The sequence below is a fragment of the Artemia franciscana genome, chromosome 10 (genome assembly GCF_032884065.1).
Source record: "Artemia franciscana chromosome 10, ASM3288406v1, whole genome shotgun sequence".
Lineage (NCBI taxonomy): Eukaryota > Metazoa > Arthropoda > Branchiopoda > Anostraca > Artemiidae > Artemia > Artemia franciscana.
Window position 1 is genome coordinate 38,761,064 of NC_088872.1, and position 53,600 is coordinate 38,814,663.

At 35.2% G+C, this 53,600-nt stretch overlaps 1 protein-coding gene across 1 annotated transcript; it reads right to left on the bottom strand.

Annotated features, from left to right (window-relative positions):
• Window positions 1-23,451: 23,451 nt before the first annotated feature.
• Window positions 23,452-43,579, bottom strand: LOC136032171 (glycerol-3-phosphate phosphatase-like). Its single transcript, XM_065712359.1, has 6 exons — window positions 43,441-43,579; window positions 37,548-37,708; window positions 34,133-34,270; window positions 31,070-31,277; window positions 26,526-26,667; window positions 23,452-23,741 (listed from the first exon to the last, which is right to left on the bottom strand). Exons 1-6 carry the CDS (start codon window positions 43,529-43,531, stop codon window positions 23,549-23,551), a joined length of 933 nt encoding a protein of 310 aa, XP_065568431.1. The 5' UTR covers window positions 43,532-43,579; the 3' UTR covers window positions 23,452-23,548.
• Between the last annotated feature and the right edge of the window lie 10,021 nt (window positions 43,580-53,600).

Here is a 53,600-nt window from a genome sequence, read left to right on the forward strand (position 1 = left end):
TTTCTTTTAGTACTTTTAAAAAAGCTTTTTATAGTTCTAATTAAACGAATCTTGGGTTTCAGGAGGTGTTCTTTAAGAATTGGTACAAAATTGAAACTTTAGCATAAAGAGCGGGGTGTTGAGAGGAAAGGAAAAACCCCCTCATATACCTAATAATTTTTTTTTTAAGTTTTAATGTTGCTCTTTGCATTCAGTTAAAAAAAACTCGTTTTTTATTTAATTTCTGATCGTATTTCAATAATGCCAGGAATTCTGGCTCCATCTCCACGAAACAATTCCTCCTCCTCACGGATATATCCTCTAGACAATTCAATCCTAGTGAAAATTTAACCCGGAGAATTATCCTTAAGATCTGCATGCGTAAAATAGAGTTGGCAAAGAGAAAGTAAGATATAAGAAAAATGTCGTGTGGGAATTCTGGCAAGCTCCCCCAGTGCGAAATCTCCCCTGAAAAATTCACTCCCTCCTGGAAAATTAACACCCCGTTGAAAGTTCTCCCCATGAAAATCCTCCCAGTAGAAAATTTGTCTTCCCGACCCAAAAAATATATGCATACTTCTCAATAACAAATACCATGCGTAAACAATGGGCACATTTTATACCTTAAAGATCTTTCCACAGGGGCTATGGGAGAGGGTCAAGTTATCTTTAAAGGAACAGTTATTCGGCCTTTCAACTATGTTCAACAAAATGGCTATCTCAGAATTTTGATCAGAAGAATTTGAAAAAAGAGGCCTAGTTGCCTTCCAATATTTTTGGTCATTTAAAAAGGGCACTAGAACTGTTAATTTTTCGTCCGAATGAGCCCTCTCCCAATACAATACCCCCTGGATGATGATACAATAACCCCTGAAAAAAACAAATAAACAAATCCGTGATCTGTCTTCTGGCAAAAAAAAAAAAAAAAAAATCCGCATTTATGAAGGTATTTACGACAGTAGATTTTTCTGATACGCTGAATCTGGTCGTGTAGTTTTTATGTATATTTTATCCCTTTTAGCGAGTTTTCCCCCTTTTTTCCTTAATCAGGCTAATTTTCTCATGTTCGTACCCTGTTATGGGTAAAATCAAATTTAATGAAACTTATATATTTTGATATGTCTTTTGGTATTAAAATTCCTTTTTTTTAGAGTCTTGCTTGATATTGAGCCGGGTCGCTCCATCTTTACAATTAATTGCTATGAACTGTTTGGTTTTATTACTAGACTGGCTGGCTGAATCTTCCAGCTCTTCAGCAATTCTAACAAGTGCCTCTAAACACGTAACTCGTTAATTCCTATTTCAATTGTTTCTCCGCTATCTTTATATTCTCCTTATTTTCAAATGATCTATCTCTCAAATAATCTTTGTCAAGCCCCTTCTCCTCTCTATGTAACATAAAGCAGCAAGGAAAATCCTTTGATTTGAAAAACAAGGAAACAATTGCATGGGAGCATCTTTTTTTCTTTTTATGTTTTTTTTTCTCTGCTGCGAGTGAGGCACAAACTGACATCCCCATTTCTGAGGGAAGGTCGCTTTGTACTCCGGTAACTGTCTACTACTAAAATACTATTGACTACAATGTGACAAAAGCCTATTTCACCTCCGACTCATCGCTGCTTTCTGCTAAATTCAAGACTAACTTTTGACTAAATTCAAGACTTTTGAAAGCGTTATTTTGAAAAAGTTGTCCCTCGGCCGAGAGCAAAGCATGTGTCGTAATGCTAGGTCAGTATTTTACTATACTTCTTCATAGCAAAAGAAGCTCCTCTAGGCACTATGCATAACATTTCATACACAAGAAAAATAAAATAGAGCTTAGAGAATTAGCTGAGTCAAAATGACTTTACCAATATTTGTATATTGGTAGAGTCATTTTGACTCAGCTCAAAATGACTTTTTGACTCAGCTCAAAATGGCAGTCATTTTGAGTCATTTTGACTCAGCTCAAAATGGCAGGCATTATCTGCTCAGTTTGATCTGAAATACTCTAGCCAAAAAGCAAATTTAATATCTAGGAAGAGAGTCTTATTATATAAAAGCTTACAATTACCCTTCCAAATAAGCTACTGTGGGGTGTGCAAAAGGCTGCTGCATTTGTTTACGCGAGTATTGCTCCACAGAGACACGCTCATGGCCTTAATAGTGGTTTTGACATCACTTTGCCAATTCCGTGTCTGCATCCTTCATGATTAAATTAAAAACAAAAAGTTGTTTTTTCAAATGAGCGATTTTAAGATTTAAAGCGACCAGAAACTATAATATGTAGAGCGCAATAACTATTACAGATTGGTTGTTGTAAGTGCCTTTTCTTAATATTTACCTGACTGACTTTCAAATATATGAACCAAAGGTTTTGTTATTTGAAAGAAATTTGGAAAGAGAGAAACTCTATCAATCTGAAAGCATTGTGGGAAGAACATTAAGCTCTTCATCATACTGCCCTCATATTGACCTTGAATAACACTTGAAGCACTGAAACAACGATAGTAAAACTTTAGTATAAAACTTTATACTAGTATAAAACTTTAGCATTTGAAAGAGTTTGTTGATATAAGTACGATTGCTGTGTGTTTTAATGTTACATTAAGGGTCATCCTCAATACAACAGGGCAGTTCTCCCGTCAACCCGTTGCTTTTTACGCTAAAAATTTAACTATTGTATAGCAATGCGCTATATACTTTTCAAATAAAATAGACGGTATGAAATAGGCTGTTGCCCCTGTCAAAACTCAGTGCTTACACCTAAGTTCAAGTTTTGTAACTATCAAGTGGATTCTTGACTGTTTCTAATGAGAAGCAACTTCTGAAAAGCTGCTTCTCTGGCTGTTGTCCCATATTTGATTGACTTAGCTGGGTGATGATTCACTGTGGTTCCTATTTTACTATTCCAAATAAGAAAAAAGGTCCATAGGCTTTTCCTGTGTATAATAAAAAAAGTAAAGAATACAGAATTAGACTTTACAGCCCCTACCGGCGGTGCCGATCTCCGTTTCTTGGCCCTTCAGCCAGGAAGTGCAATGAGGGGTTGGGGGCCAACCATCCTGTGCTTTTTCACACCCTTTCTGTTTACCTTCCCCATATTTCTCCAGGTACCCATTTAGAGCTGGGTCGACTCTGGCTGAGCTTACAGAATCACACCACTGACCCCCGTCGCAAACAAAATAATTGGGAACACTAGGATTCGAACCATGTTCCTCTCTGGCAAAGGATCCTGTATTGTGTAATGTATATAATTATATGCCTATTAGCCATACAATCTTTTCGGGTAGGCATAAGAATGATTGGTTTTTTCAACTCTGTAGATAATTTTGTTATGGCCACGAAAAATTACAGACTAGTCTCAATGCAGCTTATGAAGATTTACTCTCACAGGGGAAAAAAGATCATGGCCACTAAAAATAAAAGAGACAAACTGATTCACTGAGACTAACTTCAGTTAGTCTCAAGTGAATGCAGATATAGAGAAGAGATAAAACCCTACTGATTTCGTGCTCAAGGTATCTGCAATCATTACAACTATCGTCAATTATACATAGATAGATAAGTGTATTTGAAAGCCAAATATACGGCCATGAATACAGTAAAATAACACAAACGGAAGGCATAAATAACATAAGCTCTGATCAGCGATCATCACAAAACACTTGAATGAAACACTACGTTAATCTAATAGTACTTAATATTTGAAAATACGGTCACTGAAAAGAAAATTAATACTTGGAAAAATACATAAATAAAATATTAGATTTACTTTATGATGCAATTCTTTTATTTTATTTTTTTGTTTTTATGTAACAAAATTTCCAGATGCTTTGCTATTCTACAAATAAACTTAGGGGTCGTACTAGTTAAGACACCTGGAGGTACCGACCCTTCTTTTCCAAACATCCTTTCCCTTATCGTAGAGAGCTGGCTTAAGCAATGGCACCGGCTTAAGAAATGCACTAAATAATTCTCTTTAGCTCTACAAAGTGGGCAACTATATCTGTCTTCATTGGCCCATATTTCTTTAGCACATAATTTAAATCTTGCACTAATTGGCAGGCAGTTAGTCTTGAGCTACATCCACAACGACAAATATCTAGCTGGCAAATTCAGCTTAAAGTAGAACTCCTGCCCATAAGCCCCCTTAACATCCTTATTAAACTTTAATGTTTCTGATTTTTTTTTATCTCTTCACTCCATTTTTGGATCATTTAATTCTCTAGTACTATCTTAATCTCATTCTCCCAATTTGTACTTCCGTTGGTCCTCTACCTTCATTCAGAACAAAAGAAAACTTGATTTTGTCTAAAATGTCTTTTATTTTTAGTGGCCATGATCTTTTTTCCCCTGTGAGAGTAAATCTTCATAAGCTGCATTGAGACTAGTCTGTAATTTTTCGTGGCCATATAACTAGATCGCCATTTAAAAACTAGGAATGAATTGTTCTGTGCAGCCCAAACAATCTCTTGAAGTACACTTATTGAATATTCTCTAGCTGATCCGCTTTTTCATGCCCCCAAATCTCTACTCTGTAACGTAGAATGGGAATTATTCTCGATGAAAAGACCCTTTTATGAAACGACAAACTTTTTATTCCCTTTACATTATTACGGAAAATTGTAAACATTGCTGCTCTTCCACGATTTAACGTTTCCTTTATATGTGAATTCCATCTTCCATCACTTTGATTAATACGTCCAAGATAGTTTAATTTTAAGCACAACTTGTATCTCCACCTCCTTAAACCAAAATTTACTTTCTCATTTATCATTCCTCGTGTTAAATACAACTACTTTTGATTTATGAACATTTACCAGATGGCACTTCATCTTTAGATGATCATCTGTCAGATCCAGTAGCTTATGTAAATTATCTGCTGAATTTGCCACTAGAGCACTGTTATCCGCAAACAACAACACTGGGACGTTTCTAATACCTAATCTCACTGTTGGAGCTTATTTTTTGTTAAAAATTCAACAATGACTTTAATAAACAGACCAAAAAGTCGAGGTGACAAGGCACTTCCATGCTTTATTCATTTCTTAACTATAGAAGGCCTCGAAAGACCCGACCCACATACTACGAATATTGCACTAGTTTCAAAATACATATTTACAACCAAACAAATGGGCTATCTGATAGGCTTTCTGTTATTATCATTTGATTTCATTTTTGACCAGAAATCTTTTGTATTACCTAGATTGAAAACTTGTTCCAACTCCTCCTGTTCTTCTCTATGCTTCTGTCACTTTTTTTTTCAACCTTTTATATTCTCTTTTTTTCTTTAAATCTTTGTAATATTTCCTGATTTTCCTCAGATGAAGAGTAATTTCTAACTGCCTCTGATAAATCTTACACGCATTGTCAAAGAAATTTACATTCATTTATCCTTTTACACTTATGAGCACAATCATAAATAATTGAACCAAATTCACTCAGAGTCATATCAACATCCATTGATGACTTGTACATAATTTCAAGCTTTTCAATTACCTCAGGCCTTTAGTTCATTTCCCAACAACTCCAGCTCCTCACTACTCCACTCGGTTTTTAAAGGGTCCACATAATAATTTTTTTTCCAAATCATCATTACTCTTCCTCACTACATTTGTTTTTCCCACAATTCCTGTTTTAAGGCTCAGTTTACCTTCCGCTGGAAGATGATCTGACCCTACGATACTTAGAACCTCAACGCACACTGTAAATTTCACAAGCTCGAGGCTAACCCATACATAATCAATTGTGCTCTGACAAACAGGTAAACTCACCCATCTCTGCATCCTTACAAAATCGTCCCTTTCCAGCCACAAGAGCACTAAGAGAGCATAACTCTAGAAGCCTCTTGCTCCAACAATTAACCTTACTTTTAAAGTCCTTGATAAGGAATCATGTTGATACGAGAAGAACACAAATTGGGAGTGTTCTTTATAGGGAAGGATGGTAAGGCAAGATGATGCTGGGAAAGGAATGTAGAGTAGAGGGAGTCTGAGAGAGGAGTCTCTAAAAGCCTCATACTCAAACAATTAACCTTACTTTTACAGTCTTTGCTACTTCTAGATGTCTTGCAAATATTCCAAGCATTAAACTTTTGCCCTTTGTAAGATGAATTTTAGCCCATACAATGTTTTCGAGCTTGCTCGGAATACGTAAATAATAGTGTAAACTACCCTGCTTAATTAACACTAAAATACCACCATATTATTTGATATTTCCAACCACTTTTTGAATAACTTTTTCTACTGAACAACCTCTGAAAGTTGGCACTGAATCTTCACTGTGCCACGTCTCAATTAAAGCAATAGCATCCACATCATGTCAATCTTGTAATAAATGGTTTACTTTATTTTTTACACCTTGGATATTCAATGTAACTATACGCAAAGGGTGGATATGACCGTAGTATCCCTATTCACTTGGCGATAAGACATCATGTACTGGTAGGACATAAGGCGAGACAGGATCATCACTATGTGGGAACGAAAGACGATAGTAATCGCTAGTATATGCAGGAGCCAGGCCCTTTGATGGACCTTTATAGTTAATTTCTCTTCTCACAACATTTCAAACGTCGCAACGGTTCTTTTTCTTACAAATTTTCCCACTCTTTTTTCATTTTTGTTCGTAGCTTCTGGAGATTTTTTATTTTTTCAATAGACCTTGATGCGCTTTTGGAGCGTTGAGGTGACGGATGTTTCATATTGAGCTCCACCACCGTTTTGGTATCGCGCTCAGTAGTGATACTGGTATTCGGTGTCGCTATATAGTTTTTACTTTTTAGGTCATTTATAGTTGTAAACTCTGATTATAGCGTCATTTATAATCTTCTATGCGGAAATGTAGTTTTTTTTTGTAGCAGAACTGATTTTATTTGAATGTTGTGTATTGTTAATCAAAGAAGCAAGAAGATGTGAAGTTCTACTTATTAAATTTATCTTTGATAAAGGTTATTTCCTTTGGTGGCCGGCATTTAACCTCCCCCCCCAGAAAATACTCCCCAGAAAATACCCCTGCAGAAAATAAGCCCTCCGAAAAATACCCCCTCTGTGGAAAACATCCCCCGGAAAATACACCCTGGAAATATATCCTGAAGAAAATACCCACCCCCTTCCCTTGGAAAATAAGGTTTTGAAGATTTGAGAATTTTATTTGAGTTTCGTTTTTTTTCCGTAGGGAAAAGGAATTTTGGTACTTGTCTATGGTAGGCCACTCATCCAAGTTTACGCTGTGTAAAACTGCAGAACGAACCGGTTTCTTCATTAGTTTTGTTCAGTTTAGCATGGGACAAGACAAAGACAAGTAACAGAATAGATGGGAAATATATAATTTGGGCTGTATATTTGCACATGAGGGTGCACATGTTCGTTTTGAGTTTTTTTTATTTATTAATGATGATTTGTGGTATTTTACACTTGGAAGACAAGTAAAACTAATTCGTAGAATTTGAAAACGTTTTCGTCTGTAAAAACATGAATATTAAAATTTGATGTTTCCCAAAGCCAACTATCTTTTTAAAAGAAAGCTAAACCTTAAATTTGTTGGTGCCATATGTTTTTCGCCTACATTTTTTCTTTTTTTTCTAATTTGGCAAAAATCACAGCCCACTGCTGCCAAACATTGCAGAAGTTCATATGGATGTGTTTTCAGCAAAATTGGAATTGCATTTTTTTTTCGAAGTTTCTTAAGATACTTATGATGTCTAAATTTCTCTTTTTTACTTTCTTTAGCACTTTTCAACGAAACAAAAACAAAACAAAACTCAAATAAAATTTTCAAATTTGAAAACTTATTTTCCTTGGGAGGGGGTATTTACAAACATATTTTGTTTACATTTAATTGTAAACTCAGGTGGGCAGTTTAATCAGCGGAGTTCCTGGAATATGGAAGAAACAACAAAAAGGACCAGAAGAAACAATCCCGTCATACCAGTTGGTGAACTGAAATTCTATTTTATACAGTTAAATTTCGTTTAGGGAAAAAAGCTTAAAAGTAAATAGAAGTAATAAAGAAATAAAGGTGTCTGGGATTGAAAAGAACCATCAGCTTTTTCTGTGTTAGTCGATAAAAAATCAGTCGTATTCTCTCGAAGTGCCACGGATGTCCAAAGGGGAACAGTGCAGGACTACATGAAAAAGTTGAGAAGTTGAATATCCTTCGACAAAGTGTGGACATGTGTTTCTTTACACTCCCTTGCAACATATGATAAATATTTACAGATAAACAAGAAAAATGACTAAAAACTTACTTTAAAGCGATAGCAGATATGTATTTCGACTCTACTCCCCTAGTAGCACGTAAATTTGCATACATTTATGTCATTATTAAGAGCATAAAAGTTCCGGATAACTTGATATGCAAAGGCAGTGGAGATAGTGGAGAAAGTGTAGGAAAGATTGGTACCGTGGTTTTATGAATTGCCTTGAAAATCTATCAGTAAGAACGTCAGAAGGTACAAGCTTATGACAGACAAATGCTTTCAACCGTCATTGTGGAGGAGCTTTCTCTAACAACCTGGAGCAAGGTCTAGACAAACACAATTTCATACCACAAGACATTTGAATTGTTTTACGAATTCGATTTGTAAACATTCACAAACCTGGTAAGATCATTGTATATTGAGGCCAGAAGTAAAAAGGGAAAGTTAAATAAACAAAAAGAGGTCAGGTGACCGTGCTTTGTGCTGGTGTACTGCATCTCATTCTTTGTTTTACTTGCAGCTTTTTATCAAAAAGTCAAATCTTCCAAACAGTCACCTGCACTTCTGAAAATGGAAGACCAGATCAGCCGAACGAGAATCAAGGAAAATAAAGTTTTGGGTCTGAGCTTGCCTCCAACCTTAAAATATGCTATTTACCAGCTTTTACAAGCATAGTTCACTTTTGGACACCTTGGTACGGCATTCCGAGCCTACCCCGGGTATTGTGGCTGAACGTGGGAGTTTGCCATCCCATGGGATGAAAAAATGCTAACAGCAAACAGGTTAGCTAACTAAAATAAATTCTTAAATTACGTCTCAGAAGCTGTCATAAGACTGGCAACTAAGAAGAAAATACAATTTGCGTTTACGGCTTTTCTAGCATTCATAAGTAGGCGTAGATCTTCAGAAAAATAGAATAAAATTTCCCGATTTAATCACCATAAAACGTGATCCAATCTGATATTTTTGCTAAAAGCATTAATTAAGGCCAAACATTTTAAAAACATACTCTGCTATCTTTCAGAGCTTTTATAATCCTCGAGAAGTCCCCATAGGCGACAAGCAAATTTTAAGATCTATTTACTTTGGCTAAACATGGGTCGGTCTTTTTGATATTTAATTTTCCCCAACTTTAGACTTTTGAACTGCACATCAAAAGTATCTTAAAAACTTAGGAAAAAACCGCAAATCTATTTTGTTGAAAAGACTTCCACATGAACTTCTGCAGAAACAATAGAAACTGTAGTTTCTGCAGAATTTCTACGACTTTTTTTCTTATTTTCCAATTGTAAAACTATCTCAAATCACCATTAATAAATAAATGAAACACAAAACTAACAAAAATTACAATATATAACCTAATCAAACTCAAAACCAAAAAAGTTAAAAGGAGGAAGGCTGACAACAGACATGTCTTCTTAAGACCGGAGCATAATTCGCACTTTACAAAAAAAAACCAAAAAAAACCGTGTATTGTCAGTTTAATATGTATATTCCAATATTTATTTCTTATAGTCTTATTACTTCTTTATTTATTAAAGTAAAAAAAGTAAAAACATTAAAAATGCATTTTGTTTTCAGTAAAGTGCAAACTACGTTCTGGTCCTGAGGAGGTGTGGGGGTTGTCGGCACTACTCCTGTTGATCTTTTTGAGTTTGAATCAGCTATTTATTGTAATTTGTGTTCATTTTGGGATTAATTCATTTATTGATAGTGATTTGTGGTAGTTTTACGCTTGGAAAATTATTTGAATTTATTTCTACTCATTTTTGGCTTCATGGAGCTCTTTACTATTCTTTGACAAAAATGCTTTTCGAAAAAAAGTTTAAATTAATTTCTGTTCATTTTTTATTAACATAGTCTTTTTCATAGAAAAAAAATATTTATATCTTTTTTTTGTCTTTTTTTTGACTCCATAGTTTTTACTTTAAAGATTGCTTGGCAGTATTTCTCTTTGTTTTTCGTTTAACGAGACTCTTTACTTTTCCTAAAAAAAGCTTGTTCCATATGTTTTTTCCATTAACAAATACTGTTTGTAAGTAATTAAATAAAACAAAAAAACATTTTTCAACTGAAAGTAAGGAGCAACATTAAACCTTAAAATGAACATAAATTATTACGTATATGAAAGACGTTGCCTACTCCTCATGACCTCGCTCTTTATGGTAAAGTTTTTTTTTATAGAATTTGAAGACAAGCTTATTCTTCTAATTAAACGGCCACCGTGTTTCCGGAACCGTTCAGAATTAAAGAATTGTTAAAGAATTAGGACAAAAGCCAAACTTTAGCGTAAAGAGGTCTTGTGGAAGAGGCAACTCCTTTCATATACTTAATAATTTCTGTTCGTTTCAAGTTTTGATGTTGCTCCTTACTTTCAGTTGAAAAAACTTATTAAAAAAAAAATTAATTTCTGATCGTTTTTAAATAAAAAATGGGAAATCTGGCTCTCTCTCCATGAAAAATTCTGGTACTTTTGTTTTATACACCACTCACTCATGTTTACGATGCGTAAAACTCGAGAACAAACTGATTTCTTTCTTTAGTTTCTTCGTTACTTTAAAATAAATTTCGGCTATGTATTTGTGGGTTAGGGAGAGGGGAATATAGTGGATGTGAATGCAAAATGTTTTCGGTACAGCTATTCTGCATATTGCAAAGTAAGAATTGTTTTCTGACTTCAAAATGTCCACCCCCCCCCCCCTGTCTTGTTTCACGCTAAGCTGAAAGAAAGTAAGAGAGAAACCAGTATGTTATCCAGATTTGCACAGCGTAAACTTGGGTGAGGGGTGAATAATACAGAAGTACCAAAATTCCTTCTCCCCTATGGCAAAACTAAAATAAATTCTCAAATTTGGAATGCCTTATTTTCTACAGGGGTATTTTCTTGGGGGGAGGTATTTACAAAGGGCGCATTTTTCAAGGAGGGGTATTTTACAGGGCGTATTTTCCCTAGCGGGTATCTTTCAAGGGTAATTTCCGGGGGATATTTTCTGCGGGGGTATTTTCCAGAGGGGGGTCATTTCCATAGGGGATATTTTCAAGGGGAGGGTGTTTTCCAGAGTTTGGGGGGGGTAAATACTGGCTACCTGCTTAGATATAGGTGTAAAATCCCTGATATATTTTTCTTTAATAAGAAAGGTTTTAAAATGTATTCAGTGGTACATTGTGATATTATGGCGACGTAGGTGTCCCTACACCTTCCTGATAGGGAAAGAGGGTTTTTACCATAAATTCCCCATATTGGCTGTATCTGCAGAAACTACAGCATTGTTGTGTCTTAGCCTTCAAACAAGAATAAATGTAAATCGGCTTGGGAAGTTTATGACTTAAAAGTGAAGAAAAATTTCACTTCGACTAACCCAAAACGTTAATTCACAGATTTTTTCAAGTTTAACATATTTCCACAACGCGACACATTTCACATTTGCCAACTAGTTGATTTCGCAAAAAAATTTATAGAAGCAAGTCACATGTAGTTGAATGCTAGGTGGTTTTACCGAGAGCCGTAGCTCCAGCATTTTTATTGGGATGGGGAGCCAGATGGGTCTCTATCCCCAGAGTCAAGGGGAATGGTTTATATAATCATTTTATCTCGAAATTATTGGGAGGGAGGAAAATGCCTCCCCTTGCCCTCCTTCCCAAAAAAAGAACAAAACAAAAAACGACGCCACTAGTTTTACCTACTATCTGGCTAAAACTACTTCCTCTTTTGCTGAGATAATATGGATTTTTCTTTGCCAACTTCAATTCTTTCCAGTCAAGTGATAAGACATCTTTCTATTCACATTAGAGTTAAAATGCTTTAAAGTTTTTGTTGGCTCTGAGGCTTCTTCTGGCAACTTCCGATATTGTACTGGAAAAAGGTTATCTTGCTTTGGGCTCTTGCTTCGTGACCCTAACCATCAAAAAGGAGCTGAGAGAGCTATTAGAGCATTCTTGTTCTAAGCACCATTAACTAGGCATTCAACCATCAGCAGTATTCTTTTGCTCTCTAGCGTCATTAATCATAGGTCATATATCCACAGCAATTAACATAAGTAGCTTTCGGAAACTGTAATTTAATGCATTATTTCTACAGTATGTAAAATATTTTGTTAGACAAAGAGAACCTGCTAAGATAAAGTTATTAGAAACAGATTTAAGTGAGATGACAAAACGACAGCTAAAGAAAATATTAAAAATTTGTCTGATATTTAATTATAAAAATTGACAAAACTTAAGATTCAAAACAGATATGGCAAAAATTTTCAAATAGAACTCCGACGTGTGTAACCTTTACCATAAAGAGCGAGGTCATGAGGAGTAGGCAACGTCTTTCATATACGTAATAATTTATGTTCATTTTAAGGTTTAATGTTGCTCCTTACTTTCAGTTGAAAAATGTTTTTTTGTTTTATTTAATTACTTACAAACAGTATTTGTTAATGGAAAAAACATATGGAACAAGCTTTTTTTAGGAAAAGTAAAGAGTCTCGTTAAACGAAAAACAAAGAGAAATACTGCCAAGCAATCTTTAAAGTAAAAACTATGGAGTCAAAAAAAGACAAAAAAAAAGATATAAATATTTTTTTTCTATGAAAAAGACTATGTTAATAAAAAATGAACAGAAATTAATTTAAACTTTTTTTCGAAAAGCATTTTTGTCAAAGAATAGTAAAGAGCTCCATGAAGCCAAAAATGAGTAGAAATAAATTCAAATAATTTTCCAAGCGTAAAACTACCACAAATCACTATCAATAAATGAATTAATCCCAAAATGAACACAGATTACAATAAATAGCTGATTCAAACTCAAAACGAGCAAAGATCAACAGGAGTAGTGCCGACAACCCCCACACCTCCTCAGGACCAGAACGTAGTTTGCACTTTACTGAAAACAAAATGCATTTTTAATGTTTTTACTTTTTTTACTTTAATAAATAAAGAAGTAATAAGACTATAAGAAATAAATATTGGAATATACATATTAAACTGACAATACACGTTTTTTTTTTGTAAAGTGCGAATTATGCTCCGGTCTTAAGAAGACATGTCTGTTGTCAGCCTTCCTCCTTTTAACTTTTTTGGTTTTGAGTTTGATTAGGTTATATACTGTAATTTTTGTTAGTTTTGGGTTTCATTTATTTATTAATGGTGATTTGAGATAGTTTTACAATTGGAAAATAAGAAAAAAAGTCGTAGAAATTCTGCAGAAACTACAGTTTCTATTGTTTCTGCAGAAGTTCATGTGGAAGTCTTTTCAACAAAATAGATTTGCGGTTTTTTCCTAAGTTTTTAAGATACTTTTGATGTGCAGTTCAAAAGTCTAAAGTTGGGGAAAATTAAATATCAAAAAGACCGACCCATGTTTAGCCAAAGTAAATAGATCTTAAAATTTGCTTGTCGCCTATGGGGACTTCTCGAGGATTATAAAAGCTCTGAAAGATAGCAGAGTATGTTTTTAAAATGTTTGGCCTTGATTAATGCTTTTAGCAAAAATATCAGATTGGATCACGTTTTATGGTGATTAAATCGGGAAATTTTATTCTATTTTTCTGAAGATCTACGCCTAATTATGAATGCTAGAAAAGCCGTAAACACAAGTTGTATTTTCTTCTTAGTTGCCAGTCTTATGACAGCTTCTGAGACGTAATTTGAGAATTTATTTTAGTTAGCTAACCTGTTTGCTGTTAGCATTTTTTCATCCCATGGGATGGCAAACTCCCACGTTCAGCCACAATACCCGGGGTAGGCTCGGAATGCCGTACCAAGGTGTCCAAAAGTGAACTATGCTTGTAAAAGCTGGTAAATAGCATATTTTAAGGTTGGAGGCAAGCTCAGACCCAAAACTTTATTTTCCTTGATTCTCGTTCGGCTGATCTGGTCTTCCATTTTCAGAAGTGCAGGTGACTGTTTGGAAGATTTGACTTTTTAATAAAAAGCTGCAAGTAAAACAAAGAATGAGATGCAGTACACCAGCACAAAGCACGGTCACCTGACCTCTTTTTGTTTATTTAACTTTCCCTTTTTACTTCTGGCCTCAATATACAATGATCTTACCAGGTTTGTGAATATTTACAAATCGAATTCGTAAAACAATTCAAATGTCTTGTGGTATGAAATTGTATTTGTCTAGACCTTGCTCCAGGCTGTTAGAGAAAGCTCCTCCACAATGACGGTTGAAAGCATTTGTCTGTCATAAGCTTGTACCTTCTGACGTTCTTACTGATAGATTTTCAAGGCAATTCATAAAACCACGGTACCAATCTTTCCTACACTTTCTCCACTATCTCCACTGCCTTTGCATATCAAGTTATCCGGAACTTTTATGCTCTTAATAATGACATAAATGTATGCAAATTTACGTGCTACTAGGGGAGTAGAGTCGAAATACATATCTGTTATCGCTTTAAAGTACGTTTTTAGTCATTTTTCTTGTTTATCTGTAAATATTTATCATATGTTACAAGGGAGTGTAAAGAAACACATGTCCACACTTTGTCGAAGGATATTCAACTTCTCAACTTTTTCATGTAGTCCTGCACTGTTCCCCTTTGGACATCCGTGGCACTTCGAGAGAATACGACTGATTTTTTATCGACTAACACAGAAAAAGCTGATGGTTCTTTTCAATCCCAGACACCTTTATTTCTTTATTACTTCTATTTACTTTTAAGCTTTTTTCCCTAAACGAAATTTAACTGTATAAAATAGAATTTCAGTTCACCAACTGGTATGACGGGATTGTTTCTTCTGGTCCTTTTTGTTGTTTCTTCCATATTCCAGGAACTCCGCTGATTAAACTGCCCACCTGAGTTTACAATTAAATGTAAACAAAATATGTTTGTAAATACCCCCTCCCAAGGAAAATAAGTTTTCAAATTTGAAAATTTTATTTGAGTTTTGTTTTGTTTTTGTTTCGTTGAAAAGTGCTAAAGAAAGTAAAAAAGAGAAATTTAGACATCATAAGTATCTTAATAAACTTACAAAAAAAAATGCAATTCCAATTTTGCTGAAAACACATCCATATGAACTTCTGCAATGTTTTGCTGCAGTGGGCTGTGATTTTTGCCAAATTAGAAAAAAAAAAGAAAAAATGTAGGTGAAAAACATATGGCACCAACAAATTTAAGGTTTAGCTTTCTTTTAAAAAGATAGTTGGCTTTGGGAAACATCAAATTTTAATATTCATGTTTTTACAGACGAAAACGTTTTCAAATTCTACGAATTAGTTTTACTTGTCTTCCAAGTGTAAAATACCACAAATCATCATTAATAAATAAAAAAAACTCAAAACGAACATGTGCACCCTCATGTGCAAATATACAGCCCAAATTATATATTTCCCATCTATTCTGTTACTTGTCTTTGTCTTGTCCCATGCTAAACTGAACAAAACTAATGAAGAAACCGGTTCGTTCTGCAGTTTTACACAGCGTAAACTTGGATGAGTGGCCTACCATAGACAATTACCAAAATTCCTTTTCCCTACGGAAAAAAAACGAAACTCAAATAAAATTCTCAAATCTTCAAAACCTTATTTTCCAAGGGAAGGGGGTGGGTATTTTCTTCAGGATATATTTCCAGGGTGTATTTTCCGGGGGATGTTTTCCACAGGGGGGGTATTTTTCGGAGGGCTTATTTTCTGCAGGGGTATTTTCTGGGGAGTATTTTCTGGGGGGGGGGGGGTTAAATGTCGGCCACCAAAGGAAATAACCTTTATCAAAGATAAATTTAATAAGTAGAACTTCACATCTTCTTGCTTCTTTGATTAACAATACACAACATTCAAATAAAATCAGTTCTGCTACAAAAAAAAACTACATTTCCGCATAGAAGATTATAAATGACGCTATAATCAGAGTTTACAACTATAAATGACCTAAAAAGTAAAAACTATATAGCGACACCGAATACCAGTATCACTACTGAGCGCGATACCAAAACGGTGGTGGAGCTCAATATGAAACATCCGTCACCTCAACGCTCCAAAAGCGCATCAAGGTCTATTGAAAAAATAAAAAATCTCCAGAAGCTACGAACAAAAATGAAAAAAGAGTGGGAAAATTTGTAAGAAAAAGAACCGTTGCGACGTTTGAAATGTTGTGAGAAGAGAAATTAACTATAAAGGTCCATCAAAGGGCCTGGCTCCTGCATATACTAGCGATTACTATCGTCTTTCGTTCCCACATAGTGATGATCCTGTCTCGCCTTATGTCCTACCAGTACATGATGTCTTATCGCCAAGTGAATAGGGATACTACGGTCATATCCACCCTTTGCGTATAGTTACATTGAATATCCAAGGTGTAAAAAATAAAGTAAACCATTTATTACAAGATTGACATGATGTGGATGCTATTGCTTTAATTGAGACGTGGCACAGTGAAGATTCAGTGCCAACTTTCAGAGGTTGTTCAGTAGAAAAAGTTATTCAAAAAGTGGTTGGAAATATCAAATAATATGGTGGTATTTTAGTGTTAATTAAGCAGGGTAGTTTACACTATTATTTACGTATTCCGAGCAAGCTCGAAAACATTGTATGGGCTAAAATTCATCTTACAAAGGGCAAAAGTTTAATGCTTGGAATATTTGCAAGACATCTAGAAGTAGCAAGGACTGTAAAAGTAAGGTTAATTGTTTGAGTAAGAGGCTTCTAGAGACTCCTCTCTCAGACTCCCTCTACTCTACATTTCTTTCCCAGCATCATCTTGCCTTACCATCCTTCCCTATAAAGAACCCTCCCAATTTGTCTTCTTCTCGTATCAACAGGAATCCTTTTCAAGGACTTTAAAAGTAAGGTTAATTGTTGGAGTAAGAGGCTTCTAGAGTTATGCTCTCTTAGTGCTCTTGTGGCTGGAAAGGGACGATTTTGTAAGGATGCAGAGATGGGTGAGTTTACCTGTTTGTCAGAGCACAATTGATTATGTATGGGTTAGCCTCAAGCTTGTGAAATTTACAGTGTGCGTTGAGGTTCCAAGTATCGTAGGGTCAGATCATCTTCCAGTGGAAAGTAAACTAAGCCTTAAAACAGGAATTGTGGGAAAAACAAATGTAGTGAGGAAGAGTAATGATTATTTGGAAAAAAAAATTATTATGTGGAGCCTTTAAAAACCGAGTGGAGTAGTGAGGAGCTGGAGTTGTTGGGAAATGAACTAAAGGCCTGAGGTAATTGAAAGGCTTGAAATTATGTACAAGTCATCAATGGATGTTGATATGACTCTGAGTGAATTTGGTTCAATTATTTATGATTGTGCTCATAAGTGTAAAAGGATAAATGAATGTAAATTTCTTTGACAATGCGTGTAAGATTTATCAGAGGCAGTTAGAAATTACTCTTCATCTGAGGAAAATCAGGAAATATTACAAAGATTTAAAGAAAAAAAGAGAATATAAAAGGTTGAAAAAAAAAGTGACAGAAGCATAGAGAAGAACAGGAGGAGTTGGAACAAGTTTTCAATCTAGGTAATACAAAAGATTTCTGGTCAAAAAGAAATCAAATGATAATAACAGAAAGCCTATCAGATAGCCCATTTGTTTGGTTGTAAATATGTATTTTGAAACTAGTGCAATATTCGTAGTATGTGGGTCGGGTCTTTCGAGGCCTTCTATAGTTAAGAAATGAATAAAGCATGGAAGTGCCTTGTCACCTCGACTTTTTGGTCTTTTTATTAAAGTTATTGTTGAATTTTTAACAAAAAACAGTGAGATTAGGTATTAGAAACGTCCCAGTGCTGTTGTTTGCGGATAAGCTACTGGATTTGACAGATGATCATCTAAAGATGAAGTGCCATCTGGTAAATGTTCATAAATCAAAAGTAGTTGTATTTAACACGAGGAATGATAAATGAGAAAGTAAATTTTGGTTTAAGGAGGTGGAGATACAAGTTGTGCTTAAAATTAAACTATCTTGGACGTATTAATCAAAGTGATGGAAGATGGAATTCACATATAAAGGAAACGTTAAATCGTGGAAGAGCAGCAATGTTTACAATTTTCCGTAATAATGTAAAGGGAATAAAAAGTTTGTCGTTTCATAAAAGGGTCTTTTCATCGAGAATAATTCCCATTCTACGTTACAGAGTAGAGATTTGGGGGCATGAAAAAGCGGATCAGCTAGAGAATATTCAATAAGTGTACTTCAAGAGATTGTTTGGGCTGCACAGAACAATTCATTCCTAGTTTTTAAATGGCGATCTAGTTATATGGCCACGAAAAATTACAGACTAGTCTCAATGCAGCTTATGAAGATTTACTCTCACAGGGGAAAAAAGATCATGGCCACTAAAAATAAAAGACATTTTAGACAAAATCAAGTTTTCTTTTGTTCTGAATGAAGGTAGAGGACCAACGGAAGTACAAATTGGGAGAATGAGATTAAGATAGTACTAGAGAATTAAATGATCCAAAAATGGAGTGAAGAGATAAAAAAAAATCAGAAACATTAAAGTTTAATAAGGATGTTAAGGGGGCTTATGGGCAGGAGTTCTACTTTAAGCTGAATTTGCCAGCTAGATATTTGTCGTTGTGGATGTAGCTCAAGACTAACTGCCTGCCAATTAGTGCAAGATTTAAATTATGTGCTAAAGAAATATGGGCCAATGAAGACAGATATAGTTGCCCACTTTGTAGAGCTAAAGAGAATTATTTAGTGCATTTCTTAAGCCGGTGCCATTGCTTAAGCCAGCTCTCTACGATAAGGGAAAGGATGTTTGGAAAAGAAGGGTCGGTACCTCCAGGTGTCTTAACTAGTACGACCCCTAAGTTTATTTGTAGAATAGCAAAGCATCTGGAAATTTTGTTACATAAAAACAAAAAAATAAAATAAAAGAATTGCAGCATAAAGTAAATCTAATGTTTTATTTATGTATTTTTCCAAGTATTAATTTTCTTTTCAGTGACCGTATTTTCAAATATTAAGTACTATTAGATTAACGTAGTGTTTCATTCAAGTGTTTTGTGATGATCGCTGATCAGAGCTTATGTTATTTATGCCTTCCGTTTGTGTTATTTTACTGTATTCATGGCCGTATATTTGGCTTTCAAATACACTTATCTATCTATGTATAATTGACGATAGTTGTAATGATTGCAGATACCTTGAGCACGAAATCAGTAGGGTTTTATCTCTTCTCTATATCTGCATTCACTGAGACTAACTGAAGTTAGTCTCAGTGAATCAGTTTGTCTCTTTTATTTTTAGTGGCCATGATCTTTTTTCCCCTGTGAGAGTAAATCTTCATAAGCTGCATTGAGACTAGTCTGTAATTTTTCGTGGCCATAACAAAATTATCTACAGAGTTGAAAAAACCAATCATTCTTATGCCTACCCGAAAAGATTGTATGGCTAATAGGCATATAATTATATACATTACACAATACAGGATCCTTTGCCAGAGAGGAAGATGGTTCGAATCCTAGTGTTCCCAATTATTTTGTTTGCGACGGGGGTCAGTGGTGTGATTCTGTAAGCTCAGCCAGAGTCGACCCAGCTCTAAATGGGTACCTGGAGAAATATGGGGAAGGTAAACAGAAAGGGTGTGAAAAAGCACAGGATGGTTGGCCCCCAACCCCTCATTGCACTTCCTGGCTGAAGGGCCAAGAAACGGAGATCAGCACCGCCGGTAGGGGCTGTAAAGTCTAATTCTGTATTCTTTACTTTTTTTATTATACACAGGAAAAGCCTATGGACCTTTTTTCTTATTTGGAATAGTAAAATAGGAACCACAGTGAATCATCACCCAGCTAAGTCAATCAAATATGGGACAACAGCCAGAGAAGCAGCTTTTCAGAAGTTGCTTCTCATTAGAAACAGTCAAGAATCCACTTGATAGTTACAAAACTTGAACTTAGGTGTAAGCACTGAGTTTTGACAGGGGCAACAGCCTATTTCATACAGTCTATTTTATTTGAAAAGTATATAGCGCATTGCTATACAATAGTTAAATTTTTAGCGTAAAAAGCAACGGGTTGACGGGAGAACTGCCCTGTTGTATTGAGGATGACCCGTAATGTAACATTAAAACACACAGCAATCGTACTTATATCAACAAACTCTTTCAAATGCTAAAGTTTTATACTAGTATAAAGTTTTATACTAAAGTTTTACTATCGTTGTTTCAGTGCTTCAAGTGCGATTTAAGGTCAATATGAGGGCAGTATGATGAAGAGCTTAATGTTCTTCCCACAATGCTTTCAGATTGATAGAGTTTTTCTCTTTCCAAATTTCCTTCAAATAACAAAACCTTTGGTTCATATATTTGAAAGTCAGTCAGGTAAATATTAAGAAAAGGCACTTACAACAACCAATCTGTAATAGTTATTGCGCTCTACATATTATAGTTTCTGGTCGCTTTAAATCTTAAAATCGCTCATTTGAAAAAACAACTTTTTGTTTTTAATTTAATCATGAAGGATGCAGACACGGAATTGGCAAAGTGATGTCAAAACCACTATTAAGGCCATGAGCGTGTCTCTGTGGAGCAATACTCGCGTAAACAAATGCAGCAGCCTTTTGCACACCCCACAGTAGCTTATTTGGAAGGGTAATACAAACTAATGCAAGCTTTTATATAATAAGACTCTCTTCCTAGATAATAAATTTGCTTTTTGGCTAGAGTATTTCAGATCAAACTGAGCAGATAATGCCTGCCATTTTGAGCTGAGTCAAAATGACTCAAAATGACTGCCATTTAGAGCTGAGTCAAAAAGTCATTTTGAGCTGAGTCAAAATGACTCTACCAATATACAAATATTGGTAAAGTCATTTTGACTCAGCTAATTCTCTAAGCGCTATTTTATTTTTCTTGTGTATGAAATGTTATGCATAGTACCTAGAGGAGCTTCTTTTGCTATGAAGAAGTATAGTAAAATACTGACCTAGCATTACGACACATGCTTTGCTCTCGGCCGAGGGACAACTTTTTCAAAATAACGCTTTCAAAAGTCTTGAATTTAGTCAAAAGTTAGTCTTGAATTTAGCAGAAAGCAGCGATGAGTCGGAGGTGAAATAGGCTTTTGTCACATTGTAGTCAATAGTATTTTAGTAGTAGACAGTTACCGGAGTACAAAGCGACCTTCCCTCAGAAATGGGGATGTCAGTTTGTGCCTACTCGCAGCAGAGAAAAAAACATAAGAAAGAAAAGAGATGCTCCCATGCAATTGTTTCCTTGTTTTTCAAATCAAAGGATTTTCCTTGCTGCTTTATGTTACATAGAGAGGAGAAGGGGCTTGACAAAGATTATTTGAGAGATAGATCATTTGAAAATAAGGAGAATATAAAGAAAGCGGAGAAACAATTAAAATAGGAATTAACGAGTTACGTGTTTAGAGGCACTTGTTAGAATTGCTGAAGAGCTGGAAGATTCAGCCAGCCAGTCTAGTAATAAAACCAAACAGTTCATAGCAATTAAGTGTAAGGATGGAGCGACCCGGCTCAATATCAAGCAAGACTCTAAAAAAACGGAATTTTAATACCAACAGACTTATCAAGATCGGCTTATAATGCTGATTCCAAATATATAAGTTTCATTAAATTTGATTTTACCCATAACAGGGTACGAACATGAGAAAATTAGCCTGATTAAGGAAAAAAGGGGGAAAACTCGCTAAAAGGGATAAAATATACATAAAAACTACACGACCAGATTCAGCGTATCAGAAAACTCTACTGTCATAAATACCTTCATAAATGCGGAATTTTGTTGTTTTTTTTTTGCCAGAAGACAGATCACGGATTTGTTTATTTGTTTTTTTTCAGGGGTTATTGTATCATCATCCAGGGGGTATTGTATTGGGAGAGGGCTCATTCGGACGAAAAATTAACAGTTCTAGTGCCCTTTTTAAATGACCAAAAATATTGGAAGGCAACTAGGCCTCTTTTTTCAAATTCTTCTGATCAAAATTCTGAGATAGCCATTTTGTTGAACATAGTTGAAAGGCCGAATAACTGTTCCTTTAAAGATAACTTGACCCTCTCCCATAGCCCCTGTGGAAAGATCTTTAAGGTATAAAATGTGCCCATTGTTTACGCATGGTATTTGTTATTGAGAAGTATGCATATATTTTTTGGGTCGGGAAGACAAATTTTCTACTGGGAGGATTTTCATGGGGAGAACTTTCAACGGGGTGTTAATTTTCCAGGAGGGAGTGAATTTTTCAGGGGAGATTTCGCACTGGGGGAGCTTGCCAGAATTCCCACACGACATTTTTCTTATATCTTACTTTCTCTTTGCCAACTCTATTTTACGCATGCAGATCTTAAGGATAATTCTCCGGGTTAAATTTTCACTAGGATTGAATTGTCTAGAGGATATATCCGTGAGGAGGAGGAATTGTTTCGTGGAGATGGAGCCAGAATTCCTGGCATTATTGAAATACGATCAGGAATTAAATAAAAAACGAGTTTTTTTTAACTGAATGCAAAGAGCAACATTAAAACTTAAAAAAAAAATTATTAGGTATATGAGGGGGTTTTTCCTTTCCTCTCAACACCCCGCTCTTTATGCTAAAGTTTCAATTTTGTACCAATTCTTAAAGAACACCTCCTGAAACCCAAGATTCGTTTAATTAGAACTATAAAAAGCTTTTTTAAAAGTACTAAAAGATTTAGTGTAAAGAGCGAGGTGTTGAGGAGGTGGCAACCCCCCTCATAAACATAATAATTTCTGTTTGTTTTAAGTTTTAATGTTGCTCCTCACTTTCAGTTGAAAAAAAAACTTGTTTTTGATTTTTCTGGCGGCTTGGTGCTGCATTGAGTTGTTAGCAATAATAGTAGTAGTATATCTTTTGGAAAAAGACAATTTTTGTCAAGACATCTAATGAAAAATCATGTTCTATGATGAATTCATCAAAGAGTATGGGTAACTTGGTGGAATCAACAACAGTGGAAACTGGTGGGCTACTATTGTCAACAAAAAACGTCATCAACGCTGTCTGTCGCTCTTTCTTGACATTTTTTTTCCAGCTTCGTAATTATATTTTCCAGAATTTGGGCCCAATTTATCACTAGACTAATTTCATGAATCTTACTGATTTTGCCTTATTATTAGTGACATAATGCCGAGAAACCATCTAATATGTGGTAAATCTGGTGAGGACCTCTAATAAAAAATGATCTTCCATTAGAGGTAGATGGTCTTCAATCAAAAATATACTGCCTATGAATTACTCAGTATGATACGAATATTCCAAGAAACTGCTGCTCTTGGGAACGAATACTTAATAAAGCCATCTACCCACAGACACTTGTAAACGTCTTTTCTTCACTAGTGTCAATCAATCTTTTCTAACTTGAATAAAAAAAAGAAAACTTCTAAACATGAAACATTTATTCGATTAAAGAGAAAAAACATGCTGTAGCTTTGGCATCATAAGACTTTTAGCTAAAGACTATAATTTGACTAAAGACTATTTAGTTAAATTTTCCAGTAACGGTAAAAGATCACCAAGTGAATCGAGGGTGTAATCAGGGATAAGCAGCTTATCACTGGGATCTAATGACGTTTGCCACATCTCAACATCTTCCTTGCTGTTGACTCCAGTATAAACCAGAAGTGTTGTCATTCCAACATTTTTACCAAACAAAATGTCACTTTTAGCTCTAAAAAAAAAGGAAAGAAAAATCATCACTCTTACCTAGAGTGCTGTACCCACAATAGCACAGTGCAAAAATAAATGAAAGAAGAGCAACTGATTCAAAACTAAAACTTTTGGTTCTGACAAAGATCTTTGCAGTTAATATCACAGATCAACAAAATTAAATCATTATCATATATCACGTAAAAAACATGTGACCATGAAACAAGTTAATATTCGTGTAATTCAAACAAATGAACATAACTCAGAACCTCCATAATCTTCATGAAGTTTCACAGCTTTTATATTTAGCTTATATAAGTCGTGGCGGCGGTACATCCTACCGGCACATTCAACGACAATTTGAAGCTACGATCCCATTGCCATTGACACTATCCAAGCTTGAAATTACATTTTCAATCCAAGTATTTATCCTCCCTTCCTATGGTCCCCCCTTCTTCCCTTTATCCTCTCTTTCTATGCTCCTTGTTCGCAGCAATGAAAATTGAGCATTTAATAGTGTCCACATTAAGCGTTCAAATCTCTTGTCTTTGAGAAGATGCATCCGTCATTTTTCTAAAATATTCTGCCAAAAGCTAATATAGCTTCATACCTCTAGATAAGATAAGATAATATTTATTTTCAAAAGACTATCACAAGCTCTATAGAGCCGAATTCGCTTTATAAGTCAGTAAAAGCTAAGAAAAAAAATTCAAAACAATACAATAAGTCAAACACTTAAAATTAAAAGGAATTAAAAAAGCAAAATCATCAAAGATAAAGGGCAAATCAGTAAACTTAACAATTAAATTACAAAAACATTCCAGTAAATCAAAATAGAATAAAAACGGCAATAGAGGAAAAGGGGAATTTGGCAAGTACATAATCACGAGTTATTATTAAGGTTTTTATAATAATAAACCTCTAGATAGTTATTTTGTTTTTTGTATGGACACATAATTAGTGTCCATTTTGTATGGACACATAATTGCAATTATACACCAAGAGATTTGGGCCAGAAACAAAAAATTCAACTGTCTGTAATTGACTACAAAAAGTGCAGTGAACATGGGCTATTAAACGCTATTATGGAAACGTTCACCATACACTAGCACCCAAATAAACATAAGCAGGAGAGGCAACCTAATTTGTCCTACTTATGTTTGTATATGGAAAGGCGGTGTGGCCTAAGAAATTATTTAGGTCAACCTTTTTAACTACGGTCGCGCAGTATCAGTCATAACAGCCAAATAAATGTCAGAAATACGCCCCCCTTCATGGTCAACTTGAAACTACAGCCGCAGGACAATGGGTACTAAATTAGGTGAATGACCAACTTAAAAACAGAGACTTCATGTTTTTATTTCTTAGTACGAAAGTGAAGACGTAAACTAGTTAAAAATCAAAATCATTTAAGGAGTTACCTTAATGTTTGTTGTGGAATTGTGTATTTTGTTAAGAAACGTTGATTTTTGTCCGAGTTTGTGCTGAAGATGTTTGCAGAAAATTTGTTAGCTCCCTCTAACAGGGAACTATAAATAAACTCTAAACAGAAAATTTAGAGACGATAAAATACAGAGGAAAAATAAAAAATGTATTTTTTTTTAATATAATTCCACGGGTCTTCAGTCTTAAATAGTGCAAAGACAGAAGGCTATCCCATCTAAAACCGCTTTTTCCATTACAGTTATTGACAGCAACGAGTATCGCTTTATTAGTATTATTCACTGAAAACACATTTTCATACAAAAAGAAAATAACGGAGCACTACGAAAAAAAAAGGTAAAAGAGCAATATACTTTCTAGGGCGAAAGAGAATTCGAAAAAAGGAAGAAAAAAAAAAAGAACACACGCACACGTAATAAAGGTGAAGAAGAAGAGTATGACAGGGTAATTATTGTAGAGGGAGTTGTTTCCAAGCATGGTTAGAAACATTCTGGTTGTATTTGTCTATAAGTTTAGGTGCAGATATAGTAGGATCTGCAATATGAAGACTATTGATGACCTTCAAATTTTGTGTCACAAGGGATATCTCAGTAGGCATTTTGCGAAAAGAAAGAAAGCGCAGCGGATACTTTCTAGGACGAAAGACAATCCAAAAATACATAAATAAAAAGAACACAAGCGTTTACTGACACATAAGTGATTTAGATCTTAAATTCACAAGCGGCAATTCGACATCTTAACCTAAGCATTCAAAGCAGCACTAGGTTTATGTGAGGCTTTTAGTTATAGTGTATGAGCTGAATTCCAGGCGGATTCTTCCTTTTTAATCCTGTCTAACTGTTTTACATAATTACCCAAGTTTTAACAAATCACTGTCATTCGAGGCCTTATCCAGGGGAGGAGGTTGAACCCCTATCCCTCCCGAAATGTCTGTCCGACTCATTAAAGCTTAAAAAAGTGAATACTAACAAATGTGTAATAAAAATGAAGAAGAAGAGCTGATAGTGTAATTATTGTAGAGGGAGTTTTCTCCAACCAAGAGTGTTGTACAGCGTTCCAAGATAACGGCAATTGAAACGAAGCTTAGCAAAGACTATGGAAGCATACGAAGCTGATATGCTGCGTTATATCATCAATGCCAATCGCATCTCAAAATTTTAAGTTTACGTTTAATATTATACCTCTTGTACAAAGCAGAAGAGTATGAAAGTAGTCGATATTTTCGAGTTCTGATAATAAATTAATAAAAAAAATATAACTAAATTTGTAGAACTTAAATAAACAATACTAGTGTTTTACATAATGGACAAACTTAAATAAAAGAAAAAAATACCCCTGGTGATGACAATAATCCTATTATTACCTGTCACCTATCATAATTGCTCGCTTAGGGTCAATATTATGCTCCTTGGCCAAAGCAGAAAACATCAAAGTGCTCGGTTTACCAATGATTTGAGCTTTCCTCTGTGAACACGTTTCAACAGCAGCCACAAGTGTTCCAGTACCTTTTAAATGAAAAAAACAAAAACAATTAATATTATATAGGCAGAAACAAATAAATGGTAAATAAGTGAGGATAAATGAGGTGGGGTCTAGGCTTAGATGTCTCTCCAAAATTTCGAATATTTCTCCAAAATCTCGTCTGTTTTCATAAAAAGTAAATAAAAACTTTTTTTAACAAACAAGATTTGTTTGAGTCGATAAAAGCGTTTTTTTGTCTCGTGTGTCAAATCTTCTTAAAATATCTGACATTATTAGGTTTTTTTATGAATGCTAAGTAAAACACGAAGATACAAAACTCAGAAAAACGCCAAATCAATAATATCGGGACAAAAACAAAAATATGCAAGTGACAAATGTTCTGAAAATGAATTATTCCGCTTCAAAGAGTGCTCTAGTGTTCAATCAAATATAAATCGCGAAGAAAGGAAGAAAATGAGAACAATAAACAGCCAGTGAAAAAATTATTCGGTCAAGACCTATGCTTGCCCGTTCTCAGTGCAGAATAAAACTAATAAATATATAAAAACCGAACCTTAAAATAAAACACAAAAATAAAATAAGATGACCGATGTTTTTATGTTTGATCATGATTAGCCAGTGTGGTCTCAGAAATTACTTAGTGTTCGATGAATTCATTTTCCCCAGAGCAACTTTGCAGGAGCGTAACTACGTTATAAATAGTTGGGTAAATCAGTCATGATTGGGGCAAGGACTGTTCGAAAATTGGTATGGTTTCGCTAGATCTAGCCGAAAACAAGGAAAAGGAAAAGAAGTGCACCAAACTTTACAACGTAGCCAACCTTCCAACTACACCCCGCGAGTTCCCGCAAAACATTCTTTGCAACCTTTCATTCAGGAGGTCAACCTTCAGTCGAGAAGTGTAGTGGCTATTTGCTAGGCTTTGAGTCCCGCCATTGACCCTCCTTCCAAACCAAACAATGGGCCACACCACAAGGTTGTGAAAATTCATTTTACTTTGTTTAAATTAATAAAATATTGTCATTTTTCGAGAGGTGATAGGTAAGAAAATATGACATTTTTTATTCTAAAATGATGCAGCTGTCAAACATAGATTCACACCACAAAAATTATAAGTACAAACAAAAACCCTAACAAAATAGGCTAAATATTAATTTAGGCAGAATGGTTTTATCACTAGGATGGGATATTCCCCCACCTCCCTTGGAGTTTCTTCTTAGGGTCTCAGAGCTGGAAAAAAAAATTATACTATGAATTAAATTTCACTTGTCTAAAACTGGATTTTCTTAGAGAATCCCAAATCACTCATATTTTACGTGTGCTTTACGCATCTTAAAATATTCATGACAAATTCTGTTGAATTGTTTATGCTCATACTAAATAGCATACATTGCTTAAAATTTGACAGTCTCATTACATAGCCTTTTCAGGATATTTTGAAGTAATCCAACTATCTTACACTTACTGAGTGAAAACACGAAAGTAACACTTGTGAAGGTAATTGACAAGATTTCAGCGTTAATAACAGGATTGAGAGGCTGAGGAGGGGGTGGCACATCTAATCATATTTCCCCACATTTGGGATAACTCATAACATGATAGCAAAAATGAAGGTATATAAAAATCTAACGAAAATAAAGAACAACTTTAAAACGTCAAACAACTTAAAATTGTCCTTAATATGAGGGGTGCTGCTACATCCTATGCCAAACCCTCTCTTTACCCTAAAGTTTGACCTTTTTTGTCTCAATGCTTCGGTAAATGATGCTCTAACAGAAAAACAACAAGATAAAATATTTGTATTTTCGTCACAATACTACAGGAGCATTAGGCCTCATTGTCTCTGTTTTGGCCAATAGGATTTACGGTTTAAATATGTTGATAAGCAATCGGTAAATAAAAAAAAATTCCAAGTGGCGACTTGCTGTATTCTTACATTTAAAATACTTTCACAAAAGCTATAACAAAACTTTAGCGTAAAGACTAGGAGGGGAAAGATAAACATATATGAGGGGAAGCGTCCTCTACATACTACATAGGACAATTTCTCTTTTTTTAACTTTTATTTTTAAAGATACTTGTTTTTATTTATTTAATAGCTGACAGAACTCAGCAGACGAAGGTCTATGGCTCCTGTTTTACCTCTTTTACTCCAACTTTTCAGCTCAAGAAAGGGATTCCAAAGGGTCAATAAAAAATTAAGCTAAATTAATACAAGGAGCTACAAAAACAGCTTCAAACCCAAACTAGCAAGAAGGCAACTACGTTTTTCAAGATCAGCACAATACAATATAAGGAAAACGTCAAGCTAATAAGAAATAGTTCTTAAAGTAGTCACAAGGATACTAAATCTTTTAATTTGAGGCGAGAATTCTACCAAAAAGCTAGCAGATTTAACCATATTAGATACATGTGAACTGAAGTTCGGATCACAGTCTAACCAAACACCTAAGAGTGTTACAAAGTCCTTGCTGCTTAGTCCTAAGCCAGTATGGTCAGTTACATTGGTTTTAAGGAAGAAACTTATATGGGGAAGCTTTTTTTACTGTTGAAAGTAAGCTTCACTTTTAGAAAGATCGCATTTCAATGTTTTAAGTAAGGAGTCAATACTTCCTTCTGTTGTAAGAGTTAATTCTGAAAAATTCGAAAAAATGAGGTATTTTTAACTTACGAACGGGTGATCGGATCTCAATGAAATTTGGTATTTAGAAGGATATCGTGTCTCAAAGCTCTTATTTTAAATCCCGATCGGATCTGGTGAAACTGGGAGTTTGGAGTGGGGGAACATAAAATCATGGAAAACGCTTAGATATGAGGGATCGGGATGAAACTTGGTGAGAAAAATAAGCAGAAGTCTTAGATACGTGATTTACATAATTGGAACGGATCCGCTCTATTGGGGGGGGGGGGGTTTAATTTTGAAAAATTAGAAAAAATGAAGTATTTTTAACTTACGAAGGAGTGATCGGATTTTCATGAAACTCCATATTTGGAAGTACCTTGTAACTCAGATCTCTTATTTTAAATCTCAACCGGATCCAGCGTAATTGGGGGGGGGGGGACCGGAAATCTTAGAAAATACTTAAAGCGGTGAGATCAGGATGAAACTGGATGGGAAGAATAAAAACCTGTCTAAGATACGTGACTGACATAACCGGACCGGATCTTCTCTCTTTGGTGGAGTTGGGGGGGGGGGGGGGGTAATTTGAAAATTGGAAGGATTTGTAACTTGCGAAAGGGTGACCAGAGCTTAATGAAACTTGATATTTAGAAGGATCTTGTGCTTTAAAGCTCTAATTTTAAATTCCGACCAGGATCTGTGACATTGGGGGGGAGTTGTAGGCGGAACCCGGAATTCTTGGAAAACGTGAAAATTGGGGTATTTTTATCTTACGAATAAAATTTGATATTTAGAAGGAATTCATGTCTCAGAACTCTTATTTCAAATCCCGACCAGATCTTTTGACACTGGGGGGAGTTGGAGGGGGAAACCTTAGAAAACACTTGGAGTGGAGGAATCGGGATGAAGCTTGGTGGATAGAATAAGCAAATGTCCTTGATAAGTGATAGACAAAACCGTACTGGATTTGCTCTTTTTGGGGGAGTTGGGGGGAGGGGTTCAGGAACTTGGCGAGTTTGGTGCTTCTGGACGTGCTAGGGCGATGAAAATTGGTAGGCGTGTCAGGGAGCTTCACAATTTAAGTTGACAAAGTCGTTTTCCCAGATTCGGCCATCTGGGGGCTAAAGGGAGAGGAAAAATTAGAAAAAATTAGGTATTTATAACTTACGAGTGGGTGATCGGATCTTAATGAATTTTGATATTTAGAAGGACATCGTGACTCGGAGCTCTTATTTTAAATCCTGACCAGCATTAAGCCTCTTATTTTCTTTTTTAAATCAATCTATTGATTCATAGAATTTTGTTAGAGCTCATACCATATGATCTCTTGGCTCTTAGCTCTTCTTGCCTCGTCACAAGTGCCATATGAGCTGTTAGCTCTTGTTTTTTTCATTTTTTCGTTTTTTATTATTTACTCTATTGTAAAACCGTTATATTCTTTATGGGCAACAGAATTGTCATTCGTACCTTTCCACTTCTAGCAAACCAGAATTAGGAACAATCATTCAAAAGATCAGCACTATTCTTTAAACAGCTCTCGCTAAACTTAAGTCAGAGTTGGGGATGAGTCTGACATTCCTTTTTCTAAGGTTGCTTTAGAGGGGAGCTCAAAGAATTGCGATAAAAATTATTGGGGGGCTTCAATTTCCGTAGTATGAAGAACACCCTTGTTGCCTGAAAAATCAAACCCATTTTTATAGACACAAACACGGAAATGTCATCACTACACGTAATCCAAGAGTAAAAAGAAGAAAAAGAAGAAGGAAAAAAAGGTCAGAGAAAAAACAAAAACAAATCCAAAATACCTGGAACAGTGTTATCACAAGCAGCAGGAAAAACTTCATCAGTATTAGTTGCAACAAAGAGACATTTAGGATTGCTAAGGAATGTGGCAGCTTTAAGAAGTTTTGGGTACGAAATATGCAAGTCAAACCCAACTACAACAGCAGAGACATCTTTTTCAAACTTCGCGTCGAACACTTCTGGTAAATTGTCAGTCTGCACTGGATCGGGCTAAAGTGATAAGAATAGAATTGAAAGGCTCGTTATATGAAAATCACTGAAGGCCACCCCCCCCCCCCCTGGTAAAAAGAATAAAAAATTCACTTTGGGATCTAGGCCGCTGTATAATTGCCCCTTTGTCCTAGGATCAACATGAAGCTTAGTCATGTCAATTTTAAGAAAGATATTAAAACCCTTTAGTGTGTTTAAAGTGCTTTAACTTATTACCACTACACCTACTAATCACAACACAAATCGCATTGAAATGAGCTACAGTTTTGTATTTCCTAATAATATTCATACATTTCGATCTCGAGAAATATAGAACGGTAATATCTTTAACATTATCTTATTCAGCCGATCGTTGATTCTTCTGTAATTATTATCCTTTACTCAGAAATATTCGTAAGAAAATGGAAAACAAAGAACAAAAAACAAAAAGAGAAAAGATCACAATCTCACTTCTTAAAATACAGACTTCAATTAACTAAATAAGAGAAATACAGTCATAGTTGCTGTACAATAGAAACTCTTAACTACACACAATACACTTAAAGATGGCACCAAGGAAGTTCGATTATCTTTTCATTGTCATTTTTTATTTATTTATGGAAGTTACAGCCTCTGCAGGTTGGCAACTCTAAGCCTCCAAACTGCCCTTGAATATCAAGTTCAAGGTCTCTCAATCTCCCCCCCCCCTCTCTCTCTTAGTCTGTATTGCACTATTTTATATTTGCAAAGACGGAGGGCCGAAGTAACCGAACGTAGTGAGCCAAATGAGGCGACAAAAACCAACGGCATATGCAACAATCAATGACCTGAGTTGCCAAACTTAGTGATTAGAGTAAGCAGAGAGAGATGACAAAAATTCAAAGAAGTGGCCATTTTGGTAGCTACAGATACTTTTTTGAAACTCCATATCCATATACGTAAAGGTAGTCTTTAAGAACAACAAGCTCCCTCTGCTTGTCTCTCCAGAAGTCCAGGGTTTATGTTCTAACTTACGTAACTGCAGAGGTTGACTTTGGCAAATTGCTTGCTGACCTCTGAAAACTCATAAAAACAATCATGTGAAAAAGATTAGACTTTTCGTCATCAGAATTGAGGACAGTCCGTCTTTTTAATACTGTGAAAAACTCCATCCTCAAACGTTCGCAAAAGAAGCCATACTAGAGGCCAGTACCTATCCTTAGATGCTAAGAAACGTTTCCTGTTACAATTGTATGGCCCTTAATGACTGTGTTCGAACAGTTTCTGTTTGAACTGTTCAATTTGTGTTTGAGCAGCATCTAAGGAGCGATCCTAATGAATTATTTCTTGAATTTTTTAAAAATTCCCGTCAAAATAAATGCCATGTTTATTTCAAAAAAAAAATTCCAGTATATTAAATTTTTAACTTTGAATCTTCAGTTTTTTCCATAGTCAATCTTTTATCAAGTTTGAAAAAAAAATCGAAGGGGGTGTTTTATAAGCACAATGTACCTACGAAAGTACTTGATGGTTCTGACGAGCACTTGGTGCTTGTGGGCTTCGGGGTAATTAAGCGGTAAGCATAAAGGGATCTTTTACTTAGGCGTTAAGTAATCCCTGAAATTAGTGCTTTAACCCAAGAACTACAATTTTGAGCTTAAAAAGTACTTCCAGTACTTTTGCTTAAATTACTTCCCATCAGTAAAGCCACTGCCAGCAAGGGTTGAATTACATACTTCACAATTAAATGAATTCCATATTGACCCCTATGTAATTAGAATAATTGCAACTTTCTTCTCTGATAGAGCTTAAACTTTTTCGCATGCTGACCAATGGTCTACGTTGTAAAGGTACCAATCTCCTAATTCACAGTCTTCAGCCCGGAGTACAATACGTGGATGGAGGCAAATCATCCGAAGCTTCCCTTGTTTTTCCCCACATTTCTCAAGGTACACATTTAGAGCTTGGTCAACCTTGGCTGAACTTAAAGAGATAAACCAATGACCTAGTTCCATACCAAATATGGTGCAATTCCAGGACTAGAATCCCTATTCTCAAGATTTCAAGTCCAGTGCGCTAACCGCTCGGTTAGGATATGTATTACGGTAGAAACTAAGTTGTCAAATAGCTACACGTACATTCCAATCCTTTGCCAAGTATGCTATTAAGTCCAATCTTATCCCTAGTAATGATGAACAACTTTGGTGTTGATTTCTTGGATGCATAGAAGTGCGTTAATGATCTAACGGTCTTAGAGACATGACATAAAAATCTCCGCAGTAACCCAATGGATAACCTAGAGTTAACAGTTACTCTCTTGAAGCCTTTCGCTTTTTGCACTTGCCCTATCCCTCCTGTAATTTTGGTTAGTACTATGGAATTACTGAGCGTTAGCATCTGAAATGATTTAAAACTGCATTAAAATATTAATGATATTCTAAGACACTCAAATACGATCTTTTCCCTCCTTAAAATCCTTAAAAGTTTACATGTCTTAAATCGCAATGCTCAAGAATTTTCCTCTCATTTCTGCGCCGGATCCTTGAGTACACCGGTCCTGTTTCGCATCATGGTACCTCTACCAAACTGCTGGACAGAATAGGCGCAGTTTAAAAAAGGTGCCTTAAAATAATCTTTGATGATGGTAAGGTTACTTACACTTTCTTTCTTCTGAGAAGCAATTTAATCATCCATAATGAAAGGAGAATACACACTTCCTTGCATTTAAACAACATTGCCTTTCATAAACCCTCAACAATTTTTGTCCCACGTCAATCCCCCTCTCCCTTCTAAAATCTCACCTCCGTCGCTCTGCTTGAGTAATGATGCCTTTAGTAAAAGTGATGATGTTATAGAAGTGGAACATTACCGCGAAAATAACAAAAATAAGTACTTACTCCCAGTCCAAAGAAGTCGATTCCTGCAGCAGATAATTCATTGCCAAGACCCTTACTTCCAATAAGATAGGCTTTTCCAGTAAAATTCTTGTCCTTTAAATAAGTTGCAACAATACGGGCAGTGCCGACGATTTCTTCCTAAATAACAGTAAGACACGTTAGTTAACAGGGATGATAAATCAATACTCAATCCATTATTATACAGTCTCAGTCCACTTGGGCCAGTGGATAGTTTTAGGGAGGGGCCAGAAACACAAAAAAGCTCATTGTTAGGCCACAATTATACAACTTCTATTTTGGAACAATCTCAGGGTTAGGACAAAAAATTCCTTACCCCCTCTATGCAGTCATAAGTCAACAAATATAAAAAGCTGTTCCACAGAAAATCTCATTTTAATACAAATTATCTTTTATATTTACAACATTTACGTTCCAAGGCTGGCAAACAACTTGCTTATTATTATTATTGCTAACTGTGTTGCGAGAGCCACACTTTGGTTTTGTCCCGTTTTTTTTTTTTCTATACCACTGATCTCAGCTTATTCCTGGAAACTGGTAAGGGTCTAACCTGTGCGGTTTTTACGGAAAGTGTGTGGACCTTAGGCCGGATTGATGAATATGACAATACATTTTGGAAAGCTCCGCAGAACTCTTGCCTGGGGCCAAAAAGGATGGTTTTTGCTTGTTTAAGTTTTAATGTTGCTCCTTACTTTCCGCAGAAGAAACTTTTTATAATTTAATTTCTGATCGCTTTTAATAGCACAACAAAATCCGACCCCCTCCCCTTGAAAAATTTCTTGGTCCACAGAAAAAATCCACTGTGGAAAGTTGTGTTTATTTAAAAAATGCCCTCCCCCCTTTCCAGGGAAATTCCCCCAAGACAATTCCATTCTAGCTGAAAATTCCACCCAGAAAATTTCTTACAGAAATGGTCTGGGGTAAAAAAAATTTCTTAGCGCACTTTCATTTGAAAAAGACTTTAATTTCTTATTATTTTTTAAAAATCATAACGGTAATCCCATTCTTGGTGGAAAAGTTTCCCAGCAAAAAGGCAGCAAAAGAGTGTTTTCCAGCAAAGGATTTTTAGAGGGGAGGAGTACAAAAGAAACTTGAAAAAACGCATCAAAATGTGAAATTGACTCCCTTATGTTTACTTACCCTAAATTTACTCCCTTAGGATTTCTGGGAATACTTCTTTTTTCAAAAGAAGTATTATAAGGATCTTTAGAGGGGAGGAGTACAAAAGAAACTTGAAAAAACGCATCAAAATGTGAAATTGATATTTACTCCCTTAGGATTTCTGGGAATACTTCTTTTTTCAAAATAAACTTGAAAAAACGCATCAATAATGCGAAATTGATATCTATTCCCTTGTGATTTCTGGGAATATGTCTGGTCTACGCTGTTATTACGAATAACAATAACATTACAGAATTTATTCCATACAGGAGAAGGACTGCCCCTTCCTTATCCACATATCTACCTCAAGGTCACATAAACTTTGGATTGTGCTATTCGGATCAGAAATTGACAGTAGGCTACTAGTCCTTTGCGTGGGGGTGGAATTTTCCAGGGGGATCCATGGAGGGCTATTTTCAGGGGGTTATTTTCCGCGGGGGTATTTTCTGGAGGGGGCTTAACACCAGCCACTGAAAAAGGACAGGCGAAGATAAATAATTAGAATACTAATTATTTTAATAAAAAAATACGCATCAAACAAGCCATGTTCAATGCCAATAAAAATTAAAGAAGAACAGAAACGTCTAAAAATAAGAAAAAGGGGATTACAACTAATCAAGTGAAGAAAATAAGGCGAAAATCAGAATTGTCTGTCATTAAAACTAAAAGTAATTCAAATCTAACCTGAATTAGGTTGGACTTGGATTATGCTTATTACCTGGATTTGGTTGGAGTAGCTTAAATACATTTGGTCAGTTTTTTTTGTGCAGTAGGGGGGTCAGTTGTTTTCGGTTTTCTCTTTAAAAAATGTTTCTAGTTTTCTTACTCTTCTTGCATTATTCTTGTAGTTCCATTCTTCTATTTTCATATTGATTTTTTTTTATTCTTTTGTTGTATATATAAATGAATAAATAAATCTCAAACGAATACAGCTTAAATTGAATATGCAAATCAAGCATAAATGAAACCCAAAACAAACAAAAATTAAATAGACAATCATAGCAAAACATGCAACATATACTAACATAAGTGAATAAATAAGCCTTAGAACGAGAAAAGCTTTAATTAAATATGCAAATCAGGATTGAAACAAACAAAATCACTTCAAAGAAGAGCACATGTACTACCTCCTTCCCTAACGGTAAAAGCTTAAAACCTACTGCGTCATTGGAGCTTTACTAAAAATGGCGCTTTATTACAAACATTTTTCTTATGTACTTATTACAACATCGAAAATAGAAATGAAATTACAGTAAAATCAAATTTTGAACTAACAGACTTTTCAGCAGTTGATATCATTATATATTAAATGTTTAATTTGACCTTATTTCTTCCCAAGACCATTTATGACAAATTTAGTTTCACTGCAAACAAGAATTTATCTACTGCCTCCTTTTCTAGCCTTTATAAAAAGCCTACTACATATAAAGCCTAGTGCATCACTGGCGCTTCTCTGAAAGCGAATTATATTACAAATTTTCCCTTTTCCAGTTATTACAGCATTGAAATGAAAATACATATTATACTGTTGAAATTTTACTTATTCAATTTTATTTATTACAAAAAGAATTTTACTTTCTCAATTTTATTAATTCAATTAGAATTAAACCTTTAACCTTCTTATAGCATGTTAACACTAAATGCATTCAATACCTAGTGGCAATTAAATGTTTCTCCTTGTAATATAAAAATACTACATTCAGAAACCTACTAGTAAAGGAATTTCATCCCACTGCTCGTGGGGCAGACAACAAGACAACAAGCTGAATGTAATCAATGAAATCATGTTCCAATCCCGGTTTTTAGCCTGTTGGTAAAATAGGTTCTGAGTATAACTGACACGAGAGAAAATGGACTTATTTTTTTAATGTGACTAGACTTATTGAGTGGTATAGCAATCACCTAATAGACCATGCAACTATGTTCCAGATGCTTCTAAATTTGACATAAGATCTCTGATAATGTATTTTACTGATTATAAAGTATTTTCTAATGTCAAAGTGAGAAATACTGAGTATTTAAAAAAGCTATTATTGCTTTTATATGCAAAGAGCTTGTGGCTGATGCTAAATGACAAAATTCAGAAACTTCCACAATAAAAGAAGCTTTTAAAATAATACAATGAACAGAACTACACCAAACCTCATGTAAATATGTTTCTTAGAAGACAGACCTTAGGTCAGATTCAGTAGATTTTCTTAATTAGGAAGGGTAACTTTTGAGTAGGTAGAAATACCTTGGAAGCTGAAAATCCTAATTTCTCAAATTTACTGACATACTCTTCTCGTGTCTTTGTACTATTGTTGGTAACATAGAATACTTTTTTACCCATGGACTTTAAGAGACTGAGAACCTTAGCAGAGCCATCTATTGGAGTTAACTCTTTCCAAAGTACACCTAAAATTAAATAAGAAAATGAACATTTTATTTATGACCTAATCTTGCTATAAGAATTTAACAATACAGGTTTTATTTTTAAAGCTAACATTTTTAAGCTTGGTACATAGAGGTACAGGATTTTCTTTTCATTATAATTTAGGTTGTTATAGATAAGTTGTCAAGCAGCTAATAGAGTAAAAAGACCTTTAATTTTGTCAAACACATGGGCATATCTGGGATTTATGTTCAGGGGGGATGGGGAGTGGGTGAATAAACAAAATAAACACTTTTAAAAAATACATCAAAAATTATTTTATATGCATGTTTGTTCTGTTTTTACAAAAGCCAGACAAAAATTTCAGGGCTGGAGGGGGGTGTAAACCTGTGGCCCTTTCCCTCTTCTGGATATGGCCTTGATCAGGCAATAGGTAATTTTTTCAAGCAACAACTAGAAAGCATGGGACTTTCATGGAAAGCTAGTAAGTTAATAGAAGCTAGTAATTTAGATAGTAATTGCTTTAAATCCCAGGACCTATAAATTGTGTAAGTGCAAATAAAATTACTCACTGATGCAACTAACAAATATTGCCTTTCCCAGCAACTTTGTATCTACATGAACCTAGGGTATTTTTGATTGTTTTCATATTATCACAGTTCCCTTAGAAAACATGTTATTTTTCATTAGTTAAAAGAAACCTTACACAAATATAATCAGAATTTTTTTCTGAAATTGAAATTTAGTAAAATTTGCAGATATGTACTAAGACTATTTGAGTTACAGTCATCAGTCAGGCACCCAAAACAATTTATAGGTAATTTATGTCCTTAGTCTACTTCGATTTAAAAAAAATACATGTTTTTCATTTAATTTCTGCTCCTTTTTCAAATCATGTTGGAAATTCCTCTACAGTGGGAAAGTTTTCCCAGAAACCCCCCCCCCCATTGGATTTTTTCCTGCCAAAAATTCCCCTTGGACAATTTTCCAGTATAAAATCCTCAGGAATTCCAAGCATGGATTTTCAAACCTGCTGAAGATTTCAGCCAGACAATCATCTCAGATTTCCACATGCAAGAGTTGCCAAAGAGAAAGAAAGCCAAACACAAATAATTTTGTAGAAAAATTCTGACAAATTTCCCCTTGAAACTTCAATAACTTAGTTCTATCCCCAGGGGTTATGGGATTGGAGACAGAGATATCATCCCAAGATGCAAGAGTTATTAGACCTTTCAACTATGCTTAACAAAGAGGCTATTTCACAATTCTGATCAGGTAACTTTGGGGAAAAAGGGGTTTGAGATGGAGAATAGTTGCCCTCCAATGTTTTTGATCACTGAAAAAGATCTAGAACTTTACTTTTTTTTCAAAGAGAGAGAACCTTCTCCTGATCATCTAGGACCTCTAGTTTAAGACAATCACTCCAGGGTAAAAAAAAAATTAAAAAATAAACATACATCTATGATACAAAAAAATCCCATATTTTTGCAGATGAGAGCTGAAAGCCTCTACAGCATGGTTCTCTGATAATTTGAACCTGATGGTATAACTGTCATTGGGATTCCTTGACTTTTAGAGGGGCAGAGTCACTCCTTAATTACAGTTTTGTTACCAAAAACTGTTTAATATTTGTCATATGAATGTTAATGCCCAGAATTGAAGGATCATTAATACTGTTATCCATCAATTAAGACTAGCCACAGTACCAATTACAGCAGTCTTATAGCTGGTAAAATAACTTTTATTTCATCTCTTTCACTGACACTGAGTTGCCTAGGCATTAAATGTAAATTAAACAAAACTCTAGGCAATAATGTGATTATGCTTACTTTGCCTGGGAACAATCAATGTTAGTTTCTGCACCTTAAAGCTTACAAGTTTTATTTCAAAACTGTTTCAACATGGAGTAATGATGTAAGTTTGACTTTTACTGCAACTGATTAAATGAAATAAAGTCTCATTAGACATGTATGTCAGGACATATTTTCCATCAATTTCTAAAATACTTTTATGTGTCTTTTCAAATGCTGAATTAGTCCTTCTTTTACAAAATTTAATCTATTACTTAGCTTCTTTTGCCATCCTGGGGTGTCCCTCCTAGGGTACTTGCCCTCACCCCCTTACCTACATCTAGCTTGGCAGCTAGAATACATAAAAAAACTAAGAGAAAACAATAAAACAAGAAAATTATTACTTTACAATATGCACAATATTTCTATTAATAAGATTATTATGTTTCCTTACATGGTTATCAAAATTAATATCATTCTAAACAATATTTTTATCCAAAAACTGTCTTGAAACATCTTGGCAGAATGATTTTCACCAGGTCAATAATGCAATAAAACTGGTTAACAGAGAAGACATAATATTCCTTGAAATTTGGCATAATAGGGAAATATTTTATTAGAATTATACATTACATCATCAAAGAATAGGGTGTGTTGTCAGAAAAGCAACCATATTTGGAAAGAGCTTAAAATTGAGCTGTTCTATCCAAGCAGTTAGCATGCTGGACTTGAAATCCTGAGGACATTGGTTTAAGTCCTAGTCTTGCTGGTGATTAAATTTGGAACAGAGGTCAGTGGCATGACTCTGCAACCTCAGCCAGAGTAAACCAAGCTTTAAATGGGTGCATGGAGGAATATGGGGGAAAATAAAAAAAAGTATCAGATGATTTACCTTTAACCACAAATTGAATTCCCAGTAAATGTATCACAGTTCATAAAATTGACTTACCAATAAAGTGAACATACAACTTGATGCCTTTTTTTATACTCTTTATGAATATAATAATAGCTTCCATTGCAAATTCAAATTTAAGCACTTTCCAAGCTCTTAATAATGATGAATTTTCAATTAAAGTGTGAGTTATCAAGCTATTTTTGACAAAATAATACTATATGTTCTTAGTGCTGTATTTCTTGATCATTTTTGGCAAAATAATGCTTCAATTTCTTAGTGCCAAAATTATTTATAGTTAAATTAAGTTAGGTCAAAATTGCTTAAATTTGAATTTGAAATAGAAGCAATTATTATATTTGTGAAGAGCATAAAAAAGGCATCAAGTGGTATGTTCACTTTGTTGATAAGTCAATTATATGAACTATGATACATTTACCACATTCCTAGCCATCAGCAGACAATCAGGAAATAAGTACCTGCACTATACACACCATTGGTTATTATGCCAAAAAAATGTTTTAAAAAAAAAACAACCTTTTTTAATTTATTAACATGTTTCCTTTAGAAGTGGCTAACTCCTGAATTTTTACAGAGGCTAATACCAATGAATAAAAAAAAGTAGTACCCATTTCAGACAAGTAAACAGAACTTTAAATCTATTTCAAAGTGCTTTTCAGCAGAATCATCAAAGGAGTAAGATAAGACTGTTATTGTAGCTATTTTAGATGAAGAATTCTCCACTAAAATATGATAGACTGTTAAATTCTATTCTAGAGGAGATAGCAATAAATTTATAAATTTTTGGCTAACTTAGCCAGAAAGATAGTGAATACACCAGTTGATGCCTTTTTTCTGCTCTTTCTTGATATAATTTCTTGATATAATGGGTTCTGGGGCAAATTATTTTTTCAGCTCTTAAAGGTACACAAAACAGCCCATATTAGCCAAAAGTTTTAAACATAAGCTATTTCTAAAACATATATCTAGTGAAAAAATATTGTAAGATTCTAGTTAATTGACTTCTTGCTATCTTGGAAAGGGTTTAGGTTCAGAAATGAAACTTTCAGGGATGGGTCTACAGGCTAAAGTATGTCCCAGGAAGGTATTTTGAAGTACCTACCTCTACTCCTTCTCCCTCTAAAAGGCCCTGACCTTGGATGACCTTTAAAAATATGCGTGTTATAAAAGTGAAACCTTCCAAAATAGATCTTCTGCTTAATTGAAGTACAACAAAATTAGGTAAAATTCTAGTCAATTGACTTCTTGCTACCTTGGAAAGGGTTTAGGTTAGGATAATGAAACTTTCAGGGATGGGTCTACAGGCTAAAGTATATCCCGGAAAGGTATTTTAAAGTACCCACCTCCACTCCTTCTCCCTCTAGAGGGCTCTGAAATTTGCCTACATGACAGGTCTATACCTATTGAAATTTTGACAAAACAACATTTTACCCTAATTTTCAGTTACTAGCTGCATTTTCTCTACCCTTGGCTCTTAGTCTTTTAGTTCTGCCTTTAGAAAATGCAATTTCTGTTATTTGAGTAGGATTTTGAGCCATATCAATGTTTTTCTTCAAAATTTAGGAAATGTATTTGCATATCTTTAAAACCTTATAAAATGGAGGTAGATGGTCATGGTTACTTATTTGACAAAGATCAAGCAAACATAAAATTTAAAATAGGCTACTGTTTGATTCTTCATTAATTCTTCCTATCTCAGAAAGGGGTTGGGTTAGGAAAATGAAGCTTTCTGGGATGGGTCTACAGGCTAAAGTATATGCTGGGAAGGTATTTTAAAGTAACAATATCCACTCCTTCTCCCTCTGGAGAGCCCTGAAATTTGCATACATGACAGGTCTATAGCCTACCTATTGAAATTTTGACAAAACAACATTTTACCTTAATTTTCAGTTACCAGTTGCTTTTTCTCTGCCTTTAGTTCTGAAAGTGCAATTCCTGTTATTTGAGTAGAATTTTGAGCCATATCATTGTTTTGTTTTGTTTTTTTCAAAATTTAGTAAATGTATTGGCATATCTTTAAAACCTTATAAAATGGGATTGAGCAAAGTTATGAAGCTGAAAACAATTTTGTTGTACTTAAATTAAGCAGAAGATATATTTTGCAAGGTTTCACTTTTATAACACACAAATTTTTAAAGGTCATCAAAGGTCAAAGCCCTCTAGAGAGAGAAGGAGTGGATCTAGTTGCTTCAAAATACCTTCCCAGGACATACTTTAGTCTGTATATTCATCCCTGAAAGTTTCATTTTCCTAACCTAAACTCTTTCTGAGATAGCAAGAAGTCAATTAACTAGAATTTTACCTAAAATTATTTTCAGTTTCATAACTTTGCTTGATCCCATTTTATAAGGTTTTAAATATATAGGCTACAAATACATTTCCTAAATTTTGAAGAAAAAAAAACATTGATATGGCTCAAAATTCTACTCAAATAACAGGAATTGCATTTTCAGAACTAAAAGCAGAGAAAAAGCAACTAGTAACTGAAAATTAAGGTAAAATGTTGTTTTGTGAAAATTTCAATAGGTTCAGACCTGTCATGTAGGCAAATTTCAGGGCCCTCTAAAGGGAGAAGGAAGGACATATTTTAGCCTGTAGACATATTCCTGAAAGTTTCATTTTCCTAGCATAAACCCTTTCTGTGATAGCAAGAAGTCAATTAGGCTAACTAGAATTTACTGAAATACTGCCATTTGCAGCTTATTCAGAAATTTAATCAATCTTAATAGCAAAATAATATTTCAAAAACAAATTTGTGGGAGCTTTTTAAAATACAATTTCTCTCAATTCCTAATCGGTAACATGATGTGAGAGTTTTACCTAATTTTGCTCAAGTGGATACTGATTTCTTACCTTATTGGGCTATATTTGGAAACAGTATAAAAAAAGAATTGCGTGGTATGTTTATCTAATTCAAACCTTAGTAATAGAAATATCTTCAAATAAGCAACATAAAGATATCTCTCTGAGATACTGCATCTAAAGCTTTTGCCTGTAGAAGGCCTACAGGTGAAAAAAAAAGAAAAACTTTCAGACAGACAATGTGTTTTACCATCACAATCTGTTAAAACATAATCTATTGAAGCAACAAAAGCTCTGATTTCCTCCTTGGAGAGGGTTTTCAATGAACGGGCCAAGGACATTTTCTAGTTTTAAATTTATTATCTAAAATGTTCCACGGTTGCGCATTCTCTTATGTCCTCGAAATTTGATTAGCTAGTAGAAAACCCCCTAAATTTTCTTTCACTGAACGGAACCTTGCCTTGAGATGCGCACATAATGCAATTAAACAATGCGCAAAACCATATTGAGAGTTCAGATACAGTTGTGGCTCGAAGGAGGTGTGAGGGGGATACACCCCCCTTTAGTTTTTAAGTTGCATAAATCGTTTATTTTGACTTCGTTGAGGACCCAGATGCTTAATTCAGAGACAGGCAATGTTGTATTTTCCTTTTCCAGGAAAGAATTGTGCATGTCTGAACTTCTCGGTAATGAAAGCTCAGGTTCAATTATAGATAATAAAAATCTAGAATCATTTTATTTAAAAAAAGAATAGGATCGTTTTATTTTATCGTTTACTTGTATTTCTATAACTTTGTTTTTAAACAGGGTCTTTTAAATTGAACCAAGTTTGAAGGATGGAGTGGACTGGTAGCAACTAGTGCTTTAAAAGCCTGCCTATTTTCGTCTATAATTTGTTTTTGTCTGATCGTTCATGTCTAGCCCCTACTTTTGTGAATTCATATAAGTTGTTTTTATTGGCCTCATCTAGTTCCCAGGCGCTTAATTCAGTCAGAGACAGTCTATCTTGCATTTTCCTTCTCCTTCTTCTTCGTTACATAGCACTTAGACTGTATTATAAATCCTTATGGCTTAAAAGTTGGTTTATTCTTCTCCATAGCATTGAATTTATATTCTTCCAAGGGGGAAAGAAAACCAATTTGACTTTTTCATAAGTGTCAAACAAGGGAAATGCAAGGTACTGCTACCTTTTCCCCGCAATTTAAGATTAAACTTGGCAGATACCCCTACGGGTCTTGCGATAGGACCTTCTATTGTCGACTCATCTTCTTACAAGTTGCAGGACTTCTTTTGTAAAATATCGAGACTTTGGAAGAAGTCAATGATCCTCTTGAAGATTTATCTCTCTTCCTGGGCTCAGAGATCTGCATCTTGCAGCAGTTTAATATTTTCCTATAATCCCAACTTCTTTTTGGTTCTTTTCAGCTCAGAAGAAATTATTGCTGACCTTAGATATTCAAGCAAAAGATGCTGAATAGTTTTTATTGTTGATGCGCATTTGCGACAGAAAGGGCTTTGGTGTTTTTTCACCAGTGTTCTTTCCTCCTATGAAATCATTGGTTGGTTTTTAATCCTCAGAAAGGACAAGTTATCCTTCCGGTCCTTAAATAAGAGCTTCACCGGTCTATAGTGAAGTAATTTGCAATTTCTACGTCTCAGGGAATCACTAATGGTGATAGATACTGAGTTTTGGCCGATTCCAGAACACTTCTGGATTGCTTGGTTTGCATGTTGGTTAGTTTCCTCGTTAAAACGCATTCTCTAGTGGCTGAGGACCTGCCAGTAAGCTAGCTCTATACCCTCCTTGGCAAGGGTTATTATCAATTCTCACAACCAATGGGTATCCCTGTCAATAGCTTAAGAATGGATTTTTCTTGATAATTTGTAGAAATGACTAGGAGTCTGAGAGCACAACTGCCTTTTTCGTGGGACGAAGGTTTGCGTGGACCACCTTCAGAGTCCCCTATATTGCAGTAATTTCACTCATAAGGACAGAGGGGCCGTCAGAAAGCAGTTTCGAAATGTGAAGGTTTAGCTGGGGGATGACAGCCACAGCAGCTGCTTTGCCTGCTTATACGGAGCCGTCTGTATAAATTCCAAAGAACTCGTGGAACTTTGTCACTCCAATATTTTGGAATTCCGCTTGAATTGTTACTGAAGGAATATTTTCCTTCTTTTCTGCAACTAGACGGAGGCATAAATTAACAGGAGTTACCCTCCATGCTGGAAGAAAAGGCAGACAAGGGAAAGATAAACGGTCATTTTGCCAGGTTGGGTATTTGGAAATAAAAGTGTTCCATACCCAGATTCTCCGTGAAGATTGAGTGCTCATTTCACAAATGTTAACGGGTACAGTAGATGGTCTAAGCCGTATGCCTGAATCTTTGTTAAATTCCTTCCTGATAGCATTTGGTTCCGAGGAAATCCCGGTAGTTAGCGAACCTTTTCTCCCTCTAAGTGGTGGTGAAGCTCTAAAGCAGTTCTAAAAGATATATTTTGAAGGGTCTCTAGCTTTTCTATGGTTGTTTTACTATAATTGATGCATACTATCAGTCCATAATCAATTTTTGATCTGATAAACTTCTGATAAAAATCCAGCAGAACTTTGGGAGAATTGGCACATCAGAAGGAAGTAAGTCGTCTAATTATTGATATCTTTTCACGCGAGGCTGCTTCACAGCTTGGACGTGAGCATTCCATGTGAGCCGTTGACCCAAAGTGAACCCTAAAATCATAGGGTTAGCTTCAAGCTGAATTAATCAGCCTCTCATGTAATGCTGTAGTGCTCGGGCGTTTCGTTTGCTATGGAAGATTACTGCTTTCGTTTTAATGCCTGATATTGGAAGGGATAACACTTCCGAGAAAGATTCTAGTTCAAGCATGGCTTTTCGTAGATTAGTCTCCAATTCTTCAATTGAGTGTCCACATTCGCAAATAGTGACATTGTCCACATAATCCTTCTTAGATATTGTTGAACTTGAAAGTTCAAATTCAGATATCATCAGCAGAAAAAGCAGAGGGCTGAGAAGAGATCCCTAGGTAGTCCTACCCCAATCGTTTTGACTGATGAGAGTGACTGATTTACCTAAATCCTGAGAGATCGGTTTTTCTCCTAAAAAGACTTTGGAATTTTTTCAACTTTTCAGTTGAGAACTCGTTTATTTTAGTACTGCTTAGCTTCATTCATAAATACCAAAAACCAAATTTGCATGTAAATAGAATAGATTCATTTATTTTATCGTTCAATTCTTATTTTTAATAATTTAGGATTTAAACGGAATCGTTTAAACTTAAACCATGTTTAAAGAGACTGGACTGGTAGCCTAGCAGCTCGCCTCAAAAATATGTTTAAACTTGTGTATGATTTGTTACTGCCGGATCGTTCAATATTTTGGAAAATTTCAAGTAAAGCCTGACTATATAGTATGAACAAACCAAAAAGCAAGAGACGTGGTTACCTGCATGTGACATGGGTGGAACTTTGATTACGAGTGGAAAAGAAGGTATGAGTGTGTTAAACACAATGGAAAAGTAGTCAGAATTAAAAAAAGACCCTTTAGCAAGGAGACACAAAAGTAAGAGACCCAGAGCAAGTGTATCCTAGACAGCGAAACACTCAATTACAAAACGTTATCGAGACGGATATAACACTTGAAAAGAACGTGCAACATTTTGCTATGTATTCAGAATTTGTTTCTCAGGACAGGAGTACTTTTGAACAGCTGGAGTATTTCCTTCAACAACAATAATGAGTAATGTTCAAACTTATAACGTACAGAAATTAGACAAAAAAAAATATTCCAGATGTTATGTTCTAAAATTACTCGAACTATCCCAATTTTTTGTTTACTCTTTGTGGTATTTTATTTTTTATATCAGGCCAATAATCAACAGAAATGATGAGAATGAGTGAAATATAGGACAAGACGTCTCCAATCAAAGACCCGACAAGGTATTTTTACATGTATTGCTGGAACACATTATCAGTAGTTGCTGGTTCCAATGCCATTTTTAAGTCTGTCCAAGAAAATTCTATGTTGAATGCAAGATATATCTTGGTGGAAATACAATCCACATCATCTTTATGTTTGAGCTATGTAAAGAGCAAACAGTAGATTGCATTGAAGAACTTCTTAGCATTTCAACGATCACAGGAGTTGTCAAAAGGTGCAGTGACTATTTTGAAACTGTAGTTCACAAGGATTCAGAAATAAGGAAGCCAAAACCAAGGGTTAACTTATTTCGCGTGGTCCTAATCGACCAAAGCTGAGTGTATTCAATTGATATTCAAGTTGAACCTTGAATTTCAAAACTGAAACAGGGACATTTTCATCTGGGATACATAAGGATGACCAGTTCCCTACCAGGCCTACAGACTAAACACTGTTATGGAACATAGTGCATATTAATGTCTAGGTGGACTGCAATAGCTGAAACCATACAAGCAGTAGTTGCTTCGTTTGAAGCAATCGTTTCAGCTATTGACGAATATAAATAGATAAAGAACGACAATGCGAAGACAAAGGCACGAACTACCTGCTTTCTGAAAAGGATTCTAAGCTTAGACTTTATCACCTGTCTCATATTTATGTGTGAGATCAGGATAGCAACAGAAAAACTTGAAGAAGAGGAGATCAACATCATTGATTTAATCAAGATGCTTGAAGCTATGAAGAAACTTTTCGAAGGAACATCGGAGGATGAAATCAACGATTTAATTGACAGTGCAGCTGTGTTTGCCAGATGGATTGAAGTTGATTCAAGGGCAGATTTCATTAAACGTAATCGTCGGCAACCCGACGTAACCGACGGCAACCCATATCATTTTGAGAGCCGAGCTCAGAGTCAAGCAGAGATCTCGATGTATCATTTCTATAGACAACATTTTAGAACCCTGCTTGATGAGTTGACTGCAATGACGGAGGATAATCAAAGAGCTTACTTTGGCAACTTTCAGCCATTTTGCTCCTTACTTCAGCTTCCTTTAAAAAAAGACTTTCGGTTACATACATTGAACCAGCAACAACTGCTAGTTTGCAAAACTAAGAAAGAACTTCAGATTCTACTGCTCTTTAAGCAGAGCTTGGAGTTATGGGTTCAGTTCTGCCACAGCGCCACTTGCTTCAGAGAAGGCGTAGGTGAAGGAAATCACCGGTAATATTAGCTTAAGCAAGCTAATCGTCTCTGCAAATTGGTCGTGATACCACCTGTTGCAGTTTCTGCAGCCAAAAGAACATTCAGCAAGCTCAAGCTTGTTAATCATTTGCTGAGAAATGTCATCGTTGATTCTTGACTAGATTCCCTCATGTTGTCCACGAACGAGAAAGACTTTACCAATGCCATTGACTTAAACAAGACTGTCCAACAGTGGTCCACATTGAAGAAGGGGCGAACACAATTTTAAATGTCCTTAGTTACACATTTACGCATGAGGTATTCTGTTTTAATTTCTTTTTTGTCTCTGTAGCTAAATATAAATGATAAGAAATTAATGTATAATAAATTTTCATTTGTTGAGCAATATGATCTAGGAGTCTTTTAAATGTGGGAGTCTCACCCCCTGGCCTGGTTGCTTCGAGCCATCCCTGATCAGATATGCTCTTATTGCAATTTAACAATATTTTCAGAATGAAAAGCTTGTAGTTGTTACTCTTCTTTGATTCATTTAAATCACCATCAATTAATCTTCACATCCAGACCTGAGTACCTAAAACTGAATGCGTCGAGCTGTTTTCTCCAACAGGGAATTCTGGTGAAAAATCGCATTACTTGACTTTTTCTTCACTCAAATTCACTTCCTAAACTGTCCGGTTTACCGCATTACAATAATAATAATTTATTTGTTACCCGCTTGTTTTAACAATTTAAGCGGATTAAAAAACACAACAGGAAAGAAAAACAAAATAACACAGACAATAGAACCAATATAATCTAATCAAACGGTGGTAAGGACCCAAACGTTGACAGGCATCAGCTCCTAATCTAGCATAACGTTTTTTCATAAATAAAAATAATATCGGTGGCACAAAACTTTCTAATAATCTTCCAATTTCTATAAGAAAGCGGCAGATACAAGAAATATTTGTAATAAAGAAAATACAGAACTCTTATATTTTGTAAATCTTGATTATTAGAAAACGGGCGCAAACTGGACAGAAACAATATTGAGTGATCGCAATATGTAGAATAAAGTCTGGATAGAGCCTTTCGTGAAAATCTGCCTCGGTTTGGGAAAGTTTTTGCGTACCCAATTTTAAGTTTACTTTTAATATCATTAAGCCCATAAGATAAAAAAGCCGATAAAGATGTACTGATACCAAGCCACAAAATAGAAGAAACAAGCTTAACTGAAAGAGAACCACAAGCAAGATCACTACTTTGTTTGAGGCCGACTTCCTCAAAGACTTAGAAACAAGCTGGGTCGATTTAATTAGGCTAGATTTAGTGTGGCTAATCAAAGTAAATTATCTGTATATGCAATATACGAACGATTTGTTAGGCCTAAAAAAATGATGGATTAATATGTGGCAAAACAGAATAAAGAAAAGCATTAAAAAGATACGGAGATAGGAACTCCTTGCATAAGAACAGAACGGACAGGGATATTACCAGCGTAAGTATCACCTGACGTTAGTCGAACATATGAATTAGCATACCAAAAACGAAGAGTTGATATAACTGACACATTACTACCAAATTGCATTAAAGAATACGAAAGTTGGCGAAGCTAGAGCATGATGAGCATGTTGGCATCCTATATACGGCTTGGACCCAAACTGATAAGACGTATAATCTACTTTAGACAGGAGATGAGGGAGCAAAACATATTCAAATACTTTACTTAAAGCACACGCAACCAAAATAGGCCTATGCGAAGCGCAACTAATTGGATCCTTACCACGTTTAAAATTGAATAATGTTACCAAATAAAAAAGAATCAGGGTCTGAAGACGAGCATAAACACATGTGGAAAAATAGCTGTACATGACAAACTAATTCCTCCGAATCGATATTGAGGTGAAAAGCACTGATGCCGTCGATATTATACTATTTTGAGTTAAGTCTCTCCACATTTCTTTTGACACGGTCGATACAAACGGGAGGTGCATGATCTTGTATGACTTTCTTAGGTAACAGATTAGAGCAGAGGGTGGCAAAATGAGAATGAACCGCATATATCACTGCATCGAAATCTTACTATAACAATTGATCCATGATACATTCGGGATTTGGTCGGCCATAGGCGATCTATCGAACTTCGCGACATTAATCACTTTTTTCCACAGGCTAGGAGTCTTAGGGAATTCGGCAACATTATACCTAACTCTTCGAAGATAATGTTTAAAATCCAGCTTTGTTCTTTGTTTAATATCGAAAATATTACCCCTTTAGGGGCGGCCGCAAGCTAACCATATTTTGAGCCACAACTTAGCCCGATTTTTCATAGTTTTGAGCTCTGGGTCATTCTTCCAAATTGAACTTCTTGTCTGGGCTCGAAAGCGACATGGGGGAACAACTACTTCTTTAGACCTCTTTAAGCGCAACACAATGTGGCTATAATGAATATTAAGCTGAATTCGGGATTGTGGGGATACAACGATTGTACACAACAGATGAAAAGGACTTTAATATTTGATGGAAAGTTAACAAGCGTGGAAAAATAAAGAGGCCAGTCAGCTTTGTTCCATTCTCTGTTAGAAATCCACTTCCTAGAATTAGGACGAAGGTTCTTCTCAGCAGTAGCATTAAGGGTAACAATGAGGGACAAGGGGATATGTTCATAATCACCTTCATCATGATCTCCATGGACTTCGCCACAGATGAGACCAGAAGAAACAATACACTGGTCAATGTCAGAAAGTGAGCCACTATTACGGATATACGAAGGCAACTGTATAACAGTGGTCCACATTGATATATTATTGATATACGAAGGCATTTTTCTTCAAAATTCTGTAACTTCTTGGTAGTGAATCTAAAAGAAGCTCGGTCCGCACTGAAGAAAAGTTAATATTACATTTCATCTCACCAATTAATAACCAATCCAATCCATTATTCTCGATGCCATTCAGAAGACTTTTTATTAATGCGCAAGATTCTGTAAATTTTGTGAAACTTTGGAGGGATTTCTAGTCGAAGGGGAGATAAAAATTAATGAGGACAAGGTTGCCAAGACGAATAGCAATATAACAATCACTCTCGTGAAAACATAAAGGGGGTGGTGAAAACAGCGTCTTTTTATTAAACATGCTAGGCTACCTGATGGTCTGCCAGAGGTTTTGCGGGGACTTTTAGAAAAAACTAAATGTTCGTTACTTCCGCGTAGGGAGTTTAAATTCACTAAGGGTAGGAAATTTTCCTGGAGGAATAAAACATCAAAATTTTCTAATTTCTGATCTAAAGAAACGTCTTTATCCTTCGTACCGTTACTATTGAACGAACATATAGTGATGTTAGTCTTAGCATTCATTTTCTTGTATAAGATGACCGTTTCAACAAAAGTTCACGAAGGATTCGGCATTTCAATGAAAATGACACGTGACTACCGTGACAATTTGCACATTTTGGTGTAGCCTCGCACGGAGAATCAGGCGAGGATTCATGTTGCCCTGCTCAACAGGAGCAGCGTTTTTCTTTATCACAATTTGATTTTAAGTGATTAGGTGATTGACCATTATAACGGCATTTGGGTTCGTGTTGGAATTTGTAAACTCGATATATCTCATAACCAATCTTTATACCAAGTTGAAGTGCATTAGCGAGCGCAACAGCGTTTTCAAAAAACCCTCTGACAGCCAAAGAATTGCCTATTCGTTCGCATGAGTAATATTATCGCAATCAATTAGAATCCCCTCATCAAAAGTCTTTTGCAGTAATCTTATCAATTCGTATCACTAGCTTATCGCCAGAAAGCTTAATGCTATGAATGCATTCATGACCTGGAATACAGTCTATTATTTCGCGACGCTTCGCAAGATTATTTAATTGTGATGGGACTTCTGAAATAACAACAGTCGTCTGATCAGGATTCAATTACTGAGGGCCGGGGCTACTAAGAGGGGGGAAATTAAGATCATAAGACGAAACCTTCTCGAGAATTCGCTTAAGTTCCGAATCAATGCTTAGAAGCTTTGAGGCGAAGCTAGAATAAGCCACAGCAGGAATAACAGGAACCCTGGTAGGCAAAATAATCACGTATATCTGCAAAGACAAATTTTCGGTATCGCATTTAGGGAAGACTTCTATCATCTCCTTAATGTGACGGTATTGCCTTGGCTTGATTAGCTTGATCGCCTTGGCGTCTTTGTACACGTTCACCCTCGTGAACACTAGACCACAGTTCTATTTTTGCCACCATAATAGACTTCTCGTCGAAAAAACCAGCAGCATGGTTAGTAATAACTTCATCATTTACTCCTTCTTTAAGTAGATTGCACAAAATTCAACACCGAAGAATGTACAGAGAATCCTTGTAAAAGAATCCTTTACAAAGCTCCCAAAGGAATTTTTTTACTTTCAAACTGAATTCGTTATTTTCATTGTAATTACTATAACGAGACTATAATCTTTTGCCAACTGATGATAGGTTTAAATCCAAAAATAAAAGGTGTTAACACCATGAAATCTGAATCAATACTTAACTTTTCTACCAAGCTCGTAGCCACTAATTCTTAGTTCACAACACCTTATAGCAATCGATTGCCATTGATTTTCATCACTGAAAACCAAGGAAATTATTCATTTCGAAAAAAATGGTTATCATTGGATATCAGTGACTAAAGGCTTTAAAATTGAATACGAAGCTGTATTGAACGCAAGGTAAGATGCTCATCATGCAAAACTTGCGTATAGTGCAATCGCAGATTTGACTAGGTTCCAAGTATCTCCACTCACAAGCTCCTTTAATTGGACCCATAGATAGATAGATAGATAGATAAGTGTATTTCAAAAGCCTAAGGGCCATATACACACAACAATATAAATAAATAACACACAAGCAAGAACATTAAACAACAGTACAAATTACAAGCACGCACAGAAACAGAATACAGCGCGAAAATATCTAAACTAACGACAAAATAAGTTAATCATAAAAACGTTTCTTCTTACTAAGGATTAACGGACTTTTCCCCTTTATTAATAGTATTTTCACTCTTAACAACCTATTCTAAAAATATTGCCAAGGACCCCCACGCTTAATTGGTCGTCCCATAAATCTTCCGCTTTCCCGATTGAAAGAGAGAGAAAAAAAAGAAGAGAAAAAGAAATTCTTGTGTTTTATATCATATAACGGGAAAGAGAGAGCACTTCCAATCTTGATGGGAAAAAGTTGACTCTCAACTAGGATTCAACGGAGGAAATTTAGTGCAATTCTATTCCGGGAACGTGGAGAGAAGAAAGGATTTGCTT

What these genes read in the sequence shown, in the direction of transcription:
- LOC136032171 (XM_065712359.1), bottom strand. Translation starts at nt 43,531, where the DNA reads ATGTCCTTGGCCCGTTCATTGAAAACCCTCTCCAAGGAGGAAATCAGA. An exon ending in TAGGATTTTCAGCTTCCAAG is followed by an intron (nt 34,271 to 37,547) that starts GTATTTCTACCT and finishes ACTGTTATTTAG; the next exon opens with GAAGAAATCGTCGGCACTGC. An exon ending in TCGACTTCTTTGGACTGGGA is followed by an intron (nt 31,278 to 34,132) that starts GTAAGTACTTAT and finishes TTATCACTTTAG; the next exon opens with CCCGATCCAGTGCAGACTGA.